At 37.8% G+C, this 72089-nt stretch overlaps 5 protein-coding genes and 1 long non-coding RNA gene across 11 annotated transcripts; 3 read left to right on the top strand and 3 right to left on the bottom strand.

The window, feature by feature from the left end:
- Positions 1 to 6373: 6373 nt before the first annotated feature.
- On the top strand, positions 6374 to 19907 carry LOC138884930 (uncharacterized). The gene is made up of 4 exons (XM_070165804.1): positions 6374 to 6884; positions 16952 to 18102; positions 18208 to 18372; positions 19722 to 19907. Exons 1-4 carry the CDS (start codon positions 6374 to 6376, stop codon positions 19905 to 19907), a joined length of 2013 nt encoding a protein of 670 aa, XP_070021905.1.
- Positions 19908 to 20582: 675 nt separating this feature from the next.
- LOC138884931 (uncharacterized) lies at positions 20583 to 21242 on the top strand. The gene has a single exon (XM_070165805.1). The coding sequence runs from the start codon at positions 20583 to 20585 to the stop codon at positions 21240 to 21242; it is 660 nt and encodes a 219-aa protein (XP_070021906.1).
- A 300-nt stretch (positions 21243 to 21542) lies between these two features.
- Positions 21543 to 24363, bottom strand: LOC104218496 (uncharacterized). The gene is made up of 2 exons (XR_709010.2): positions 24287 to 24363; positions 21543 to 23608 (listed from the first exon to the last, which is right to left on the bottom strand). It is a non-coding gene; the product is annotated as an uncharacterized lncRNA (long non-coding RNA).
- Positions 24364 to 38187: 13824 nt separating this feature from the next.
- On the top strand, positions 38188 to 53072 carry LOC104218494 (uncharacterized). 6 transcript variants are annotated; one of them, XR_709009.2, is made up of 9 exons: positions 38188 to 38288; positions 40412 to 41702; positions 45730 to 45787; positions 45874 to 45992; positions 50411 to 50501; positions 51207 to 51254; positions 52195 to 52550; positions 52653 to 52716; positions 52832 to 53072. XR_709009.2 is itself a non-coding variant. In XM_009768995.2 (8 exons), the coding sequence occupies exons 2-7, from the start codon at positions 40543 to 40545 to the stop codon at positions 52273 to 52275; spliced, it is 1557 nt and encodes a 518-aa protein (XP_009767297.1). In that variant the 5' UTR covers positions 38188 to 38288; positions 40412 to 40542; the 3' UTR covers positions 52276 to 52292; positions 52551 to 53072. The 6 variants fall into 6 exon arrangements, 3 of the variants coding, with proteins under 3 accessions (XP_009767297.1, XP_009767295.1, XP_009767299.1); XR_709007.2 differs by having other exon boundaries at positions 52195 to 52716; XR_709008.2 differs by having other exon boundaries at positions 52653 to 53072.
- A 2589-nt stretch (positions 53073 to 55661) lies between these two features.
- On the bottom strand, positions 55662 to 59242 carry LOC104218493 (probable receptor-like protein kinase At1g30570). The gene is made up of 3 exons (XM_009768992.2): positions 59102 to 59242; positions 58863 to 58991; positions 55662 to 58690 (listed from the first exon to the last, which is right to left on the bottom strand). Exon 3 carries the CDS (start codon positions 58627 to 58629, stop codon positions 56032 to 56034), a length of 2598 nt encoding a protein of 865 aa, XP_009767294.1. The 5' UTR covers positions 58630 to 58690; positions 58863 to 58991; positions 59102 to 59242; the 3' UTR covers positions 55662 to 56031.
- A 5333-nt stretch (positions 59243 to 64575) lies between these two features.
- LOC138884932 (uncharacterized) lies at positions 64576 to 66864 on the bottom strand. The gene is made up of 2 exons (XM_070165806.1): positions 66540 to 66864; positions 64576 to 64622 (listed from the first exon to the last, which is right to left on the bottom strand). Exons 1-2 carry the CDS (start codon positions 66862 to 66864, stop codon positions 64576 to 64578), a joined length of 372 nt encoding a protein of 123 aa, XP_070021907.1.
- Positions 66865 to 72089: the final 5225 nt, after the last annotated feature.

The raw sequence follows: 72089 nt of genomic DNA on the forward strand, positions 1-72089 counted from the left end.
GTAGCCCCCTCGAAAATAACTACAGAAGTCTCTGTATCGATCTGCAAGACTCTAGTAGACTCGCTCATGACTCGTGAGACCTAAGTGAACCTAGTGCTTTAATACCATGTTGTCACGACCCAAAATCCGTTAAAGGTCGTGATGGTGCCGGACACCACTGTCAGGCAAGCCAACACTAAATAGTTAATCAAAATTCTCATAATTTTTTTTAAAATCATAAATTTCCTTGAATTTAACTAGTAAAAAGGCAAACTTTACATAATAATAATAATGTTTTCCAATTTCAATACTGAGTATCCCATAATCCTACCAAAATCCAGTGTCACAAGTACCTGAGCATTTACTAGAAAATAAAATAAAAATACAATAACTGTTCGGAATACAAATTTGGACAGAAAAGAAAAATACAAGTACTCTGAAGGAGACTCTACTGGTTGCGAATCATCTCATAAGATGTAGCTCACATAAATCCCCGTATCAACGACGTTGTTGCGCCCACAAGGCCACTAGACCTACATGTGCATGTACAACAAAATGTACGGCAAGTATAGTAGGAATACGAAAATAACGCGTACCCAATAAGTATCCAGTCTAATCTCGAAGAAGTAGTGACGAGAGGTCGACTCCGACACTTACTATGGCCAATAATAATATACCGATAATATGATAAATTATAGATTTTCTAAGGCATCTGTAAACTCAATAACATGAAGGAGGTAAACAATCTTTTGTTAATAAGAGATTTCCAAATTTATTTTCATCTTTTAACAATTTATATCTCCGGCTAATGAGATCACATCAATTATCAATAATTCCAAAACAATCAATTAAGTCATGCGCAAATCATGCCGAGGTCGTACGGTCTGATCCAACATAATATTAAATTGTGCACTGCTGGAGGGTCGAACGACGTGAACCATAGATGGATCTATTTAATCTGCTGAGGCGTTCGGCTCGTTCCGCAAAAGATAAACACATTCAAACAACCAAATCAAGGATTTATTTAGGTTTGTTGTTCAAAGAAATATCAATTCTCATTAACGATCAAGTGACCCATCCAAAACCTAATTAGGTGAAGTTTAACCTTTTGAAATTCCTTTATCAAGTTCCAATATGTTTTAAATGGTTAAATTAACAAGTAGGATGCATGCATCACAAATATAACATGATTTGGGTCCTAGACTACCCAAACATAAGCATAATAGTAGCTACGCACGGACTCTCATCACCTTGTGCGTACTTAGCCCCCACAAATAGAAGCATATATGGAATTATTTCACCTATGGAGTGAATTCCCTCTTACAAGGTTATAAAGGAGACTTACCTCGCTCCGAAGTTCCATATTCGGCTCCCAAGCCATTCCGACGACTCAAACCGATACCCGACGCTCTAAGACTAGTCAATAATTGTGCAAACCCATAAATATATACTCAAATACTCATTATAATCCAATTTATAACCATTTCTAACCCCGATCAAAAAGTCGATAAAAATCACCCTAGGGCCCACGTGCCCGAATTTCGAAATCTTTTTAAGATAAACATTACCCATAACATCACGAACTCAAATATAATTTATTCTCAATTCCATGCCCAAATTTGTGGTCAAAATCCAAAAATACCAATTTTTTAGATTTTCTAGCAAAACTCAAAATTTCCACAAATTTTCCATGAATTTCCATGTTACAATCTATATATAATCCAAGTATTTAACTTGCAATAGGTGGGAATCACTTACCTTGACATAGATGATGAAGACGGAGCTCCAAAATTGTTGCTAGGTCGTCTCCCATGGAGGAAATGAGATGAAATGAGCCAAACTCATTTTTGCAGACTTATACACTGCCAGGCAACCCTTCTTTGCGTTCGCGGGCCTCCCATCGCGTTTGCGATGAACAAAATGCTCGAAAGCTATTTCCAAACTCTTCTCAAACAGCCTATAGTATAATAGCCATACCTCTTTGTAAAAAACTCCAAATGGTAAATGGTTTAACTTTCTGAAAACTAGACACCAATATACAACTTTTATGTTTTAGTTATCTCTCAATTCCTTATAGATTTCGAGATATAAGCTACAAAAGTCAGCCTTCTGCAACACAAATTTCCTCTTTATCTTCCCGGACTGCCTGTAGTGTACCCGCCATAACTTTTTGTACACAAATCCAAGTGTTAAATGATTTACTTTTCTGAAAACTAGACACAAAGGGCTATAACTTTTATTCTTGTATCATCTCCAAATTCCTTATAGATTGTGGGATATGAGCCTTCGAAGTCAGACCTGTGCAACAGAGATTTCCTTCTTCGCGAATGCGAGAGTCTCACGAGAAGAACAAAATCCCAAAAGCCAAATCCTTATTCGCGAACGCGAGAGGATCCTCGCGAACGCGAAGAACAACACCAGATTTCAATAAATCAGCATCTAACGTAGCCCAAAATGACCCAAAACACACCCGAAACACAACCGAGGCCCCTGGGACACTGTCCAATCACACCAACCTATCCCAAAACATGACACGAACTTGTTCGAGGCCTCAAATCACATCAAACAACATCATCATGATCGCACCCCAATTCAAGCTTAATGAACTTTAGAACTTCAAACTTCTACATTAGATGCCAAAACTTATCAAATCACGTCCGATTGACCTCAAATTTTGTACACAAGTCACATTCGACATTATGAACCTACTCCAACTTCCGAAATCAGAATTCGGCCCCGATATAAGAAAGTCCACTCCCAGTAAAACTTCTCACAAACCTTCAAATTTTTAACTTTTGAAAAATGACTTCGAAATGACCTACGAACCTCCAAATCCATATCCGGACGTGCTCCCAATACCAAAATAACCATACAGAGCTATTTCCAAACTCGGAATCCAAAACGGACATCGATAACATTGAAAATGCACTTCAACCCAAATATATGAATTTCTTCCAAAATGACAACTTCCACAATAGATGGCAAAAGCACCCAGGTCATCCAAACCCGATCCAAACATATGCCCAAGTCCGAAATCATCATACGAACCTGCTGGAACCTTCAAATCTCGATTCCAAGATCGTTTACTCAAAAATCCAACCTTAGTCAATTCTTCCAACTTAAAGCTTTAGAAATGAGAATTCTCTTTCCAAATCAACTTTGAACTTCTGAAATTCTAGTTCTAACCATGCGTACAAGTCATAATACCTGAGGTGAAGCTGATCAAGGCCTCAAACCACTTAAGGACGCGCTACAACTCAAAACAATCGGTCGGGACGACCGGTCGGGTCGTTACATACCCCACCTCATACAACTTTAAATATAGGTCTCATAAAGCTAGAAGACACCAGAAATGATAACAAGAAGCAAGCAGAGAGCTCATGGATCAAACACTATAGATTTCTCTACAAGCTATAAGTTCAAGCACTCAAGCTTCAAGTTCAAGATCAAGAATAAAGCCAAATCAAATACCAAGGTGTTCAAGAACAAATTACTTATTCGTGATCAAATCCAAATTCAAGTTCAAGAAGGAAATTTAAGACCAAGCTTTACAAGCCCATGAATCAAAACCAAAATCAAGTTCATCAAGATAGTTTACATTCTTGAAGAATCAGAGGAATACCAGAGAGATTGTAACACTCATTATTTATTGAAATTAAATACGACATTTGTTACGCAATTTTCCAGTCTTGATTATTTATTTTTCTTGACATGAAAATATGTTGTTATAATTTTCTGGCACGCCCAGTGAGACAATCTCTACCTCTCATCTCTTCAAATTACCAAATTTCAAGAACACAGAAATGGCTCCTAAGAAGATCAACTTCAAACTCACTACTGCTAAGGCTACGGATTCCAAGTTTTCATATGATGTGGAAAACTTGTTGGATGCTACTATGGAAAGCGTAGGACCTGTTACTAGGAATATAGAAAACTTGTTGGGATAACAAACATTTCAAATGCCGTCTGCATCAGTTCCTATATTTGATTTTCAATTCTCAAAGGGGGCAAGATCATTTCCAACTGAATTGGAAGAAGGAGTGAACATTGCTGAAATTGTTGAGAAGATATTGGCTCTACTTAGCCCATCTAGATTTAAGAATCTCATCACAGAGGATGATGTTGTTGTCTTGATTACTAGATTTGCACCAAACACTCCACGTGAGTTGTTCCACTCAAAGTTTGGTGTAAGAGAAATCCATGCTTTGCTCCACCATCCACGACAGTTATCCAAGCAATGGTTACTAAAACTTCAACTATTGAAGAACAACTCGCAAATTTAACAAAGGCAATTGAGGGGTTGACGAAGCATATTCAAGATCAAGATAATCAAATTGTCAAGCTGACAGATAGAGTGAAAAGCATGATGGAAGAAGATTCAAGTCATGTACCTCGAAAGCTCCCTATGATGCAAGATAAAGGAGACTTATCTGCAAGGCAAACAACGACTCCTAAAGAATTTCAGATTTCATCTTATGGGGTTATTCACATTGGCCAATTGAAAGACTTCATCATAGGAACCATCAAAGATAAGTACGATGTTGCTGCCAAGTCTTCTCTCGCATATGCAAAGCCATACACTGCAAAAATTGATAGATTCAAGCTGCCTACAGGTAACCAACCCCCAAACTTTTAACAGTTTGATTGAAAAGGAAATCCAAAGCAACACATTACATACTTCGTCGAAACTTGTAATAATGCTGGAACCTATGGAGATTATCTTGTCAAGCAATTTGTCCGTTCCTTAAGAGGAAATGCTTTTGATTGGTACACTGATCTCGAGGATGGTTTCACCGATAGCTGGGAGCAAATTGAACATGAATTTCTCAATCGCTTCTATAGCATAAGGAACACTATAAGTATGGTTGAACTCACAAATACGCGTCAATGGAAGGAAGAGCCAGTCTTTGATTTCATCAATCGATGGAGGAATGCAAACCTCAACTGTAAAGACAGACTTAGTGAAACTTTTGGAATAGAAATGTTTATCTAAGGAATGTACTGGGGACTACGCTATATCCTACAGGGTATCAATCCTAAGTCTTTTGAAGAATTGGCTACACGTGCTATGATATGGAACTAAGTATCTTCAAGTGGAAATCAAGGGCCACCTATTTATGAACCTCGCAAAGTGAAGGATAAAAAAGAAATAAAGAAAGGAGGCAAGTTTGTGCCGAAGTTTGAGAGCAACAAATCAATGTTAATGCCTCGCCATTAAAGGTCACTACAAATGTGAGTAAGAATCAAAGTGTGAAGATAACGTCCTTAGAGGATAAAGTTGGCTAAAAGTTAACTCTGAAGGAAATGCAAGCGAACGAATATCCATTCTTGGACTCCGATGTCCCAATAATTTTTCAAGAACTCCTTGAGTTGAAACTCATTGAGTTACCTAAAATGAAGCGGGGCCAGACGAACCTAGAAGGAATAATGATCCAAATTATTGCAAGTACCTGGTTGATTGGCCACCCTATTGAAAAATGCTTTGTCTTCAAGGAGAAAGTCATGGACTTGGCCGTTGAAGGAAAAATCTTGCTTGAGCATGAGAAAAACAGTTCGAATCAAGTCTCTTTCGTTTTTGGTTTACTTGATCCCATTGTCCTTTGCAATTTTGTCCAAGTAAATGAATGTGATGACATCCAAACCGCATCATCACCAAATATGATTAAATTTGGTGACTTTGAACCAATTAATATGAGAAAATAATTGCTTCTCCCTATAGCGTATAAACTAATAGTGAAGAAAGATCTCAAGAGAGGTGAATCATGTGATGATCAAACTGATGATGAAGGTTGGATTATTATGACTCGGCGGAGATGCTGCAAGAAAAATTCATAAAGGGAGTCAAATAAGCAGTTGACTAGGGGAAAAATGGTGAAAAGACCCAAGAAGAAAATGATAAAGAAGAATTGGAAGAAAGCAAAAATGGCGGAGAATCACTATCAAAGTCTACGTCGTCCAGTGACATTGGACGAATTCCTGCCAAGATGGTTACACCCGCAAGCTTCCTATGAATATATCAAGGCCCTCATGTTGTAAGATAGACGAAGAAGAGATAAAGAAGGAGGATCTATCATGCTGCCACCTCCCTTGCCTGAAAAACTCACTGGGAATTCTGAAGAACTGGACATTTGTGATGCAAAAATCACATTTAATAATGAAGATCTTTTGCTTGGTGAAACATACCATAATAGTCCCTACTTATGGTTGGCTTTGTATGAGAATAGAGAATAAGTAGAATCTTGATCGATGATGGGTCTGGCGTCAATATTCTCCCAATTAGTACTGTCAAAGAGCTTGGCATACCGATGGATGAACTATGTGAAAGCCGTTTGATGATTCAAGGGTTCAATCAAGGGGTCAAAGAGTTATAGGGGCTATCAAATTAGAAATAAATATGGGAGATTTGCATTCGAGTGCATGGATGCACGTGATCGATGCAAAGACCTTATATAATATCTTGTTAGGAAGGTCATGGATACACAAGAACAAAGTGGTTTTATCCACCTACCATCAGTGCTTGAAGTACTGTGAAGATGGGGTCGAAAAGAAGATAGTTGCTGATGATAATCCATTTACTGAGGCTGAATCATACTTTGCCGATGCAAAATTCGACTTAAAGAATTACGTCTCGAAGGAGGTTAAGGTTGGTGATGTGATGTTGACCAAAAGTGTTGCAAAAAAGGTTGATGTCACAACTAGCAACGCAAAGATTTTTGAAAAATATTGGGAGCTTTATGATAGGAACAAGATGAATGTGGCATCTTCAAGAAAGAAAGTGACTCATGTTCTTTGCTATGTCCCAAATGCAAGGTGTCACGACCCAAATCGAAAGGTCACGACAGGCATCCGGTGCCTTAATGAATTGAGTACCAGCGTAACATATCTTTCTTATCGTGCTGTCATTGGTAACTGGGCCAATATGGCCACAACTTGTAATGTATAACTATAAGTAGGAAAGCAATGTATCAATGAACCATCTTTCTTAAAACATGAATACATATGGGTCGTCAAGGCCTCTCACAAACTGTATAAAATGAATCTCTATCTATAAAGCCTCTAAGAGTATTTGCAATCAAATGGGATAGGATACCGTCCTACCCATAAGTCTGTAGAAAAATTCTAACATGATGACTCATAGACTCGACTAAACTCTAAAAGTGGTGGAGTCTTACCGATCCTTTACTGAATGCTAAATTCGTCTACTATGAGGGCTCGTCAAACTGATCGTCTATACCTACAAGCATGAATGGAGCATCCCCAATAAAAGGACGTCGGTACGAATAATGTACCGAGTATGTAAGGCACATAAATAAGTATATAAAAGACATGGAAGAACACATGGTGTAAATGACTTAACCTATAAGTCTAGATAACTCTATAAATCATGAAACACTTACAGTGCCATGCATATGCGTATGAATGTCATGTCGTGCATAGGTACATGTGTTCATAACATCATCAAGCCTCTAAGGGCATCCCATCATATCATCTCGACCACTGTGGGCAAAATCATCAACGTATACCAGCTGATCAGGTGGTGGTATGTATATAACGCCGTAACTTTTTCCCATATCCCATATACATATACATATACATATACATACATACATATATATATATATATACGCGTATATAACGTTATCTGGTCATGGGTCAATGTGCATGTATAAATAAATGCAATGCATGAGAAGTACGTCAATAAAATCTTTCGGAATGTCATAAGGCCATTATGCTTTTGATTAATATCATGAAGTAAACTTTATCAACTTACGTATTTTATGAGACCCATGAATAGATGATAGAATAATAGGACACATGGGGAATCAAGAACATAAGCATCTCTAGCATTTCTATGAATAGAGTCATTTATGGAAGTTGTGCATTTGCTCATTTCGTTCGTATCGTATGGATCATGCCAAAAAGAAAGAAGGGATAATCTTAACATACCTGAGCCTATTCACTTGACAATCCCTTTAACATACGTCAATTGCGATAACACGTAACGGCGGATTGAAGTAAGGAAAAATCTGTATGATATTCTTGAGAAATATCGTATCGTACTTCCTTAGAATCACAATTCTCACGTTGTTATAGTAATAAGTAGTGTATGAATTTTGTTGTAACAATTTCATGTTACAATCATATAATTGGCTGAAGATCCGTACTTAAAATGTTGATATGCACCTCTCTTTGAATTTAGAGAGGTCTTATACTTGAATGGGTGTGGCCCCCACTTCATGTGGTGACTTAGCCACATAACCCTCTTAAATGTGCCACCTTTAGACATAAAACAAGAGTTACTAATTAGCTTAGACTTGCTGCCACGTTGGGAGATTAGTCCCTATCCATAATTTCCTTAATCTTATCCAACAATCTTAATTACATGTTAATCTCCCACTAAAAATCAATAATTACTCAATTATCCACATAATAAAGAATTATCTCAAATTATTTAAAATACTACTCACTTTTAATACACCTTACTATCATGCTCATATGGTACCTTATATGGAACTAGTCCATAAATGCCGAGTATTATAGCTCGGACCGTATTTTATCCCAAATTGTCAAACTTTGACGAAACTCATTTTCTTCGATTCGCTTACCCTCTCACCTTTACGGATTTACTCATCACTTGTTTGAAATAGCAAAATACTTATAATCTCTAAATTATCTTGTCCTTGAACTGATGTCAATTATCTTACGACAATTCAATGCACAATACTACAAGGTATAATATCATAGTAATATAATACTACGGAGCGTAACATCAATGTAATACTATGGGGCATAACATCATTCCCCCCTTTGGAACATTCATCTTTGAATGTTGACTGATGCACTTATCATTCTCATAACCTATAGCTTTTGCGAATACTTTAGTACTCTCCTTTCCATCTAGGCAACTGTCCTGTGAATAAATTCAAAGGCTAGGCAATTCCTCCCTTTAGGCCTCTTTCTCGTACCATGACTTGTGGTCGGAATTCTTTCAATATCATAACTGTTGCTACCTTATATCATGCAGCATGTACGACACTGACCTTGTAAGTGCGCCTATGCGACTCTTCTCTCCTTTTCCTCCAGCTTTTAGCCAATATCTATGCCTCACTTTGTAAATATATGCCGATCTTGATAAAATGTCCCTATGGGCATCTATAGGTATACTGAAGTTCTTTGCTCAGTATTTTGTTGAACTTACGAATATTGTTATACCTTATTTCATAGACCGTGCTATCCATCCGTATCACTTTACTGCATCAAGGTAGGTTATACTATACCATAACTCTTACTTCGATTTATCGTTACTAAGGTCTACTACCAAACTCTAGGTTACTCTTGTTGCTTATCCTATTTGTATAAATCTAAGTCCTTTTAATACTTCTTCATTACCGTTCATCTTAAGAATGATGGCCTAATCTCATCTCATACTTTGTAATTTTTATCCATCCATTATTGATTCACCTTAATGTTGATCTATAATTTACCACAGATAATTTGATATATTATGTAACACTTTCGCTAGGGCTCACGTCTCATCGGGGAACATTTGAAATAATTAGAGTGATCCACCTGGTAGCGATACCATACTTCCATAACCGTATTTCATAGTATCCCAATGTGATTCACCTTACGTGAGTATTTTAATCCTGTATAATTCCTTAAATCATTACTCAATCGAAGTACCAAACGTCATCCTTTATCTATCACAATTACACCATTATTCCACTACCAGGGCAGCACTCCATCTCTTCTAAATGCTACTAGTCTTAGACTCCTTTGAGTTTATTTAGGCTATACCGAGCCTTCTATAACTTAGAGAAACCATAAGCTCTCTTGTTTTCATGGGCTTAATACTAAGGATTTATCCATTCTCATCACCTTCTCATTCGACCTTTATTATCATTACTCTTGTCATAAAACTTTGTTGCTTTACTATACTTTAGCTTGCGATCGATACATATCTATTTATACTACTCGCAACCTTCCTTCAACAAGATTTCACCGTAGATTTCCTTTTGTTATTCTGGAACATCAAGCGAGACATCACATCGTTTCTAACTCTTATTTACTCTCTTAACTAGATCTCTCGGTACCTAGAAATCATAGGCTAGAAGATATGCCAGTGTCGATGCCACTATTGATACTGAATCCTAGCGCTTCTAGCCTTCTATCCGAAGTATGGACTATTCCCAACCTTCTGCATCTGAGTATCTCGTACGTTGTTCACTTTCACCTTACTTACCTTAAAATCTCACATCATATCTTCTATCTCTTTCATGACCTCCTTTCCACATATGTGTAATTCATATTCACAACTTGAAGCTCTATTATAATACTTGCACCTCTGGTGTATACACAATCTGGTGAGAGCTTCATACTGACTTCTTATAAGGTTGGTACTTCTTCTAACTGGCTTTCTTGTAGATCCATTATAGAATATGGTTGTTGTATTATCTCTCTTGCACCTCTGATATTAAGAGTGATTCTGCCATGTTCTCACATACAATTTCTATAATTTTCTAGGTTCAACAATCAGACTCCTGATTTACTTCGTTGATGTAACTCTTTAGTTTTCTCTTCCTTCTGATCAGCCTTTATGTAGGATTAAGCTATCTTCCGATCTATGGCTCATGGTATTAGTCATTACTTTAGCTTTACATGGATGCTATGGAATATCCATGATACAATCTTCTAACAATTTAATCCTTTGTCTATGACCTGGCTTAATTCTTTCTTGTAACTTATACGGAATCTTCTACGGCTGTATGATTGTCAACATATATGTTGCATGGATAATACTTTGAAATCTTGAGTGTATTTATAACGTACTAACTCTGGATCATTGATCGAATAATTCCTTTTGTTCCTCTCAGTTTTCTTTAAACGTAAGCTATTACCTTTCCTGGTCTTTTTTCCCCTTGTTTCGTACATACTTAGCTTATCTTAGTTCTCGCACATGCCAAAATTTTCGTGAAACTCATATGATCTCGAATCCTACTTTTGGTTTTACTTCCCGATCATTAGCCACGGTAGATGCCACTTCTTATGGAGTGTTTACAATGTTGTAGTGAGACTTTTTTTACATGATCATTTCCTTTTTAGGTCACTGTGTGTCACGACCCAAACCGATGGGCCTCGACGGGCACCCGAGTCCTACCTGTCGAACACCCCTAAGCATGCGTCTAAGATATAAACTTGAATAACGTCTGCTGAGTTACGAGAATAACATACATGAAGGGAACCTACCAAAAAGGCATATGTACATATACATGCGGAGTACAGTAGGCGAGCCGACAAGGCTGATATAGACAAGTATATACCCAAAAATGAAAGCCGACAAGTCCATATACTATCGAACTGTACATCACTATCTACAGACCTCTAATAGAAATACAACTATACAAAGACGGGACTGGGCCACATCATATATATATATATATATATATATATATATATATATATATATATATATATATAAGCATATCTTACCAAAATTCAAAGCAGCTCCGGATCAAGTGGAGCACACCAACTCTCGCTGATCAAGGATCCTAATAAGGGGGACCATCAGCTTGCCTACCTGCACCTACGGGCATGAAACGCATGCCCCATGAAATAGGGCGTCAGTACAAAAAATGTACTGAGTATGTAATGCATGAAAATCAATACGTAAAAGACACAGATGAAACATGGAATAAAGAAATCCATCTGTAAATCTAAACAACTTTGTAAATTCTATAACATTTATAATATCATGCACATGCATATAAATGCCGTGTCATGCATAGCTATGGGTGTACATAATATCATCAAGCCATTGAGGGCATCCCATCATATCGTCTCGGCCACTGTGGGCAACATCATCAACATATACCAATTGATCAGGTGGTGGTACGTATATAACGTTGTAACCTTTTTCCCATATCCCATATATATATATATATATATATATATATATATATATATAAATACATATAAAGACGTATATATAACGCTATCTAGTCATGGGTCAATGCACATATATAAATGAATGAAATGTATGAAAAATATGTAATAATCTCAATATTCCTTTCGGATAAACTTTTTCAATTGTGTATTATTCTGAGACCCATGAACAAAAGATATAATAACATGGGGAATCAAGAACATAGAGACCCCTAGTGTTTCTATGAATAGAGTCACTTAAAAAAACTGTGCGTTTGCTCGTTTCTTCTGTATAACTTGGATCATGCCAAAAAGAAAGAAGGGATGACCTTAACATACGTGGAGTAGAAAAAGCTCTATATAAAAAAAAACTCTATATAATATTCTTGGATAAGATTGTACCGTACTCTTTTAGAACCGCAAAATTTTTCCTTACTACAATTCCAACAAATTCTCGTTGGAAGCTTTTGTGAATTGAATTTAGCTTCTGCTCCTAACGTATTTTGAACTAAGAAGAATGATATATGATTTTTACCAATCACTAATGGACGTTCTAATCATTTTTCTAAATAAAGAATGAGATAAGACTTATCATAAGTCTTTACTTATTAATTCCAAATAAATCCTAGATAGCCACCTATTCAAGAAGATTAAAGAGTTATTTTCTAGGCTAGCTAATGCTGCCACGTTACATTTCTGGGGGGGGGGAGGTTAGGCTTATCTCATAATTTATTAATTAATTAGGAAATGTCCCGTTAACCGGTAATTAACCAATTATCTGTATAATTAAGAATTATCTCAAAATACCTAAAAATACTATTTATTTTTTTAATATACATTATACATTATACTACTGTGGTCATATGGTGCCTTGAATGGTACTAGTTCATAATTATCATGTATTATTGCTCGACCCGTATTTTATCCCAAATTAGCCACCTTCAACAAAACTCATTTTCTTTAATTCGTGTACCCTTTATACTTTATGACACTTACTTATCGCTTGTTATAAATAGCGTAAATATGTTAACCTCAAGATGATCTCATCCCCGAGTCTACGTCAACTAACTGAAGACGAAACTTTTAACGTACGAAAATGCGAGATGTAACACTATGCTTACGTTGCAACCTTCTTCCTTATTTCCTCAACTAGTTTTTCATTGTAATACTTAGGGAGGACCCTCTGACTCTTCTAAAGCCGCGAGCTTGTTATATTGTATACCCGAAGAAGTTTTCGATGTTCTTACTCGCCTATAAATATCCGTAGTTACATACCTCTGTGCACTTGTGCTCGTGCGGTTTCTTTTGAACTGAAGGTTTGACTGTCTTCCCAGTGGCATTCTCTTTTATTTCTATAATACTCATACGATACCTTTAAATATCACAACTCCTATCTGAATATTTCTCAAGGGTTTCGATGTCATATCTACGAGACTGAATTTCCCATGTTGGGGTTCACTATGTTTATCTTGCATGATCTGCTGATTTGTCTGTAACCTCTTGTCTAGTCGTGACTAGATTCTTCTTGAATCAACTACTAATTACTCGTTGGCCCATTCTTATATCAATGTTCCGCATAATCTTTCTTGGGTCATTTCCTTTGTCTTAACTTGCATCCCGCACTGGCTTCTTATCTATCAATAACATCTCGGGCAGGAACTCTTACTTCTCCTCCTTAACGTCGCGTTTGCATAATGTTCTAGAATCGTAGCATATTTGTAGGATTTGAATAAGTGCAATATCATACCTTTCTCATTTTTATCGCATTCTTCCTTTACCATTCCATAGTTACTAGAACCACTTATTTCTGACTTAATGTCACATCACACCATATTTCCCCCTTTAGGGGAGTACTAAGATTTAGTGTTATGACGAGCTACCTATAGACGTTTTACCTCTTCCTCTTAGGCGTCTTTTCACTTCATCAATGACCCTTACTCGCCTCCGGTAATCCTTCTGTACCAAGGATAACAAAATTCCTTGATCACGAGGGAGACACCTAGTGTAACTGGCACATACAGTCCCTTAAGCTTAACTTTTCTTATATTGCTTGTTTTAGGGAAGCGTCTTCCTGAATAACCATTCTTTAAATTTCTTGTGAATCTTCTTTTGTGGTCTATTCTATTATCGCCGGAACACAATATGAAATTCTCATGATGTCGACCATCATCAAATCACTCAGTCCCTAATTCATGTTTAGTTTATCTTGTTCATCAGTCCATACTGATTTCTATTACTCTGGGATCTAACTTTTCCTTCTGGTAATCACGTTAGAGGCACGAACTTATTTCTCGAAATGAGGATATGACTGTATGGCCTATACTCTTTTGTTGTCTCAAGGCCTGTCACCTCTCATCTTTTCCTTCCCTTGACAATAGATTCTGTAATACTGTCTTTTTTTATCTACCGTTGTCATCCATATAGCACATCTTACTCATAATACTTCATTAACTCTCTTCTTATTTCTATCACTTTATTCTGAAAACTCGAACAAGAAATTCTTTTACATTTAGCTCCCCTTGCTCCATCCATTGGCTCTTCGAATTGCCTAACATTCTTTCTCTACTAGGGACGGGAGCCACACTAAGGTAATATTTATCCCTCCAAGGCTTCTAGTGCCTATCTTTGTAGTACTCATATCTAGCTGTACTATTTTAGAGTGCACCATCTAGGTATCTCATAAGGAGATCTATTAGCACATTTGAAATATCCTTCGGAAATGTCAATTAACGCAAACAATCCATCCAACATTTTGGGTTACTTTAACCCTAATTGGATTCTAATATCCCGCCCTTCTTTTAAACTATATCTATTGGCTCCCATGGAGCATAACTGAGATGTGTGTGGCCAATTGTACATACCTCTATTACAATTGAAGGTAACTCAAAACGCTTATATTTCTCTTGAATTGTAAATACTATTAATCTTCATTAACTGGGTACCTCTTATCCTTCTTACCTTGATTCTTTTACTTGTTGAAATTTGTATTTATATTCTAAATCTCTCATTGTCTTTTACCACATGGGTGGAGAGATATTCTTACCTTAAGGCTCCTTATCAAGAAGCTTACACGTCTTAGTACACACATGTTTTGCTGAACACCTCATATTTATCCATCATAGGAATAATGCAAACTCGAGTTCCTCTAACTCAACACTTCCACAGTTATATCTCTTACTAACCGTCCTTCTGGATGTAGGTATCTTTGTATTACGAATATAATAGAATTTAGGAATTTTAATATCTACGACTAAGCTCTACCACACGATCTAGAGTAAGAAGAAAGAGTGATAGCCCTAAATACTCTGTAGCCTCCTGCTTATAAGTATGGTGCACGACACACCCATAAACAAGACTCTACTAGACACGACTTGTAGACTTCCTAGGACAGAACTACTCCGATACCACTTTTGTTACGACCCAAATCGAAGGGTCACGATGGGCACCCGGTGCCTTACTCAATAGAGTACCAGCGAAATATATTTTTTTTATCGTACTGTCATTGGTAACTAGGCCAACATGGCCATGACTTGTAATGTATAACTATAAGTGGGAAAGCACTGTATCAATGAACCATCTTTCTTAAAACATGAATATATATGGGTCGTCTAGGCCTCTAACATACTATAAAAAATGAATCTCTATTTACAAAGCCTCTAAGAGTATTTGACATCAAATGGGACAGGGTACTGGCCTACCTATAAGTCTGTAGCAAAATTCTGACATGATGACTCATAGACTCGGCTGCACTCTGAAAGAGGTCGAGTCTTACCAATCCTTCACTGAATACTAACTTCGTCTACTATGAGGGCTCGTCATGATCATCTATATATATATATATATATATATACATATATACATACATATATAGGTGTATATAACACCATTTGGTCATGGGTCAATGTATATGTATAAATGAATGCAATGCATGAGAAGTACATCAATAAAATCTTTCGGAATGTCATAAGACCATTATGCTTTTGATTAATATCATGAAGTAAACTTTATCAACTTACGTATTTTATGAGACCCATGAATAGATGATAGAATAATAGGACACATGGGGAATCAAGAACATAAGCATCTCTAGCATTTCTATGAATAAAGTCATTTATGGAAGTTGTGCATTTTCTCGTTTCGTTCGTATCGTATGGATCATGCCAAAAAGAAAGAAGGGATAGCCTTAATATACCTGAGCCGATTCTCTTGACAATCCCTTAACACACGTCAATTGCGACAACACGTAACGACGGGTCAAAGTAAGGAAAAATCCGTATGATATTCTTGAGAAATATTGCACCGTACTTCCTTAGAATCACAATTCTCACGTTGCTATAGTACTAAGTAGTCTTGTATGAATTTTGTTGTATCAACTTCACATTGATATCATATAATTGTATGAATTGGCTGAATATCCTTACTTAAAATGTTGATATATGTACCTCTCTTTGAATTTAGAGAGGTCTTATACTTGAATGGGTGTGGGCCCCACTTCATGTGGTGACTTAGCCACATAACCCTCTTAAATGTGCCAACTTTCCACATAAAACAAGAGTCACTAATTAGCTGAGACTTGATGCCAAGTTGGGAGATTAGTCCCTATCCATCATTTCTTAATCTTATCCAACAACCTTAATTACATGTTAACCTCCTACTAAAAATCAATAATTACCCAATTATCCATATAATTACGAATTATCTCAAATTACTTAAAATACTACTCACTTTTAACATACCTTATACACCTTACTATCATGCTCATGTGGTACCTTGTATGGTACTAGTCCATAAATGTCGGGTATTATAGCTCAGACCATATTTTATCCCAAATTGTCAAACTTCGACGAAACTCATTTTCTTCGATTCACAAACCCTCTCACCTTCACAGATTTACTCATCACTTGTTTGAAATAGCAAAATACTAATAATCTCCAAATAATCTTCCTTGAACTGATGTCAATTATCTTACGACAATTCAATGCACAATATACAACGTATAACATCGTCGTAATATAATAGTGCGGAGCGTAACATGGACATAATACTGCAGGAAATAACACAAGGAAGGTTAAAAATCCATCTTCTGAACAACAAGGTAATGTGTTAGGAGACTTGACCCTTCCTATCAAGCGAATTGAAGCAATTAAGTCGTCTACAAAGGTTCTTAAAGGGTTCGTGAAATCATCAAACCACAATTCGCTTCTAAATCTAGCACTCCCTACAAAGATCATAGATGAGGGCTTTGACCCAAACGCCTACAAGTTGTTAGCAAAAGTTGGATATGATCCCAATGAACCATCCAAGTTGGGAAAGCTCCCTCCTAAAGCTTCAAACCCTACTCAAAAGATGACGATGGATAAAAGGCACCCACTAAATCAATCACGTGAAGGATTGGGTTACAAACAACCCCCGCCAATCCGTATCTCTATTACAAGGGCAAGTTGTAACTACATTACTACTAAAAAAGTGTCTACGACGCTTAATAAGAAGCCTTCTGTGTTTGATCGACTTACGAAACCAATGACCTCAATCTTTAATAGGTTGGGACCACTGAAGAAGGAAAACAAGCGTCATGGAAGTTATAAAGGGATTGGAGCACCTATCTTTGCTAAAAAGGAGATTTTGACCAAACTTGTAGTTTCGTGCGGAGATGTCCTCAAAGCAAAGGCTCTTACTATAGTCCACATTAAAAAATGGGAGAAAGATAAAGAAAGTGTGGGGTCATCATATCATATCACCATTCATGATGAACAAAATGCTTCATCTTATACGGAAGTCGAGGAAAAGTGCCTTGATATTCATGTATGTCATCACATATCTTTCAATGATGGTGATCCTCAAGAGGATGAAGACACTAAATATGCACCACCTGAGCTTGAAGAAGGGGTGAAAACAACAGTTGATGCGCTAAATGAAGTCAATCTCAGTGTAGTTGAAGATCCAAAGCCCACATATGTAAGTGCCTCTCTAACTAGAGATGAAGAGAGCAAATATATTGAGCTACTTAAGGAGTTCAAAGACGTATTCACCTTGAGCTACAAAGAAATGCCAGGTTTAGACCCCAATGTGGCTGTTCATTATCTTGCTGTCAAACGAGGTGGTCATCTTGTGAAGCAAGCACAACGTCGCTTCATAATTGAATGGGTTCCCTTGATTGAAACTGAAGTTAACAAGCTAATTGAGGCTGGTTTTGTTCGTGAAGTAAAATATCCTGCATGTATTTCAAGCATCGTCTCTGTAAGAAAGAAGAATGGCCAAATCTGAGTTTGTGTTGACTTTAGGGACTTAAATAATGCTTGTCCTAAGGATGAATTTCCTCTTCCTATCCCTGAGCTCATGATTGATGCCACGACTGGATACGAGGCGATGTCATTCATGGATGGTTCGTCTGGATATAATCAAATTTGCATGGCACCGAAGGATAAAGATCTTACTGCCTTTCTCACCCCTAAAGGTATATACTGCTACAAGGTAATGCCTTTTGGTTTGAAGAGTGCTGGTGATATATATCAACGTGCCATGCAAAATATTTTTGATGACATGCTTTATAAAAACGTGGAGTGTTATGTTGACGACTTGGTGGTAAAGTCAAGGAAAAAATAAGATCACTTGCAAGATTTGAGGATGGTATTTGAACAGCTTTGGAGATACTAACTCAGAATGAATCCATTGAAGTTCGCCTTTGGAGTTCTTCTGGGAAGTTCCTAGGTTTTATTGTTCGACACCGAGGTATCGAAATTGATTAAGCTAAGGTGGATGCTATCTTGAAAATGCCTGAGCCTAAGGATATTCATGAATTAAAAAGCTTACAAGGTAAGTTGGCATATCTTAGAAGATTTATTTCGAATCTGGATAGAAGATGCCAACCATTTAGTCGCCTCATGAAGAAAGGGGTTCCTTTTGAATGGGACCAAGCTTGCAGAAATGCTTTTGAAAGAATTAAGTCTTATCTAATGAAACCTCCAGTAATGACAGCCCCCATGCCTAGAAATCCATTAATAGTATACATTTTAGCACAAGAAAGGTCAGTAGGAGCGCTTCTAGCTCAAGGAAACAATGAAGGCAAAGAAAATGTACTTTATTACTTGAGTAGGATGATGGCGCCAAATGAGCTCAAGTATTCACTTATTCAAAAGTTATGTTTGGCACTTGTCTTCTCCATTCAGAAGCTGAAGCATTAATTCCAAGCTCACGTTGTGCGACTCATCTCAAGAGCGAATCCTATCAAGTTTGTCATGTCTAAACCAGTCCTAAGTGATCGATTAGCTAGGTGGTACCTCCAATTTCAACAATTTGAACTTGTGTATGTTCCTCAAAAGGCGGTAAAAGGACAAGCATTAGCAGACTTCCTAGCTGGCCATCCAATTCTAGATGATTAGGAGTTTCTTGATAACGATGCAATGGTCATAGAAATTCATCCTCCTTGGAAGATGTATTTTGATGGCACTGCACATCGTGAAGGAGCTGGCGCTGGAATAGTGTTTATCACTTCTCAAGGAGAAATTTTGCCATTTTTTTTTCACTATGACACAACGGTGCTCCAATAATGTTTTTGAATATCAAGCGCTCATACTTGGGCTTGAAATGGTTGTGGATTTCAAACAATTGCAACTACAAGTTTTTGGAGACTCCAAGTTAGTAATCAATCAGATTTGGGTAGCTATGGGGTCAAAAAGCCAGAGTTGGTGCCATATCACAAAGATGCTCAAAGATTGGTAAGTTGGATTTGAGAGGTAACTATTCAACACGTGCCGAGAAAGGAAAATAAGAGAGCTGATGCATAAGCAGCCTTAGCTTCTACATTATCTTTGCCTGATCAGACACAAGTCGTTGTTTGCCAAAGATGGTTAGTTCCTCCACCAAATGATTATGAGGAAGAAGAAAGCGAAGTTGAGCATCTTGCTTCCGTTCTTGAGGTTGAAATTGAAGATTGGCGACAACCATTAATTGATTATCTTTGTTATGGGGATTTGCTGGAAAATCCCCGAAGGAAGACAGAAATCTGAAGGAGAGCCCCTCGTTTCCTTTATTACAAGAATACACTCTATAGACGATCATTTGATGGAGTGCTCTTACGTTGTTTGGGTACTGATGAATCCCTTCAAACCCTGCAAGAAGCACACTTTGGAGTATGTTGTGCGCATCAATCTGGGCCAAAACTTCATTTCCACATAAAAAGAATGGGGTATTATTGTCCAACCATGGTAAAATATTGTTTAGATTACGCTCGAAGGTGTAAAGCTTGCCAATTCCATGCTAACTTCATACATCAACCACCTGAAGTATTACACCCAACTGTTGCTTCTTGGCCATTTGATGCTTGGGGTTTGAATGTTGTTGGTCCATCGCCAAAGTCTTCTGGTGGACATCTATACATTTTGGCCGCAACTGATTACTTCTCGAAGTGGGCTGAAGCTGTTTCTCTTAAGGAAGTAAATAAGAAAAATGTGGCTAACTTCATCCGAGTCAATATTATCTATCGCTTTGGCATTCCTCGATATATATTGACGGACAATGATAACAAGTTGATGAATAAAATATGTGATCTTTTTGGCTTCAAGCAACGCAATTCCTCCATGTATTATGCTGCTGCCAATTGACTTGCTGGAGCATTTAACAAGACACTCTGCAACTTGTTGAAAAAGGTTGTCTCTAAGTCTAAGAGAGATTGGCATGAGAGAATGGAAGAAGCTCTTTGGGCATACATGACCATATATCGCACACCAACGCAAGAGACTCCTTATTCACTTGTTTATGGAGTTGAAGCAGTCCTTCCACTTGAGCGTCAAATCCCATTGTTGTGGCTTGCCATTCAAGAAGGACTCACTGATGAAGAAAATTCTTGGTCACGCCTTGAAGAATTGGAAACTCTTGATGAAAAGAGGCTAGAAGCTCAACAAAGCTTTGAATATTATCAAGCTCGCCTGTCTCGATATTTTAAGAAAAGGGTGCGCCTTAGATCTTTCCAAGTGGGTGACCAAGTTCTTGTGGTCAAAAGGCCTATTATTACCTCTCGTCGATCTGGGGGCAAATTCTTTGCTAAGTGGGATGGACCGTATATTGTACAAGAGGTATACTCAAGTGGCACTTACAATATAGTTGACTCAGAAGGTTTGCGGATTGGCCCCATCAATGGGAAATTCATGAAGAGATATTGTCTTGAAGAAAACAAATACGCTCCTTATCGCACGAGCATAAACTGCATATTACTTCTGGCCTACAAGAGTATAAATTGTGCACGACCGGAAAAAAAAATTGCTAGGTTGAAAACCTCGAAAGAGGCAGCCAAGGCAAAAGTTAGGATATTTAAAAAAACTCACTCATTTCTCGCTATGACTTAATCCTCTTCACCCAGGTACGTAGGCAATTTAGAGTTTCATTCTAAGTTCAGTCATATGAGTTCAAAAATACATTTTATCCAAGGCATTATTCAAATGAGGTAAGATAGAATATAATTCACTTGATTGACACTTGAAAATTAGGTGTACATGTATTCTTTCGTTGAGCTCTCTATCTTATCTTGATGGCTCAATGGGGGCAATCCCTCCATGTCAAATTGAGGTCTTTGATGAAATGATTGTAGTTTCTTTAATAAGAGGCTAAATATTCAAGTTGAAGGCTCCAATTCTAAGTCAAGTTGATTTTGTCAAGTCTATTACATCATCAATTTGAAGTATTTAAGCCTGCTAGGTCTTAAAGTTGCAGTATTCAAGTCCACCAAGTCTTCAAATCCATAAAGTATTAAAAAACCTCACTTGTTGTAAACTGCATAATGACTTGATCCTCTTCACCGAGATTGGTATCTTCGATAAAATTGTAGTCTTTAGCAGGCTGCAAAATTTTCAAGAACGTCATGTCTTTGAGCTGAATTCTTTAAGTTTGCTAAGTCGTCAAGTTGAATTCTTCATATTTTCTATATCATTGATTTGAAGTCTCTAGCATGCTAAATCTTCAAGTTGAAGTCGAGTTAAATTCTTCTAGTCCGCTAAGTCTTCAACTATCCAAGTCTGACACATCTCCAAGTTGAATTCTTCAAAGTGGCTACATCTTCAAGTATAACTCTTATACTTTAACCTTCAATTTGAATTCTTAAAATCTACCTAAATCTTCGAGTTAAAGTCTTCAATTCTGCAAAATTTCAAGTTGAATCATCAACTTGAAGTCTCCAAATCTACTAAGTCTTCAAGTAGAAGCCTTCAAGTCTGCCATGTCTTCAAGTTGAAATATGCAAGTTAAATTCTTCTAAGTACCAAGTCTTCAACTGAAAGACAATAAAAAGCCCCCATAATAATCTTGAAGTCTTCAAATTGATATGGACTTCAATTCTTTAGTTTGAAGCTTCAGTATATCTCCAAGTATATGGTAACAACCTTTGATATAGTCTGCACCATCTTTAAATATTTATATCTTGAATTATTTGAAGGAAGTTTTTAACATATCTTAAAATCTTCAACTGAAAGTATTTAAAATGTTGGCTTGTATGACTTGATTTATGTTGCAGGAAAAAAAAGATTCTTCGACTGTGAGGTTATCTTTACTAAAGTGGTATCGTTGGAAGTGATCTTTTCTTCTACCTGCAAAAAAGGGAAAGAGAAACATATCTATATAAAGGAAATCATAAAATTACCTGTGAAGATTGACATTGAAGAGATATTCTTGGTGGTCAGTTTTTTTTTCATGCTTCATACAATCTCTAATTATTGCATCTCGAAATGAGGACGAGTTTTTGTTCATTTGCATCAAAAGGTCAAATCTTTTGGCGGTAAAGTAAAATCTGCAAGTTAGACTCTATAATTATCTTCGCTGGTATTCGCCTTGGACAAAATATAATCTTCAGCTAAGACAGTATAATGGTCTTAGCCTTGGACAAAGTAAAGTCTTCAGCTTAGATGGTTGTCTTCGCCTTTGCAAAATATAGTCTTTAGCTTAGCCGGTGTAATATACATTGCCTCTATAAAGTGAAGTCTTTGGCTCTCACCTTAGAAAAAATAAAAAAAATCTTTGGCTCAGACGGTGTAATAGTCTTCACCTCAGACAAAGTAAATTTTTTGGCTCAGATGGTGTAATGATCTTCACCTCAGAAAAAAAAAATCTTTGGCTCAACGGTGTAATGGTCTTCACTTCAGACAAGTAAATCTCTAGCTTAGAGAGTGTAATGATCTTAACCTCAGAAAAAATAATTTTTTTTGGCTCAGACGGTGTAATGGTCTTCACCTCAGACAAAGTAAAATCTTTGGCTCAGACGGTGTAATGATCTTCACCTTAGAAAAAATTAAAAAAACCTTTGGCTCGGATGTTGCAATGGTCTTCACCTCAGAAAAAATAAATTTTTTTTTGGCTCAGACGGTGTAATGGTATTTACCTCAGACAAATTAAAATCCTTCGCTAAATGGTGTAATAGTCTTCACCTCAGACAAAGTAAAATTTTTGGCTCAGACGGTGTAATGGTCTTTGTCTCGGATGAAATAAAATTTTCAGCTTAGACAGTGTAATAATTTTCACATGGGACAAAGAAAAGTTTTTGAGTTAGACGGTGTAATAATATTTTATAGTCTTCGATTTAAAATGGTGTAATGATCTTGTAAATTCTTCTACTCGAGACATTGCAAAATCTTTGCCTTGACTAAGGTAAAATAAAGTCTTCGCCTCAAATGGGATAAATAACTCAAAATACTGATTCAATAACTAATTGTCCCCTCCTTTGAACCTGGAAAGAAACAACAACAAAGAAAGACCCAAATGAATACAAGAGACGGGAAGATATTACCCGAAGGGAAAATAAGATCTTGGTGTTCTTCATGAATTCATTAAAATATTGTATTGGATGTATAACAATAAAACACCATAGTGAAAATAGTCCAGCAAGAGGATGTGTATGCGGAAGAACGAAAGTTGGAACGAAAAAAGAAATAATAGAACAAGTGCAAGGATGAAGCAAAAAATTCATTTGAACCCTGAAGAATCATTCAAAGCTTGGAACATATTATAATGAAGCACCGATAAAATGGATTGTCTTCTTAACTATTACATTCCACTGAAGGAAGTAAATTCTATGACCTTTCAAGTTAAGATGTTACTATTACTAAACTATGAAGCTTCAGCAAATAAAGCCTGGTAAAGGAAGTTTTTATTTTCAAGTGGAAGATGATTCTTAGAGGTATCGTGTCTAAAATATCAATGCCACCAAAATTTTACAAGAAAAAAAATAATAAATCAAAAACAACTCGTGAAGAATCGACAATTTAGAGAATAAAGCATAGCCTTTACTTGGAACATTCCTTTGGTAACTACATGATTACATGTAAAGCATGAGAACCAACATATTTGTTATGGGAAAGTGATCAATATTTAAAATTCAAAAGAAAGAAGATTGAGTCGACTTTACCTGGGAGAAGTCGATTGCCGAGTTTGCATGTGTTTATAAACTCGGGATGCAAGAAAAGATATTGCACACTGGTATTTATAGGCATGCACAATTATAAATTTCCGTCTTTGAAATAAACTCTAGAGCAAAACAAAATCTTTCCTTAAAATACGGAATTGCATTTAGGTAGGAGTGTACAGGTGCTTGAATCCTTAGAAAAAAAGGATACAATATCATTTATCCAACTAGAAGATAAGTACGCCAATGTATTGGAAAAGATTGCATTTCTTTTCAAAACTCAAAGATAAATACAACGTAAAAAAGTGGCTAATAAATGATTCTTACGTGGCCTACTTTCCACTTAAATGTTTAAAGCCATTTAAAGTTATTGCCAAATTTTTGCGTGAAGTCACGTACCAAAAATAAGTGAAAGCGTGATACTCATGCGTACTTCAAGCCTAATCTTTGGAAGATTAATAACCGACAAGTCTTAAAGCAAGGGGCATTTATAAGCATTTAAATTTTATCGGATTTAAATTCATAAAATATTTTGGACCATATTAAATTCAAGATATTAATCCAAATAAATATTGTAGCTAGTAAATTGGGCTAATTATTTAAATCCAATATATATGTGTTGGGCTAGTCCATTTAATTGGACTACAAAGTAAATGATAAGCCAACTTCCTTAGTCCAAAGTCCAAATGGCTAGTAGCATGTCTTAAAGCCACATGTCAAGTGATGTGGCAATCCAAGCCAAATAAATGAGCCAATAAAATCATGACATGTGTCAAGTGATGTGGAAATCCAAGCCAATAAATGAGCCAATTAAATCAAGCCAAGTGTCTGGATGGTATTGGTCTGTTCAAACAGACCAATCAAATCGTAGAGTTACACCCCCTACAACTATAAATAAAGGTCTCATAAAGCTAGAAGACACCCGAAGTGATAACAAGAAGCAAACAGAGAGCTCGTGGATCAATCACCACAGATTTCTCTACTAGCTACAAGTTCATGCACTCAAGCTACAAGTTCAAGTTCAAGTTCAAGATCAAGAACAAATCCAAATCAAATACCAAGGCGTTCAAGATCAAATTACTTGTTCGTGATCAAATCCAAATTCAAGTTCAAAAAGGAGATTCAAGACCAAGCTTTACAAGCCCTGGAATCAAATCAAAATCAAAATCAAGTTCATCTAGATAGTTTATATTCTTGAAGAATTAGAGAAATACCATAGAGATTGCAACACTCATTATTTATTGAAATCAAATACTACATTTGTTAAGCAATTTTCCAGTCTTGATTATTTATTTTTCTCGACGTGAAAATTTTTTGTTACACCGACATATTTAGAATTGCACAAGGAGAATTCGAGTCGCTGCGAAACTTCGTTACCTGGTTCCAAAAGGAGAGGATGTTGCTCCCGGTTGTTCTGGACGAATGGGCGGTTGAAGCATTCACCAAGGGACTGAATCCGAGAAGTTCAGATGCTTCCTGGAAACTAAAGGAAAGTTTGCTTGAGTTCCAAGCAACAACTTAGGTGGATGTCCACAACCAGTACGAATCAAAGATAAGGATCAAAGATGATCAGGTTGGTTTCCCGTCGGCGGCAAAGGGGCAGGAGAAGAACAAAGAAAAATCCAAAGACGATTTCGACACGGACAGACGGTCTTCGAGGGGCCGATGTTCGCTATGCGACAAGTTCGCTACCGACAGAAGGACTGATCGCTGTCGGAATAATAGATCGTTGCAGGATAAAGACGAGCCAGGTCTGCAGGATCCTTCCTACCACAGACTATCAGAATACACTTTCAATGTCAGTATAGTAGAGTTGGTATTACCCATGAGAAACATCAAAGAAGTAAGGTTTCCGAAGCCGATGAGATCCGACCCCAGCCAGAGGGATCCTAACTTGTAGTGTGAATACCATAGGACAAATGGACAACAGACCGGGGACTACTGACATCTCCGGGAAGAAGTGGCAACAATGTTGAAGAATGGTCATCTCGGAGAATTTTGGAGTGATCGGGACAAGAACAATTATGGTTGTAATCGGGACAATGTGGAACCCTCGAAAGCAGGGGAATATCTCCCGTGCCAGATGATCAACATGATCTTCTGAGGGAACGAGATCAATGGGGTCACTTTCTCAGTAGCAAAAAAGACAAAAGTGTTAATAACCCATAACAAGAGACTCCTGGAAGTTACCGAAGACGATATCACTTTCATGGAGGAGAACGCAGACGGATTGCTGCTACTGCACAACGACACACTAGTAATTTCTTTAAATGTGCTAGATTTTAAAATTAAACGTGTTATAGTATATCTAGGAAGTTTGGCCAATATCATACAATGGAGAGTATTGGAACAAGCTAAACTCACCGGAAGTATCATTCCGGCAAAAAACTCCTCGTCGGATTCAACCTCGCAAACATGACAACCCAAGGAGAGATTCCGTTACCCGCGAACGTCGAATGAGTGATGCAAATAACTCTTTTTGAAGGGGTAGATGGTGATATGTGATATAATATTATTCTGGGAAGACCATGGTTACACGAGATGAGAGTTGTACCATCAATGTATCATCAGTTGCTGAAGTTCCCAATGCCCGAAGGAATTAAACAGATAAGGGGTGACCAACTGGCGGCAGGGGAGATGAACGAGATTTTGATTTTCAGTAGCAAAGGGAAGGAACACGCAACATAGCAACTACATGAACCGGTGCCCGCACCCAAATCGAATGAAGTTAGCCGGGGGTAGAAGAGTCAGAATCCTATCAGGTGCGAAGATATTTTCAGGTACTAGAAGAGACAGATGCAACAAAATCCACGGCAAAATTTCTCGAGCAAGTTGCATTGTTCGAAGAATTCTTAGAAAGGAAATTCCACTTGGGGACAGAACTGCACTCCGAGCTCAAGGTCTATCTTTATTAAATTTCTTAAATCTAATGCTAATTGTTTTGCGTGGTCACATGCAGATACGATAGCTATCCCGACAGATGTATCCATACACAAGTTAAGTTTAGATACCAACATACCTCCGGTAAGACAAAAGAAACGCCCTATTGCGGAGACCCGAAATAAATTCGTCAAAGGGGAGGTAACTGGCTTACTTGATATCGGTTCGATCCGAGAGGTAAAGTATCTAGATTGGCTATCTAATGTAGTCGCAGATCCTAAAAGAATAATAAATTTCGCGTGTGCGTAGACTATAAGGACTTGAATAAGGTGTGCCCAAAAGACTCGTTCGCACTGCCAAACATTGATCAAATGATCGATGTGATGGCCGACATGAGTTAATGAGTTTCCTTGATGCTTATTCCGAGTACAATCAAATTAAAATAAACCCAGAGGATTAGGAAAAGACATCGTTCATAATGAATTCCGGCACATATTGCTATAATGTGATGCCCTTCGAATTGAAGAATGCTGGAGCCACTTATCAGTGGCTCATAAACAAGATGTTTGAAAATAAATAGGGAAAACTATGGAAGTTTATATAGATGATATGCTCGTTAATTCTTTGAATGCAGGTGATCACCTTAAGCATCTGCAAGAGATTTTTGACATCCTAAGAAAGCATAACATGAAGCTTAACCCCGAGAAATGCGAGTTTGGGGTTAGCTCGGGCAGTTTCCTAGGATTTCTGGTATCATAAGAGGGATTGAGGAAAACACTGATAAGATCAAGGCTATCGAAGACATCCCTGACCAACTGTTAAGTGAAAGAAGTCCAAAGGCCCACGGGAAGATTGGTATCTTTGAGTAGGTTCATTTCTGGGTCGTCAGAAAAATGAAACCGTTTATTCGCATTGCTCAAAAAGAAAAACAACTTTGAATGGACCTGGGAGTGCCATCAGGTCTTGAAATATTAGAAAAAAAATACTTGTCAATCCCTCCATTACTTTCAAAACCAAAGAAAGGTGAAATATTGTTGGTCTACCCCGCAATCTCGGAAGTAGCGGTAAGGGTAGGTTTAGTCAGTAAAGACGAAGGTACACAATCTCCCATCTATTATGTTAGTTAAATTTTAATGGTAGTGGAAACTCGCTACCCGCATTTGGAGAAGTTGGCCTTAGCTCTCGTAGTCGCTGCTCAGAAACTGAGGCGGCCCTACTTCCAATGTCACCTGATAGCTATAGTGACCACATTTTCCCTACGGAACATCCTTCACAAACCCGAGATCTTAGGTAGGTTGGCCAAATGGACCGTCGAAATGAGTGAGTTTGACATAGAATATAAACCTAGGACTACGATTAAGTCATAAGTCTTGGCTAATTTTGTAGCTGATTTCAGTTCGGGATTGCTGCCTCTAGCAACCAAATAGGCAATACTGGTGTCAGAATCGACATCGGGAGTTTGGACCTTATTTACAGACGGAGCCTCCAACGTAAAAGGGTCCGGGCTTGGCATAATATTAACCAAGCCTTCGGGAGATTCCTAAGGCAAGCCATGAGAAAGGTTCCTTTAACTAACAATAAAGCAGAGTATGAGTCTTTGATTGCAGAACTCGAACAGGCTCGGGGACTAGATTCCGAGGTCATAGAAGTTAAGTGAGACTCACAGATGGTGGTAAATAAGGTCTACGGGATCTTTGAAACCAAGGAGGAGTGAATGCAACAATATGTGATAAAGGTCCAGGCTCTGTTGGCTCGATTTCGGGTCGATTACTCATATCCCAAGGAAGAAAATGCTGAAGAAGATGCATTGGCTAACCTCAGTTCATCAACGAAAATGAAGGGATCAGAGTTTGGAATGGTAGTACAACTGATGCACTCGGTCCTGGATGCAAATAGGTACTATAAGGTAAATACGACTAATTTGGTTTGGTACTAGAGGAATGAAATCATCTATTATCTCGAGCATGGGAAGCTGCCCGAAGACTCAAAGGCGTCTTGGGCTCTGCGTACCAAAGCAGCGCAATATAACTTCAAAGGAGGCCAACTATATAGAAATCTTTCCAAGGCCCACTGGCCCGATTCTTGGGGGCATCCGAAGCTAATTAGGTTATGCGAGAAGTCCATGAAGGGATATGCAGAAAACATTCGGGCATAGATTCCTTGGTGCTAAAACTGGCAAAGCTAGGATATTATTGGGACCGCATGGACCAAGGCGGCAAAGCCTTCGTACAAAAATGTGATAAGTGTCAACAATATGCACCGCTGGTACACCAACCGCCAGAACTACTGCATTCGGTTCTGTCTCCGTTGCCGTTCATGAAATGGGGGTTGGACATCGTCGAACCACTGCCTCCGGCTCCCGGTAAGTGGTGGATTTCTTATGGGAAAACATAATTTGTAGGTTCGGAATACTAAAAGAGCTAGCACACAATAATGGGCCGGAATATATTGGTGCAAAAATCACAAAGTTCCTTGAAGATTTGAAAATAAAGAGCATCACATCTTTACCCTACCATCCGAGCGCAAATGGTCAAGTAGAATCAACGAACAAAGTGATTATATAAAACCTCAAGGAAAGGTTGGAAGCGGATAAAGGTAAATGGCCTGAGAAACCCGGAGTTTGATGGGCATACCAAACAACAGCCAAATCAAGCACAAGAGAAACTCTTTTTTACCTTGTGTACGGAGCAGAAGCTCTAATTCTGGTAGAAGTAGGGGAACCGACCTTGATATATTTCCAAGCAAATAAAGAGTCAAACAACAAAGCAATGTTAGTCAACTTGGAGCTACTCGACAAGCGTAGGGACTTGGCACATATAAATTGCAGCCCAAAAGCAAAGAATGGGACAATATTATAATTGAAGAACCAACCTCCGTTATTTCAAAGTAGGAGACTTGGTCTTAAGAAAAGTAACTCAAAATACCGGGGAGCTCAACACAAGGAAGCTAGGTCGAACATGGGAAGGCCCCTACTGGGTTTCAGCTGTCACTGGAAAAGGTTCGTATGAATTGGAGAATCAAGATGGAGAAAAGTTGCCTAACAACTAGAACATGGCACACCTCAAAAGATATTACTGCTGATGAACATCACATGTACTGAAAGTATGTGCTGCACTCTTTTTTTCTTCGTTCAGTTTTTGTCCCAATTGGATTTTTCTGGCAAGGTTTTTAACGAGGAAATAACATAAAGTATACTACGAAGAAAGCTTCAACATCAACAATAAGACCTTTAATAACAAGACACACAAGTAAAGAACCATACTGGGACGGTTAGATAATCTTTGGATCGATAGCAAAATTCCCACCGGGAAGTTAAGTTTGCTATCAAACAAAGGTTACCCGACCGTTCACAAGTGCAAACCACTAGAGTTGTTAGATAGTACTTCGCTCGATAGCATAAATTCCAAAAGGGAAGCAAAATATGTTACCGGGTTAAGGATTATCTAGCAATTCATTAGTGGGGTCCTTGAAGGTGCAAGACTTCCAGTGTTTAAATTCGCATTCTTCGCATTAGAATACTGGGGGGGATGATACGAGGATTCAACAACAATGACTGCCACGTCGATCAGGAAACTAAAATTAGAAACATAGTTGTATCATCGGGACCAGGGTCTGCGCAGCCAACCTCGTAGAAACAAGTTGTACAAGTTAGCCGGAAGTAATAATAATTTCTTTTTTAGCATAACAAATGTTTATGTACTTTTTGAAAATGGAAGGAATAAAATGAAGTACTTTTATTTCTATCTTGTTTCTTGTCTGAATGATGAATTAACTTTGTCATTTGAAAGTTAAACAAGCACTTCAAATGCTAGTGCCGTAATGAACATGAGACGTCCTCTTCAAGAGCACCGTAAACATAAGAGGGCCATCTCTTATAAAAACTCTCACGTTAAAGGATTGATTTCGGAAGAAGTTATGCCCAAAATAAAAATGCCTTCGGGGAAAATATACCCGAAGCCTTGCAGAAAAAGTCTCTAAAAGCAAAACTAAGCAAATACTTACAAAAACCCTCACGTTAAAGGGTTGATTATGGATGAATTTGTGCCCGAAATACAGATGCTTTTGGGGGGGGGGGATACACCCAAGGCCTTGCATAATCAGACGCAAACAGTAACACTTGTGCAAAACACTTAAGCAAAAAAGAATACAAAGGTTAAACAACAACAACTACCCAGTAAAATCCCATATAGTGGGGTTTGGGGAGGGTAATGTGTATGCAGACCTTATCCCTACCCCGATAGGGCAGTGAGGGTGTTTTCGATAGACCCTCAACTCAGAAAGACAAAGGTTAAAACTTGCATAAATGTTCAAACGAAAGAATGTAGAAAGAGCCATGCAATACTTGAGTGTTCTTATTTACAATAAACATGCCAAAATAGCACAAGTATAAAAGTTGGGAAAAGAAAGGAAAAACTAAACTGCTGCCTCTCCGGAACCTGGAGAAAGAGAAGTTTCTGTGCTAGGGTGTTCAAAACGAACCAAAACCAAAAACCGAAGCTTAATGGCTTATTGGTATCAGGTTAACGGTTTAACGGACGGGGAACATATTGAATTTTTTTTATTAATGGCTTATCGATTTGGGGGCGGGGTACTCAATTTTTTTAACGGATAATTCGTTAACCCGTTAAGAGTATATATATATATATGTATATATATGTATGTATATGACTTCCACCCTAATGATATAGCTACTGTCAAGTGTCAAGCGTCAAGTATCAATTCCCAATTTCCCAGCCTTTTCTTTTCTAGTTTTCCCGGTTAGTGACTTAGTGGTCATCACTCACCATTGTATTATACTGTTAATTAAGGTAATAATGCATAGTATTAATTCAGTGGATGAAATTAGTAACAATTCTAGTCGAGTCACTAAACATCTAATTGCATAATTGTTTTTCTAAAAGTCAAAGAATATCATATGCATCTCCAGGAAAATATGTAAACTTACATAGAAGATATATAAATAGACCGATAAACCGGCCGATAATAGCTAAATCTATACCAATCCGCCTGATATCTTATTGAGTGTCTAGCGAATTAATATATTTAAAAATTAATAACCGATAAGCCGAACCGTTAAGCACAAATAACCGTTCGATCCACCCGATAAGCAACCCTAGTCTGCGCCCCTAGGGGGAGTAGGTAGGTTTGCCGATGGCTCAACATTTTGGCCCTCAACACCATCATCTTTTGGTTCCTCCTTAGTTCCTAAGAACTCAAAACCGGAAGAACCAGAAGCATCAGGCCCTGCCGGGAGACCACTTTTAGCAGCTAACTCAAGCTCACGGGCTTTGGCCTCTTTCAAGCTTTTTCTCCTCATGTTGTACATAGTGTGCATTTTCTAAAACAATGAGGGAAGTCGCTCGGCGCTTAAGTTCAAGTTCTTCTTTGAGTTAGGTTACCTTGGAAGAAATGTTTTCCCGGACAAATCTAATGGACTTGAGGCTAACATCAAGATCGCGGATAGTAGAAATGAAAATTCTGTTATGCTCAATGGTCCTCTTATGCTTCTCCTCCAACAGGGAATATTTCATCCCCGCAATAGCAAGCTCTTCAATCTTAGAATTCAACGTTGCCTCTAAATTGACCAATCTTTCAGCGGAGACAGCTTCACGATCGGATACAGCAAGAACGACATTATGAACTTCAACCCATTTGGCCTTAACCTGTTCAAATTGAACCCCAACGGGGCAATCTCTCGACTAAGGGTCTCCACTTCCTGCTCGTTTTGCTGCAAATGGGTTTCTAATACAACAGCCTCGACAACTTTGCTTTACAACTCCGAGAGGGAAATAACGGCTTGATCCCATTCAACCAATAGTTGATTCCGCTCGGAGGTAAGTTCATCCTTTTCCCGTATCAACCTTTGAAAGCCCTCAGAAGCAAGAAAGTTGGCCTACACAATAAGATGCGCGAATTGAAGTTATTTTCAAACAAAAAATAGAAGAAATAACAAAGGAAGTAAAGAGTATACCGTTGCGGCGTTGTTCAACAGGCACTCTCCCGAGAGAGCCTGTAATTTTTTCCTAGTTTTTCTCTGAAGCCAACGGCTTCAGGTAGTTAGTAAGTTCCCCCAGATGGGATAGCAAATTGCATTCGGTAGAGACCGAGAGAGTAATGTTCCTCCTATTTAAGGATCTTCTGAGGGGGCACCGTAACTTTGCCCCAAATTCCCATAAACTGGGGACTGGGAAGAAGAACATCTTCTTCTCGGCCGAACGCTGCCGGTGGAGATAATATGGAAGTTGTTGGTGGAAGAGTTGGTGAAGAAGGTGATAAAGCTGATGGTGTTCAAGGATGAGAGGTAGCTGCGACAAACGTAGTGCTGGTTGTTGGTTTCTCATCAACCGAAGACGGTAGGGGCCCAGTACCCAGCCTCACTGTACCGGGCACACCGACTGGGTTTGGGCAACGAGAGTTGGCATTTTCCATCATTTCAAACTCTTCCTAGAGCGACGAAACATTGTCCTTGATTGGTGTAACTAACTTAACAAGTTGATCATCGTGTTGAGATGATAAGGTTCATCGTCTTCTATGTAGAGAAGCTCCCTCATCACTAGCTTCTCCATCATCATCAATCATCACGATATCTATGACTGACCTAGGAGGAGGGCTAGTCACTACTACTCCCTGAGATGACTCGAGGGCAACAATTCGCCCTCTTATTCTTTTCCCCGGCCATGGAAGAACGCCTTTTTTTGGCTGTTTGTTCTCTAGCGAGGGACTCCGTAATGAAACACTTGAACCGGAAGTAGGCCCAGAGGCACCATTTCGAGTAAGAGCCTCCTGAAGTAGCCTCTCGGTATTGGCGGGATCAGCCAAAACATCCTCGTCGGGGACGATAACTGAGCCTGCGAGTAGACTTGATTTCAGAAAAAGAGGAGAAAAGATAGGATCAATAAATTTCCTTACATAAAAAATAGAACGAGATGAGTCTAAGTTACCACAATTTTTGGCCTTCCACCCGTATTTGAGGGTCAGTTCTTACCACGTGCCGGTTTCAGGCATAGTGACGTCCAAGATTTTCTGGATCCACCGGTCCAAGCCTTCAATCCTAGGTGGAACCCATCGAATTTCTGAAGTAGGCAAAGGATGGAGAATCAATAGAACAACAACAATAACATACCAGTATTATCCCACACCGTGGGGTCTAGGAAGGTAGTGTATATGGACCTTACCCCTACCTTGTAATGATAGAGAAGTTGTTTCCAATAGACGTTCGGCTCAGGAAAACATGAGCACCATATTAATAAAAAATACAGACAAGAAGGGACAATACCAAAAAGCCATATAAAAGCAGAATAAAAACAACAAGATAGTAAGGTGATCAACAGTGAAAGAAAACAATAGTTAGTCATAAAAATCTATTACCAATAGAAAGCGAGACTGCGTGTTAATACTACTGTTATGAACTCTCTAGACTACCTACACTACTACCCTAATCCTCAACCTCTATACGTTCCTATCAAGGGTCATGTCCTCGGTCAGCTGAAGTTGCGCCATGTCTTGCCTAATCATCTTTCCCCACCTCTTCTTTGGCCTACCTCTACCTCTCCGTAGGTCATCCAATGTCAGCCTCTCACATCTCCTCACTGGGGCATCTGTGCTCCTCCTCCTCATATGACCAAACCACCTAAACCGTGCTTCCCCCATCTTGTTCTCAATAGGGGCCACACCTACCTTGTCGCGAATAACCTCATTTTTTATCTTATCTAACCTGGTATGCCCGCACGTCCATCTCAACATCTTCATCCCTGCTACCTCCTTCTTCTGGACATGAGCGATCTTGACTGGCCAACACTGAGCCCCATACAATATCGTTGGCCTGAACACCACTCTGTAAAACTTACCTTTAAGTTTCAGTGGCACTTTATTGCCACACAAAACACTAGAAGCAATTTCTAATGAAATCAATACGAGTATGAAGAAATTTCTAATGAAAGGAATATTAAACAAGTAATTTACGAGTGCTGTTCCATGATCCCAAAAAGGATGAAGCCGTTGCCGGAATGATGTCATTGGTGGCAACTGTAATGAACCGTTCCATCCACCCATAGTCGTTGTCATCATCCATGCTAGATAATAAAGTACGATGGCAGCATTTGCTAAAATTTATCATTCCCATACGGAAGATTTTGGGGGAATAGAGATTCATCACATGAGTTAAAGATAGCTCATCTCCCGTTTCTTGGCACAAACACCGAAGACAAGCAATCGTCCTCCATGCGGATGGACTTACTTGAGCCAAACACACTTGGAAGCGGAGGCAGAACTCCGCAATAATAGAGTCAAGCTCTTCTAAGAGAACACACCTAAAGTAAAGGGATACGTGTAAAAATATGTAATACCCTCCCTGGGTAGGGCTACTCGCTCTGTTAGATCAGGAGCAACAATGTCCAAATCATGACAACAACAATCTTCCTTCACAACAAAAATATTAGAAGAACAAATGGAAGAAGGGTATCTACCAACGGCCCACATGTGAGGGATAGCCGAAGGGAATGTCTCTTCGAAGTCTTTTGTTGTAAGAAGACTTCTGAGGATGATGGAATCCACTGTTGGAGGAGCAACACCCTCATATTTGCTCTTTCTCTTTGAAGAACTGGTGTTCTTTGAAAAAGAAGCCATTTGATGAAAGAAAAGCGTTTCCGTTTAAAGGGAGCTAGAGAAAGGTTGAAAAACAAAATTTAGAAAGCTTGGAAAGTTATGGAGTATGAGTGAAGAAGATTGATGTATATAAGTAAAAGTTTAGGCGGCTAAATTTATGGTCATGATTACCTTGATAACCGGCACAAGCTATGCTGAATCGTGGGATAACGCGTATTTGGAGTATTAAATGCAGAGAGATGTGCGTCTAATCAACCGTCAGAAGCCTTTCAGAAGGAATCATAGTGATTCCCGCCAAAATAGTGTTTCTACCAACTTCCTGGTGACACAAGCTGTGTCACCGGAAAGCAGGGGGACTATCTGTATAGGGTAAAATGTGCTATGCCAAGTGTCCACTTAAAAAAATGACACGTGAAACCGAAAGCAATTATCCCGTTTGGTACCGGAAGGAATGACACTCATAAAGAGATAATAAATACATGGCATTAATAAAGATATTCCACAAATTGAATGTACTGTCTGTTACAGAGAATTTATCATTTATGTTCACTGTTATACCTTCATCAATGGACCTCATAATTGACATTAAAGAAGGGCACGATCCTAGGACCTTGTTCCCTAGACGTAGCTATAAATAGTGAGCTCTATTATCATTGTAGAGAAAACGAATTTTCTGGCAAACTAATACTATAATCTACTCAAAACTCTATACAACTTTATCTTCTTACTTTTTGTTCTTATTATCGTTGTGCCCCGGAGGCCCCGCTACCGGAACCATTATTTCTGCTATTTTGTCTTCATATCAAGGCTAATTATTACATATTCCTTCAATTATTTCTTTATTTCAGGATCAGGTTAATTCACTTGTCTAGAAATCACATATAAATTTAATTATACCATTTTACGGGCAAACAATATATATATACAAAAAAAAATATTTTTCGGTTATTATTTTGAGAGCCGATATAAAGTGTCGTTTTTAGAATAACTAATCAATTGTCCGTTTGGCCGAGCTTCTTTTTAACCAAAAGTATTTTTTTTGTCACCAAAAATGTTTTTCTTTTTAAATTAAAGTGTTTGACCAAACTTTTAAAAGGAAAAATATATTTTTGAGAGAAAGCTTAAAATCATTATCTTACCAACAAATTGGGAATCAAATATATGCAACAGAATGGCTGCAATAACTGAAACCGGGGGCGGATTTATAGGCAAAAATATGGGACATGTGAACCCATGGTCTTTCTGCAAAATTAGATATTTTATGTATATATTTTCTAAAATTTGTATAATATGAAGTGTTGACACTCATCTTCAAAAATGTTTATTGGTGTACTTGATTGAAGATTGAGTTAATTATCAGGAGTAATAGGGATCAATTCCTACTTACTATATTTTTTCCTTATTTTTTTTAGTAGTGCACCCATATATTAAAAATCCTAAATCCGCCTCTGATCTGAAACTATCCGGTTAGCAAAATAATATGATGTAACTTTTCTGTGGCTGAGATAAGTAATTGAATTTGGAGCGCTAATCTCACTCTTCGGCTTACACAGGTACCGCTCTGTGAATTAAAGGATTTATTAGGCCTGAGTTTACTGTAAGGGACTGATACCGTGAAGAGTTGCTTTGTTATGGATCTGTAACTGTTTTGTTATTAATAGCAGTTAGGTAGTAATTATTTGCAACAAGTTAATCTTTTTTATAATTTTATTGATAGTCTGTGTTATTGAGCTTCCTTGCAATGTAAAGACAATAGTGCTCTAAGAAAGCTTATAAGATCAGAGTATCCAAAAAGTGAAAATAAAGGTGCATATGAAACATAACTGAAGAAGAAAATCATGAAAAAAAGAGCAAAAGAAAAAGGATAAAGTTTCAGTTGAAAATAACTTGAACAAGATTACAAGGATATAAAGTTCCAAAAAAGATGCAAAAACATTTATTTCAAGTAGATTGTGTTAAAATTTGGCAGGTAAAAACTGCATCAAAATATGGTAAATTTAGTACATTAATGAAACTAAATCGCGACAAACTATTAACGGTCGAGTATGTACACCTACAAAATCAAACAAGATTCTAGTTAACCGTTAACATAATGGCGCGAACATACTCCTTCCTTTCAAAGACGCTAGACTACTCACTACTATAGTGATCATATTTCATAATCTTCAAAGAAAAACCATTACAAGGGTGCAATTGAAAATATGTTTATCATTTGATCCGTTCTTCAAGTATAAAAAGACTAAATGAATAGTAGAATACATACGTACCAACTATTTATCTAATAAAATATCAACGAGAATTTAGAGTAATCAATTATATTATCAAATCTTGTTAAAAGTTGATTACAGTCTCACCGGAAAAGCTACTCTAAATTACATACTTGCCCTTGGGAATAAATAGAAGGACAATAAAAATGGTGTAGTATCAGTTATTCCAACAGTTCCTTTGGTCGAAGCCCTGTGTGCCACTTCCTGCACCTCCGCCTGTGCCGCACTGGGTTCTCCCCGGCGTTCAACCAAAGGTCATTCTTCAATTGTTTCTAACCTTTTTATTTTCCTTCAGTTTTCCCTTTCCCTTTTATCATTGAATCTTTTCCCCAAATTTTAATGGTTTTCTCATTGCAGATAGTTAGATTCAAAGCATTTATCATTTATTGTTGAATGTTCTGGTTGTTGAATTGTGCCAAATATTATTTACCTTGCATATGTCTATTGAACTTATAGAAATATTGCTATAATATATGGGTAACTCTCATGTTCTATTTTGAATTAGTCAAAAGGGTTTGTTTCAATTTGTTGTTTGTAGATGATTACCATGGCTGATGTTTGATTGAACTGCATTCATGTGATTTCTGATATTTGGTTAACTGCTGGAGAACTGGCTCTTTGTTTTTGATTTCGGATAGATATCTGTCTAATTGCCAGCAGTTTCCTTTGGTGGGCAATCTATAGGCCCAAAGACTACAATTGAGGCCTGTGGCATGTCATTGTAACCTAAATTTTTTTGGACCCATCGCTATACATTATTAGTCTAGGTCAGGGCGGAGTTACAATATAGGAACTGGGTTCGCAGGACCCAAGAGTTGTGGTTCAAATCCTGTATTTGTCTTAAGAAATTCATCTCATATGCACAAACTTTTAATTTAACTCAATAACTCAAAATAACTAAAATCCTGAACCCATAAGCTTCAAATTCTTTTCAAAAAAAATAGGCTTCAAATTCTGGCTTCGCCTCTAGTTTGAGTTATTTGTTGGGAAGAAAAACTGGTGCATTATTTGATTGTATTGAAGGGTAAGGGTTAGTGGCTCTATCACAAACATCATTTGCCTTTATGCATCCACGTCAAATGGGTACACTTGTGCAGATCCTTACCTGCACCTGATACATGCCCATACCAGACCAAATGGGGCATAGCTGTTTTCACATCTTCTCACTAGATTTGATGTTCCATTAGGAAAATGATGACATGAGAACTTTTGATAGCATAGCCCTCAGGGCTTTGTTCTCGTGGTAAGAGCCCAAAACGTGATATGTAATTAGGTGCATGTCATGAGTTCGAACATGTCATAGACAAAAGCATGGTATTTAAGTGGAGAAGGGTAGAGAGGCGAGCGCAATATCCACCGTATTCTGGACCGTGCACCCTTGGCCCTCAAGAATTTCTTGGTTATGCAAGAAAAACTTTTGATAGCATATTTATATTGTCATGAACCAGATAACTGAGTGGTATTAGCGATGCAACATCTTTCTTATTATAAGACTAAACCATATTCTGAATACATGGGACCTAGTTTCTCATTAGCAATGCCCTTACTTAACTTGAAGGCATGTAGTCTCAAGTCTCAATGGATCCTGTCACTGAACCGAACTGCTATTGTAGGAGCATTATATGTTCTTTTTTTGATAAGGTAAATGATATTATTAACAAAATGGGAAAGGCTCTTGTATACATGAGGTATACCAAAAAGTAGAGAATCTGCAACAAAATATGATTCTCTACGAAAGATACAAATCATCTATACAAGTAGGAGTATCAATGGTGCACCAAAAAGCAATCAGAGACAAAAGGCTATTCCTCAAGTGTACAAAATCATCTTCAATCCCCTCAAAAGCTCTTCTATTTCTGCCTCTCCATGCGACCCACATAAGAGCTAATGGAGCACCTTCTATGCCTTTTGTTTTCTTCTTCTATGAAGGAGCACTATATAGATGACCATGAACTTGTACGCAATGGAAACAACGATGAAATTAGTATAGACTACTCTACCAAGTGAAAGCAAAAATTTAAGGAGAAATTATTGGCTAATGACATAAAAAAGTGTAACATATACTAATTGATTCTAGAAGTTATCAGAAAGACTTCCTTCTCCAATTTGAGGGACACGTGGTTTTTTTTTTCTTTCCGTTGTTCACACATGGCTTTTAAGAGTTTGAATTTGGGATATTCATCAGTTATAAATTCCTTCTGATGCATGGTCTATTACCTGTGTTCGGGTTCAGATTTCATAGATGATTTTCAGAAATCCTACTTATCTTTCCTTTTTAAGCTTGCAGTCTTCCCATATCCTTCTGTTTGAGAACTAGCATTCAACTTTATATTGATTGATTTCCTTATCTCATTGCAAGTTTCTTCTTTATGTTCAGGGAGTACAGCTGTGATAAAAAAACGCTGATACTAAATTGGATTGGATGTATAGGAGCACATCATTTTGGTAGATGTACTCATATACAAGAGAAAGATTACTTCCTTCATATTAGTGTGTGGCTCAATTGCTATGCTGATACAAAATTGTCTTCCTGGTTGCATAGAAGCTTCTTGTGCGACCTCTTTCTCATCTGAGATCACAAAGCAAGACTCATGTGACTGGGTTTCTGCCGAATCATTGAAAATGAATCCTGAAAATGATGAACGCCCTCTTCATGGCTGTAGCAAATCTAATTCAAAGGATGGTGATACTTGTTGCTTAAACATTGTAGATGGTTCACGACCTTCAACTTTCAGTGCAATGTCTGGAACTTCTAAGCCCATTGTATATCGTAGGAAAAAGTTCCGAAGAAACCCTCTCACTACTTTCTCCATTGAAACATCAGCTGAAGTTAGGCCTAGCAATGGATGTCCTTCTGAGCATTGTTCTGAGGTCCATTCAGGAACTTTTAAGGAAGACTTGGTTGCTGGAGTTGCTGTTGAAAAAGCAGCTACTGCAGCTCCTTTTCTGCTTCCTGCTGAGTGTAATAGAGGGAACCTTCTTTCTAAATCAAATTCTTGTGATGGTAGACCTGAAGTAGAAGAGCAGTGCTCTGAAGCAGCATCAAGAAGTGATATACAAAGGACTTCAGATTTTTGTGTAAATGATAGCCATTCGTCGTTGGACTTTGATTCTTCTTCATTGAAGACTGATGTGGGTGATGCCAGTGAATGCTCTTCATCTGGTGCTTTAGTTCCTGAAGGATTGGATGATAATATGCCAGAAAAGGATATATGCATAGCAATTCTTAGAGGTTATGGGTTGCTTGAGAAAGTTCCGTTTACTGAGCTCCGCATGTCCGCTAAAGCCTCTAGTACTAGTACTGACAACTGCTCTTTAATCTCATGCAAAGCCTGTGATTGTTCAGATTCTACATTGAAGATGCTAATCTGTGATAATTGTGCTGATGCATATCATTTATCTTGCTGCAATCCCCGTATAAGGAAAATACCTCGGGATGAGTGGTTTTGCCAATATTGTTTGATTAAGAAGCGAAAATTACTGGAGAAATCACCTTGTAAATCCCTAAGTGGGCCCGTCGAAACTGAAAGTTCTAGCAACTTATTGTCTGAAGGTGAATCAGGACCTATATCTCTCATGTTGAAGGACACCAGCATATATAGAACCTGCGTTCGTATTGGCAATAATTTTCAAGCTGAGGTTCCTGACTGGACAGGTCCTGTGATAGAGTATGTTCTATATATCCATTTTTACATTTTGTGGATCTTCCTGTTTACTTCAGGGAAGTGAAAATGTTGATATAGCTTTAAATGGTCTATCACATAGGCAGATAAACCTCAATGATTGCTCATCCTGTGCCTACCTTTTGTAACCGTTTGTACTTGTCATTTTCAATTGTTATGTTTTGTGGAGTTAATAATATTATTGATATGATGGGGGATCCCAACGTACAAGGTGTTACAATGTAGAGAATTTACACAAAAAACATGATTCTTTAATAAAAGAACTCACTCGCCAATTCTAACTAGGAATTGTATTAGACACACACAGAAAAAAAAAGAATCATTAATCTGTGTGAGGGAATTTGCTAATCCTTCAAAAGTCTTCTGTTTCTCTCTTTCCATGTTTCCACGTGACCGCTGAAATAGCTATTTCTCATGTTCTTCTATCTGCTTCTTCGATGGTTTTACATCACAAAATTTGATAACAGACATATTCCCACCATATGCCTTCACCTATATGCAGTCGTTCAATTCCACAATCAAGCAGTAAGTAGTTAACATCCTCTTCAGCTTGTTTCACACTAAGCACCAACTGGCATCAATTGACCTTCTTCTCAAATTCTCCACTGTAAAGATGGCTACCGAAGCTGTTTTTTTTTTTTTTTTTTTTTGTTGATGAAATAAGGTGTTTCATTAACAAAAGGCATCAAGAAGATGCAAGGTTACAAGGAAATTGAAACGCATAAATACTACTAAATGTTAGTCCTTTTACATCGTGTCATTCTAAGACAAAGGAGCTAACAAAATCCAAAAATTGGCCAGTACTAATTACAATAGCTAACTTAGGCCAGCAAAAAAGATTGAGTAAGCAGTAGCTTTGAGAGAGTGATTTGGAGTTGAGATTCCATTAAACATCTGCTATTCCTCTCATTCCATAAACACCAAAAAATAGCACCAGGGATCGTCAACCAGATCTTTTTGATGGTCTTATCAACTCTCCATAAACTCCAACTCATGTGTGCATCTCTCATATTATGTGGCATGACCCAGTTCAAACCAAAAAGACAGTAGAACATGTTCCAGAGGTCAGTAAAATAGATGGTTGACAGTTTCCTCATCCTCCGTACATAGGTAGCATCTGTTGACCAGCTGAAAACCTCTTCAGTTTAGGTTGTTTTGTGTTAAACAGGCCTCACTGAGAGCAATCCAGTTATGACAAATGACTATAATAGGTAGCTTAGTATTCCATATTAACTTCCCTGGCCATGCATCTAGCACTTGATTCTGAGTACCTATCTGTCTGTAGCATTCTTTCATTGTGAAGGTGCCCATTCTCCCCCAACATATGGTGTCTTGTTGGCTCTCATCCACGTTGAACCCCTCCACTTTTGCTAGCATATTCATCAGGGTATCCACTTCCCAGTCTTGCACTGACCTTCTAAGATGAACATCCCAATTGCTGCCATTTCTGTTCTGTGCTATGGAGGAATTTTTGTCTAGAGCAATCTGGTATAAGCTAGGATACTCATCCATGAGTGCTGTGTAGTTTAGCCATTTGTCTTTCCAGAATCTGATGTGAGCCTCATTACCTGATTTGAAAGAGATATTTTGAAAGAACTCATCCCCCAGTTCACTAATGTACTTCCAAGGACCCACTCCATAGGGCGCATTAGAACTATTAGAACCCCAGTTGTCTCTTTTACCATGCTTGGCATTGATCACCTGCTTCCAAAGGCTTGACTCTCCTGTCCCATACCTCCAAAGCCATTTCATTAGCAGACATTTTGTTGTGGACAGCTAAATCTCTAACTCGCAAACCTTCATTTAGTTTTAGCTGTGTGACTTCGCCCCACTTTATTAGGTGGTACTTATGAGTGTTGCTATTGCCCTCCCAGAGAAAGTCTCTCATGATTTTGTCCAATTGCTTTAGCACCTTCTTGGGAATAGGAAACAGTGACATGTAGTATGTTGGTATGCTATCTAGTACACTATTGATGAGAGTTAATCTGCCCCCCATAGAAAGATATTGAAGCTGCCATGAAGTTAATTTCCTCTCAAATTTTTCAATAACACCATTCCATATCTCACAATTTTTGAATTTGGCTCCCAATGGAAGACCCAAGTATGTGGTAGGTAGTGACCCAATACTGCAGCCCCTGATACCTGAGAGCTCCTCTATGTTGGGCACATGGTTGATAGGGTAAATCATACTCTATCAGGGTAAATCACATGGTTGATAGGGTAAATGATACCTGAGAGCTCTTCAACACATTGACATTCAACACATTGACATGTAACCCTGATAGAGCTTCAAAGAGGAGAAGTGTTAGATTCAGGTACATAACTTGAGATTTCTCGTCCTCACGGAAGATCAAAGTGTCATCAGCATACAACAGGTGAGAGATAGTGATTGAGTTCCCAATATCTGTGCCTATTCTAAATCCTTGAATCCACTGTAATTTTCTGGCCTTCTCCAACATCTTGCTTAGCCTCTCCATGGCTAGAATGAACAAGAATGGGGAGAGTGGATCTCCTTGCTTAATCCCTTTCTGGGTGAGAAGAAGCCTGCTGGTTCTCTGTTGACGAGCACTGAGTACTTGACTGTTGAAATGCTGAATTTGCTCCACCTTATCCATTTATCTCCAAATCCCATCTTCCTCAGTATAGAGATTAGATAAGCCCAGTTGAACTGGTCAAAAGCCTTCTCTATATCAAGCTTGCACATAATGCCAGGGTCTCCAGTTTTAATCCTCCAATCTTAAGCCTCATTGGCTATGAGTTTGATAAAGGCATTCTGGAGACTAGAGACTAGCTTGCCAATGACTTTCTTCAACTTTTCTGCTAACAACTTGGCCACAATCTTATAAACACTGCCAATAAGACTTATTGGCCTGTAATCTTTAAGCTCTATTGCCCCTTTCTTTTTAGGGATCAAGGCAATGAAAGAAACATTGCATGATCTCACCATGTAGCATTGCTAGTGGAAGTGATTGAGTGCCCCCATCAGCTCTGACTTGATGAACTCCCGAGTTTTTTGGAAAAAAACCCACAGTGAAGTCATCTGGGCCTGGAGTGTCTGGGGCACAAGATAAAATGACAGTATGTACTTCCTCCTCCTCAAAGGGTTTCTCCAGCATTTCCCTATCTTCCCCTGAGAGCCTCGCAACTTCATCAAAATTGGCAGTTGGTCTCCGCTCCTCATTTTCTGTGTACAAATTCTGATAAAAACTCAGAATCTCCTCTTTGATCTGAGCTTTATCTTCCATTATTTCATTCCCCACTTTGAGCTTATCAATATTATTGAATCTTCTGTGAGAGTTGGCTATTGTTTGGAAGTATTTTGTGTTCCTGTCCCCATCTTTCAACCATTGACATCTTGAGTACCGAAGCTGCTCTCCATGTGAAAAAGCAAACTTCCTTCAGTGCTCTCTAGATCCATCACTGAATGTTGTTTTCATCTCTGCTACTTCATTAATGTTGGACAACTCTTGGTCTGCTCATTGGACCTACCTAATGAAACTCTCTGTGCAAAGAAAGAAATCTGTGGAGATAGATTTTTGAAAAAGAGGAACTTTAGAATGTCTAGAAAATGTTAAAGCATATGGTGGCATATTCTCTGCATCTACAACTCAAACTAGTTTTTTTTTTTTTTTTTTTCTCTTATCTCATTATCTATGAATCTATACCTGCTAGAGCTAGCACATCCTTCCTTTCTGAAACTTAAGTAAGATTGCTTGAATGCTTGGTTGGATATTAATCCTTAGGTTTTCAGTTCAAAATGGATAAGCATTAGTGGTGTTTACTATGGCATATGCATGTTCAGGTTTCTCTTTATACTGGGGAAGCCTTAGAATGCTCACAGGTTTCGTGCTCCATATGTCCTGATAATTTTGCAGCCTAATATCTGAAAATCTCGCATATTGTGGAATGCTGTTAATGTTGACTGTTTTTATAATTGGTTCCTCTATTTTGCACTCTCCCTATAATTTGAGCATGCCTGCTGCTTTATTTTTGATAATGCGATTTGATGCAGTGAGGTTGATCGGTTTGAACCATTAGAAATCAGGCCTTCCAAGTATCTCAGATTGCATGTAAGTTCTACTCCTGAAATCTATTTTTTCCCATACAATTAGCTACTTAGTTCTAGGATAATTACTTACAGAATTGTATTGTTCAGGAATGCTCTTCTAACAAACCTTCAAGGTTCAGTTCTATTGGCAATTGGCTTCAGTGCCGGCAGGCCATTGAAGGTATTGGGGAATATGTGGATGGAAGTATCTGTGGGAAGTGGCGTAGGTAATCAGCTGACTCATTGCACTTTTTAGTAGTGAATGTTTCTTTGCTCCAGCTTTAGATTTTTCAAGTGGATGTTGTTAATTTTGGACTGTTTCTTTGAAATTGTTTTAGCTCTCGGAAATGGACACCAATTACATTGTTTTGAGCAGATTAATTTGCATGTGTTCCCTCTATTCTTTTCTCTCTGTTAATGGGAAGGAACACTAGTGAGGAAAATGGACTAGTGAAGACGGAATTTGGTACCTCAAAGTCTCAAACAATTCAGATATCTAGGCTCGTTCCACGAGAATTGAATGATAAATGAAGATGTTATACATAGATTAAAATTTGGATAGTGAAATAGAGAATGTCACTGGGGTATCATTGTTGGGAAGCGTGTCAGGCTAATAGAAGGGAAAAATATTAGAAGAGAATAACAATAAATTGCACAAGACAAGATAAGATTTACGTGGTTCGGCAACTTTTGTCTCTTCCACAACCACGTAAAGAATAACTTTATTGATACTGAGAGAGAAAGAAGAATGTGAGGGATGATTTGCAAATGAAGAGAAAAGGCCCTTTTATAGGCAGAGGGTCTGCTAAAAAAAGTTTCAGCAAATTTAAAAAAACATTACGACACCACAGTTTGTGAGCTGATTCTTCTTTCACATTTTTGCAGCCCACCAATTTTGCTTTTTCTTTCTTCTCTCTTTTACTTTCTTTTCATTCTTACTTTTTTTCTTTGTCTTTTCCACTTCTTTTTGTATTTTTTCTTTTTTTCTTTTACAATGAATAGGATTTGTACCCATCAATCATGTGATAGGAGGATGTCTACCGAATAAAAGGCAAGTTCTGTAGAACAGTTATTAGAGCGTCAATGTTATATGGGAGTGAATGTTGGGCAGCTGAAGTCCAACACATCTACAAGAAGAGTGTCACAATAATGTGTATGCTAAGATAGATGTGAGGTCACACAAGATTAGACAAAATAAAAAATCACTACATTCGTCAAAAGGTGCGAGTAGCACGGATCTCCGGATGCTCCGGTGCGTAGGTGTGAAATCATGATGAGTTAAGGTGTTAAAAAGGAATGAGGTAGACCTAAAATCAGAGTTTTTGGCAAAAAACATCCCTTAACTATAGCTCAAACCTAAGGTACATCCTTGGGTTACCTCAGTAAACAAAAAACATCCCTATATTATCTAAAAGGTGGCAAAAATCATCCCTCCGTTAACTTTTGTAAAAAAAACTAATACCATCAGCAAAAAAAAATGTCAAACTCGTGCCTATCCCCCGTAATTTTCCCATTCTGCCCCTTTCATCTTCTACCTTCAGCGAAGCAGAGGCTTCTAAGCACCCAAACCTTCATCATTTGCCCCCAAATGGCCAAGGAGTGAGACCCCACATTATCACCCTCCCTCCACAAATGACTGCTTCTTCACACAGACACCTCCCGAGTAGCTCGTTGGACAGCTCTATCAATCCATTCGCCCTTGTGAAAGCAGGGCCTAGTGTTAGATCGATGTGCAGTGACAGCTGCATCTTGATTTTGCCATCCTGAAGGCAAATAAGTTTTTTCTTGCACACAGATCTCTAGCTCTCTCTGTTTTTCCCTTTGAGTTATTCTTAATTAGAGAGTGTTGTATTGCATGTGGTATCCTCTTAAAATCATTTTGCTTCCGGTATATCTTGTTTTTTAATTAGCTAAAATTGATCTAGAAGTGCAGTCTTTTACAGGGAATTTATGAGAAAAAAATCGGACTCAAAGTTGTCTTAGTTATTTCAGTGAGTTTTTGCTTTCCCCATAAAACATGCACCAATGTTATACCAAAAAGTTTCTGGACTCTCTGTTCAGACAAAAAAGGTACAGAACAAGTCACATAAAAGAATAATTTCAATACCCAGAAAGAAAAAAAAAATAATTGCAGTATGATGCATCTTGTTTACATAACATTCAGTGGGGGAAAAAATTGCTAACAAACATCAGTGTTAACTTTTTCCATGTCTATTTATCTAGTAGAATTGGTGCCACCAATCATCTGGAACAATGTCGTCTCCTCCGTTGGCGCAAGTTCAACGAAACCTTTTATGTGATTACTTCCGCTTCTTCAACGGAGAACTTTCTTAGAAGTAGATCAACTCTGCATCAGTAGGGTAAAATCGAACACTAGGAAGCGTGATACCATCGACATGGTTTTTAATTACGCATAGAAAAATTTAAACAAGGAGACAAGAATCGCAAGAAACCAACAACCCTTCAATGATCTGCAACTATTCTCTCAATGAGTCAGGGATTGACTCTGCTGTAAAAATACAGAGAGAACAAAGAATTAGAGTGTTGTGAAAGAAAATTTAAATTCGCAGTGAAAACAAAGAGAAGAAAGAATTACTCCTATGAAATTAGGAACAAATACAATGGCGATAGCCGATAGCTAATTACACTAGGCCCTGCTTCCACAAGGGCGAATGGATGTTCAACGAGCTACTCGGGAGGTGCCTGTGTGAAGAAGCAGTCTTTTGCGGAGGGAGGGTGATAATGTGGGGTCTCACTCCTTGGACATTTGGGGGTAAATGACGAAGGTTTGGGTGCTCAGAAGCCTCTGCTTTGCTGAAGGTAGAAGATGGAAGGGCTAGAATGGGAAAATTTAGGGGGAGAGGCACGTGTTTGACATGCTTTTTTGCTGATGGTGTTAGTTTTTTGACAAAAGTTAACTGAGGAATGATTTTTGCACCTTTTAGATAATATAGGGATGTTTTTTGTTTACTGAGGTAACCCAAGGATGTACCTTAGGTTTGAGCTATAGTTAAGGGACGATTTTTGCCCAAAACTCCCTAAAATCATATGAAAGGAAGTTCGCTTGAAAGACCTACGATCTCTTAGAATTAATGCAGGGTTTGGGAAAGATAGGACACAATGGAACAAAAAATTTATATTAGGCAATGCCAATTCGTTAGGAATATTTTCTTAGTCATGTTAATACGTATACTTTAGGTTCTTTGCTTTCCGGGAGTCTTTTAGCCATATTAGAGGTTCTTATGTCAGTAGAAAATATAGAGATGTTACATAGTACATCTAGTTTTGTATTGTATAATGTTAACTTGAGATGAATTTAAATGAGGAACATGGTCATCGAGGATTCACATAGCTGACCCCAACTTATGTGGGACTGAGGCGTAGTTATTGTTGGCAAAGACTGAAGTTTCTTCCATATTAAATATTTCTAGAAATTGGTTCTTGCCCATCTAAGTTCCCTTGTTGATGGAGTAGTTCCCATGCACCTTTCTGGGGTCGCCTGACCACAACAAGATTAGTCTTACATGTATCCTTTCTAGTCACACCGCTATTCAAATGGAAGAAAGTCCCTGAGCATATTCATTCATCAGCAAAGCTATCCTATTCCTTCAGAGCCCTTTTCCTTCTGTTCGTCTATAGTCAAAAGCTCAAAATGGATAGACTTGCCACCTTCTCAGTTTTCCCCAAAGCATATGGATGCTAGGAAATGTTTCTTCCCATCTTTCTTCAGAATTATTCTAATCTTTTTCTGGAAATGCTATCTCTTTGACTATTGTTATATATCCTCCATTAGGTCAAGTTGTTCTTGTTGCTATAGGAGGTAGTGGCATTTTCTCTTCAAGAGACACATGTTACTTTACCCAAAATTTACTCCACCCTCTACCAAACCCATTCTATTGGATTCTCACATTCCAGTTTGCAGCTTCCCTCCCAATTAGAACTCCAAGCACCAACCGCCAAAATCCCTATTCTACTTTACTTATCCCGTAGAAGGCTATTTCATTTTTTGAGTTGCTTGAGCAAGTTAACCACCCACTTCAATTCTTCATTCGTCAAGAAAAATTTGCCATAAGTCATGACGCCTCTGATCAACAAATATCCTCCCCTGCAACTTGATAGCCCTCCTGAATCTCAAAGTTTTCCTCTCGACCCACGTTGTAAGACACATGAGATTAAGCTGTATCAGTAGCTTGATAAGAAAAGTGCTGAGATCAGTGATAAGTGAAAGTGGTTGTAGAAAGGGAAGTTCCCATATGAAAGCACCCAAGAGTGTGACGTAGTGGTGAATGAAGTGGGTGCAAACCTTGGGAACCGGGGTTCAAATCTCAGTTGAGACAAACTCTGTGTAAGCTTGGTCGGCAAAATTGCTCGGCACTGTGTTGATGGGAGATAGCAGGTACATGGTGTGATAGTCTAGGTGCACGCAAACTGATCTGGTCTGGTCAGTACCATATAATTAAAAAAATAGGGAAGTTGCCATATCAAGGCATCCTGGATAACTCCTATCTCTTTAATTTCCATTCACAATTCACTGGGATCATGTAATTTGTCTTTTCTTTTGTTGGAAATATTCATGATATTTTGGTTTTGTGTTAATTTTCATCCATTAGGATGCCTAATCTGCAACTTGGTGTTATCATGTCAGGGCCCCACTATTTGAAGTTCAAACAGATGACTGGGAGTGCTTCCGTGCTGTCCTGTGGGATCCACCTCATGCAGATTGTGCTGTACCTCAAGTATGTGAGTTTTCAGTCCAAATATTGTGTTCTACATCCTGTCTTCGAGTAAACTCGTTTACTTGCTTTATTCCTTCTAGATTGCGGTTCCACTCTCCTTTCTTGCTTTGGTTAGAGATGGTTCTTTTTCATTTTATTTTTGTTAGTTGGAGAACTATTTTCTTGTTAGGATTAAGGCTTTTGATTCCAAAGTTGTCTAGTTGTTTCACAGGTTTTATGCTGGTTAATGAAAGTAAGAAAGATTTACATCTTTGAGTTTATGTTTGAAGAATCATGCAAGGTGCTTATAGCTTCAGTATTCTTCGCCAACTATGATCTGCGGGGAGATATTTGTGTTTTACTGTAATAGCAAGTGTAAACATTTTTGGACTAGTATATTTGTTTGATCATCTTGCAAAACTGTTCTTCCTTCCCAAAAAATGGAGGTTTATGCAGAATCAGATAATACCTAACTAATTTTGACTTTGACTCTTATATCTTCGTAATGACAAAGCCATTGATAATCTGAATGATTTTTCCCAGAAGCACAGTATATGCGTATTGAAAATCCTACAGGTGCCAGAACATTGATATAATTACTTGCTGCTCTCTTTTACTGCTCTTTGGGTTGTTCTTTTGCCATATTCCCATTTCACTGAGATCCATCCTTATTAATATTCCTTAAATTGCTTTTTAATTGCTGTTCATTGTCTCACTCACTCTCAGGAACTAGAAACAGAGGATGTGCTAAAGCAATTGAAGTATATAGAGACGGTATATCATGAAACCTTGTTATTGCATTCTTTTCCCGTTTCGGCAAAGAAATCATCTCACTATATACTTTCTTTTGAAAGAGGTGTAGTTATAACTAATGTTGCCAAGATCAGATCCAATCAGCCACAATTATATTTACTACCAAGAAAATTTTGTTGTGCCACATTCTTCTAAAACCAAAAGATTTTCCAACTGCAGTTGTATATCTCAAATATTTTCATTACATTATCTTCTTAGTATATGTGCTAATGCAAATTCATGGAACTTTTCTAATGTGTGTACTCGATGTGGTTTTTGCAAGCTATCGTTTTCTGAATTCTGCTGTCTCTGCCTCTTGTATACCGAGGTTTTCCATTTGTTATTAAAATTGTTTTTAGTTGAAGAAATTTTTTCTAAGTTTTTCTTTTTGGTGATTGTATTATATGCTATCCATCTTTTCCTTTTTATTTTCTAGTGGAGTAAGGTCTCATGGTCCAACAGACTACCTCCCTGTGCACAACTGTAACACAGCAGGATTCTGGCCCCTTATCGCTTTTAAACAGCTCAAATTTTGAGAAACTAGGATTTACATTTTCCAGAATATGGTTTCTTGAGACAAGGAAAAATAAGCTGGGTTTTGGTAATGAGTTGCTTTATGCTTATCAACTGTTAATTGCATGCCCAAAGATAGGAGATCTGCGCACCCTCATTAAGAAAGTTTTGTATCTAAAAAGTTGTTTTAATTATTTTTATTTACTAATTTTATTCCTTTGTGAACAGAATATCTGAATTATCAGAAAAAGGGGGAACCAAAATTTAAGTAGTCGTAGTGGATCCTTGTTCTACAAATGATCTGTGCCATTTTTTCCCTGATAAATTTTGTTCAGTGTGCATTGCAATACTCTCTAGACCGACTTATTAAGATATATAACATTGAACCTAGTGTTGTTCTTCTATTTAGTTGAAACCCCGGCTGGCGGTTAAGAGGCGCAAATTGGTTCAAACCTCGGGTGCTAGCTCACGGTGCTTCACAGAGAATTGAGAAGATACAGGCTTCATGTACGGAAATGTTCATCTTGTACATTTAAGTATACAAATTTTGGACATTTGAATTTGTACTACATGAGATTCTCATCACAGCACACTGATGCAACTGCTTCAGAAACATATTGTGCAATTTAGAAGGTGCAGTGAATCAATCAGCTGCAACTCGATTTGAGTTTTCCTGGCCACACTTCATCTCTTAGTCCATCTATATATTATCTTTATGGGGCATTTACTTTTTGCATTGTGAGGGCTGACAAATTAACATTTCAGGTGCGGTGAAGTCACAAATTAACTCTATATGTTCTCTTCATCCTTGTGTTACACTCCTGATATGCCTTGATGAATTCGTGAGGCCCTGATTTGTGATTGCAGAGTAGAGAGCAGGTGTGGGGAAGGCAAAGTGAGAGCAAGATAAGGGGAAGGGGAAATTTTACTTGTAATGACTTTATGTTGGTGCTTTTTGGTTTCTATTTTTTCCATCTGGTATAGGTAGTTTTATGAATAGGAACCTACTCTAGGGTATTTTGTTGAACAGCAGAATTTATTTGCAGCTTCCAGCGGAGCAACCTTCTTCTCTCTTGAGTTTGTGGTAGCTGTTCCCTGAACGTCTGGTATCTCTGAGTCACTCTTCCAGGTTAGGAACTTATGGTTGTGCACTGCAGCGCGAAAAAAAAAAAGAGGTCTCCAGAAATTGTAAGAGGGGCTTCTTTCAGAATTTCATCAGTTTTGCTTGTGGTTCATTAATATTTGTTACAGTATATCTTGAAGGCCAATTTTAACCTGTGGAAGAAATGATCTGTGTATCATTAGAGCCAGTAAAACACAAAGGCAAGAAAGAGAACATAGATGCACATCGGGCATTTCATTTGTAATTTGTATCGATTAGTAGTAAATATATACAAACGGTTAGCACCTGTATCAGGGAGAAATTAAAAATTAGCCAGATTTATAAGTGGTCATTCAAAAATAGCCACAGTTTAATGAGATGATTGCCATAAGTATGTTTATCAGATTATTTAAAAATAAATTATAAATAACTACGTAAGTTAGTAAACAATAATTTGTAAATATTCCACGTACGGGAAGTTTAAGGTCACACTTAGTGATTATTTTCATGATAATTCTATTCTTTTAATGTTTATTGTTTCCGAAATTTATGATTTAGATACTGTTGGCAATCTGATTATTTATCTAGTATGTTAGAAAGTTTTTTCAAAAACTTCAGCTTATTTAGTGCTGAAGTTTTTATAAATGAACTAAATAACTTTAGCATCTTCTGCTGAAGTTTTTGAAAAAGCTTAGTGACAAATCTAATGAATCCAGGACAAAAAAACTTCAGCTTATTTAGTGCAATTACAAACAAAAACTTCAGCAAATAAAGAACAAAACTTCAGCTACTATGCTTAAGTTCAACAATTACATACAAAAACTTTAGCAAATAGAGAACAAAACTTCAGCTACTATGCTTAAGTTCAACAATTACAAACAAAAACTTCAGCACATTTGGTTCAGCAATTTTTGCTACTTCAAACCCGTCTACTAGAATGCTGAAGTTTTGCGTGATTGCCTTTGTTACTTCAGCCCTGTATGCTGAAGTTACGCGAAAAAGTGGGTACGTTTGCAATTTTTTTGCAAAGCGGGCACAAGTTAAAATGTGACCCAAAAAGCGGGTATAGATGCAAATGTCCCGCTCCAATCTACAGTATATTATGTTGGAACTTTCCGCGTGTTGGAGTTCCAGCATAATATGCTGGAAGTTTATACACAGGTGCACCGATCTCCAGTATATTATGCTGAAATTCTCCGTGTTGCAGCAAAATAGTTGCTATTTTTTAATGACTTTACAAACGCTGGCTATTTTTGAATGACCAGTTCGAAAACTGGCTAGCCCGTACTATTTTTACCCTGTGTCATCATTAAAATAGCACGGTCTAGCCAGTTTTCGGACTGGTCATTCAAAAATAGCTAGCGTTTGCCAAGTCATTAAAAAATAGCCACTATTTTGGTGCAACAGAGACCGGTCAGCATAATATACTGGAGTTCGGTGCACCTGTGTATGAACTTCCAGCATATTATGCTGGACCGGTATACTTTGCTGGCTCCAGTATAATATACTGGATACTGGAGCACCGGTGCTCAAAACTCTAGTATATTATGTTGGACCGGTATATTATAGTAGAACTCCAGTATATTAGACTGGAGTCCAACATAATATACTGGAGTTTTAGTCCAGTATATTATGCTGGAGTATTTTTTCGGATTTTAAACAATGTTTTCGTTCAGATTTATCTTTATATGAAAAGTGGCTAAATTTCGATTATTTTTGAAACTGTGGCTATTTTTGAACGATCATTTGTAAATCTGACTATTTTTTAATAGCTGTGTAGTTTCCTTTCATCTGAAATACTTAAATTTGATTAAATAACGTTAAAAACATAGCCCTTCCCATGTCGGGCATATTCTTTCGACATGATCCATTATGTGCGAAGTACTGGTAAGTTTCTTGGGGGAAACTGAAATCTAGAATTTTTGCGTAAACTTATACCATCTTGACAAGGGTTGTGATAAACGAAAAGGTTGCGATAATTTATGTTTTCAAGACTTATATTGACGAAGTACTTAATCTTTTGCACCTATGATTTTCTCACTTTTTTCTGTTTACTTCTCTTTTGCCTCAATATTTAATATTCAGGTATATTTTATAGAATAAAATGAAATGATAGAAGAAAATCACAAAAAAAAAAAAAAAAAACAAGAATGGTGAATGAGAGTGGGTGATCAGAACTGGTATTGAGCATTCTTCGCTCACTTGTGGGGCAAATGAAAGGGAATTTCTTCAAAAGGACTGTCCGTTGAGAGGACACTCAAATTTAATCGTCCCCACCCAAGTTGGAAAGAGAAAAAACAAAAGGACATTGCACTTGGCTTTTTGCTCTAAGGTATGTATTTACTCGCATCAAGTGATTACACTAAACTAAATAATTTAACTTTAAAACAAGTAAAAATACATAGTATCACTTAATTATGGTTAAGTAAAAATTGTGTATGAAACTCTGTACAAAAAACGTGTGTTCCATTCATTAGTTTTAGTGTAACCAACGCAAGCCATTTGGAGTATAGTTAGGCCAATTCACTTGTGTAAGAGACTGCCCATCAAAATCCAACAGTACAACCATAAAGAAATGATCGGGAGTATTGTATGTGCAAATTTCCTTTTAGCTAATAAGCCCGTGGAGATTCGCCCCAGTCACATTAGGCACTATCTCATGTTACCAGACACAATATTACTTGTCCATAAAACAAAACGTTGTTGAATATAACGCAGTGAGGAAATTTGGAGATATCCATATAGAGCAGTTAAGAGATTTGAACATACAACTGTTTAAGAGGAAACACAATATATCATTTCTCCACTGAAATAGAAGCAAACTATACAATACATCCCAATTCATCAACTTAGTGGCATTTTCTTGAACATAAAGTACATACAATAATAAAAGAATTGTATAGTCCTGAGCAACAATGATTCAGCAGGAAAAATAATAATTTGAAAATCTAAACTGTGGAAAAGAATACAGCATGAAGGTATTAGCAAGACCTTCACATTCTAAGCTCCTTCAGCTTAATGAGCCATGTCGAAGCTGATTGAGGTTATAGTGAAAGTAACTATAGACGCATGTGACAAAAAATGGAAAGAATTCAGGCCTATAACAGTCCAGACGTTACGATCAAGTCTCTTTTGTTTTGGATCTCACCTTCCATTTTGATTGACGAATTGTGAAAAATCATCTATTCCAGATGTCATGGCATCTGTTGCGGATTCACTCTCTTCTTCTTTGTTTTTTGAATCAACATGAGTCTCGTCTTCTGAATTTTCAGTTCCTCTCTCTTCAACTGTCTCCAGAGCACGAATATCAGAAGCAGAGTCTTCCCCTGCATTCTTCCGCAGCCAAGCCTCATGGAGTTGTAACACGTATTCCAGATGCCATAGAACTTCTCCCATTGTTGGTCTGCTCTTCCCCTCATCCGCTAGACATTTCTCAGCAATCTCTCCAAATTTCATCAATGATTCTGGGGAATAATTTCCTGCAAGTTGTGGGTCAACGATGGTTTCAAGTTTTCTTTGTCGTTGAAACCGCATCGCCCATTCTGCAAGATTGATCTGATCTCTTGGTAAGCTTGGATTTATAACAGGGCGCGCACAGAGGACTTCAAACAGCACAACACCAAAGGAGTAAACATCAGATTTCTCAGTCAACTGCTGCCGCCTGAAATACTCAGGATCCAGATAACCAAAACTTCCTTTCACTGCTGTACTAACATGAGTATGCTCCAACGAAGGGCCAGTTTTAGATAGCCCAAAATCTGCCATTTTCGCTACAAGATTCTCGTCTAACAATATGTTGGTTGTCTTGACATCCCTATGGATGATCCCACGCTCTGACCCTGTATGAAGGTAATGCAGACCACGAGCCGAACCAATGCACACCTCTAGTCTTTGCTTCCAACTTAGAGATGGTAGATCGCTGCCAAAGAGATGACCCCTTAGTGTTCCGTTGGCCATGTACTCATAGACCAAAATCATTTCATTCTGTTCATCACAGAAACCTATCATGGAGACCAAATGCCTATGCCTTAGCTTAGAAAGCATTTCGATTTCTGTCTCAAATTCTTTCAGACCTTGCTGAGATTGAGGATTGGCTCGTTTGATTGCACCAAGGGTGCCATCATCGAGCTCTGCTTTGAAAACCTTACCAAATCCTCCCACTCCAATCACTAAGCTCTCGTCGAAGTTGTTTGTGGCTGCTTTAATATCTGCTAGAGTAAACCGCCTTCCAGATCTTAGAGTCCCAAGACTTTGATATTGTATTGATCCCTTACCATTACCATTACCGGTGCTAGTCACAGCAGCTCCGTGAAGGAATAAAGGCCTCCATCCAGCTTCGCCTTTCTTCGTGTTGTCTTTGCTTCTCCGCCTTCTACATAGACGTATAATCAGCATGATTAAACCTGCAACAATGACAATAGATGCAATACCTGCTCCAATTCCTACCCAAAGGATTAAATTTTTCGAAGTTGTTTTTTCTGGAACATCCTCATATTTCTGCACATACGCAAGATTACCATTCCGACTCAACTTGAAAACCTCCAAACCATTCAAAAGAGCATCAGTGCCTGCAGAACCAGTTGTTGTATCGGGACCAAGTTGCACCCAAAGGCTGCTGCTTTTCGAGGGCATCACATCAAAGTAATCCTCATGGTACGCCTTGTTCATTCCCCCAGCTCGTGAGAAAATGTCATAGTTGTCAGCAGCAGTTTTGTTATTTATATAGATTTTGAAGATCCTTTGATTTGGTTTATTATAGTCAAACTCACAGAAATGTAAGCGCACAAGGTAATCAAAATCCGGATCCACTTCCAATTTCCACGACATGTTCAACCGCTTCTCCATGACATCTGTGTTGCTCATAATTCTTGCTGTTTCATACACAAGAAGAGGCGCAATAGAGGTGTCGTTTGGGGAAGCATAGGTAATGTTGGAATGGTTTTTGGCTTCTGCACCTGCATCTGCAATGATCATATAGCTTGAATCCGCCTCCCACATCCTCCTCAACCCTGAATCTCGAGTAGATTTAATTGCTGAACCACCAACGTTCAACCTGTACATAGTTTGAATCCCTCGTTTACTCAAATTTAAAGAACTGTTAGCACCATTGCCACCGACTTTACTGATGGAGTCAACAAATAGCCTATCAATCACAGGGATTATCTCTATGGCATTAACAAATCCAAAAGAACCTTTTTTGGGAATAAACTCGAGCACACAGACATTAATATCGGAAGTCACAAAATACTCCTTCACCAGCGAGAAAACACTAGAGTTGCCTCCGGAACTTTGCAAGTACGAATTCTTGTGCAAAATCTCACCAGCAGCATTAAACTCCGAAACCAACTTCAAACCATTTGCAGCAACAGCAAAGTAGGACTCATTCACATCATGACTCCCGAATGAAAAGGGATAGAAATGGAGTCTGAGGAAATAACTACCAGGTGCTATTTGGAAAGTATAGTTAACACTTTCATCAAAAAATCTGGCAGTTTTATAGAGTGGCTCAAAAGGTGAATCACCATTAAATGAAGCAGTTGTTGCCTCAATACCAGGTGAACTCAAAGTGACATTGTTGCCATGGGCAGAATCTCCTATCCATTTACTACCATCTACATTCACACTGGCATTTGTCCCACAATTTATCAAAAAAGTCTTTGTTTGAGCTTCTCCAATTTCAACAAACACAACTAATATCAAAACAAGAAATTGCCCAAACACCTCTCTGCCTTTAACTTTCATAACTCACTATCCCAATACACCCCGCCAAGTTATATACACTTTTTCAAGCTCAGCTTCAAAACTGCAACAACCAATAATTTGTTTCAAAACTAGAGAAATTTTCAAATATGAAAAATACCCCAAGGTTCAATCATGTCAATCACTTTCTACCCCAAAATAAAACAACCAATATATCTTTATGCTTAAACCTTGTAAAATCAAAAGTGGAGCATAAACATTAAGAAAAAGAATACCTTCATCAATCTCTTATAGGCAACTCAGAGCTCAACAACATGGGAAAATAACCAAAACCCACAAAGAAAATGTCTTCAAAATGAACAGCTTCAGCTCAGAAAAATAAAAACCCAAATCAGCAAGCAGATCTGAAACCAAGAAAATGGTCAAAAGCTTGAATTTTGGAGACAATGGTAATCAAAAAAGAAAAGATTTTTTTTGTCAAGAATGGAGATGAATGAGTCTAAGGACAGATTACCTAAAAATAGTGATTATAGGGAAAAGAGCTCCTATTTTAGTTTTTTTGTTTTCTGAGAAAAAAAAAAGAGGAGAAGGGGAACATGGGTTGGCTGGAGTTGTTTGAAACAGACTGGAAACATTCATATATTGAACTGTCTGTCTTTTTCTGTTTTCTTTACCACCATATCTGCAGTACTACTATTTTATTACTCCATCAGTATTTGTTGTAACTGCTGTAACACCCATTCTAGAAGTAGCCTTAAAAATAAATACTTTATTTGATATAATTTATTATGGCCACTTTAGTGCTTTTTTAGCTTTTTTGTGATTTATAATATTTAACTTTTTCAAATATTAAAAAAAAAATAATTTCTTCTTTCCAAAATTATTTTCGAAGTAAAAAGTCTCGGAATAGTTTGTTATATTTTTAATGAGTAAATTAAAATTAATATTAAACAATAAATTCATCACTTAAAATGGACGGCAAAGAGTACACTTTCAGTTTATTTTGCCGTATTCTTTATAATTTACAGACAAAAAAAGAATTGGCAGGATTTTTGTTTAAGCAAATTTGAAGCGGGGACTTCGAAACCACTTGCAGTTTAACACGTCACGACTTGGCTGTTAGTTTAAAAGGATTAAATGTGTCTCTATGTAATTCGAAATTGCTTAATTTCGTCTTAGACTTTTAGCTTATTCATATCATTATTATAATTATAATTAACAAATTACCTCTCATTTGTCCTTTTTATTAATAGCAATTTAACTTGAAAAGAGTGAAGCAAATTTTTCGAGAAAAGAGGTCTACTTTTCCTTGAAACGAATGTAAGATGAAAAAATAAAAATAAAATTAAGAACTTTATCGAATAACAATTTCTAATTTCTACAAAAAAGAAAATAGTTCATTAGTTGGTGTGAAATGGGGATGGCAGAGAATGGATCTCCATTATTTGGTCGGGTTAGCGGTGGTCACATGGCCATGTTTGGAAAATAAACAACAGTCCAAATATAGTTACAAAAATAGCCCTCTGTTTTTCACAATTAAAATAGTAAATCCATGTCTTTTTGCTCCTCCGTACCTCAGTGTACCACTATAAAGTTGGTCAAGATAATACTCCAGCTGTAAAGAAGAATTGATTGATTAAAACTTATTTGCCATATTAAATTTGTTCTCGTAAAAAGTCACTTAAAAATGGTTTAACACGAAAAAGAAAGTGGGTGAAACTGAAAAAACACTGGAATTTTCAGAAATTACTATTGTTTAGTGGCTATTAACTTTCTATACCTATCATATACATAATTACTTTCCGCAATTACCTTTCAGTTGTTATGGTAATGTATTCGATGTACTCGAGCTATTGTATTCATGAATACAATAGCAAAAATCGACTAAAAAATAGGGTAGTCCAGCTGTCAGCCGTTGTATTCACACCATATATTCATGAATATAACGTAATAATAGGTCTCTCCAGTTGTTTAATAACGGAAAGCTGCTAATTTAATGGGATATACTCCTAATATAACTCACCTAAATCAATTATAACACACAACATTATCAATCCAATTAATGAGAAGATTATCAGACTCTAAACACCAAAAAACAGAGCATTCTTCAAAGTTTCAGTCCCTCTTTTTTTTTTTCTAATACAGTTTGAATTTTTTTCCTGACATTGTTCGAGGTTCCTAATAAACCTAGTGCTTATATTCGATTTTCTATATATGAATACATCATGTATTTATGCTGGATACAACCTGTAATAGTAACCTATTGCCTGCATATTTCATAATAACCCTAGTGCTTGTATTCTGTTGTATCTAATAGTTGTGTTCAATGTATTCAAGTTTATTTTTGTATTAATAATATTTTATTTATTCCTAATACATAGTATTACTGCTTTATTGAGTATATTCCATTGGTTGTATTCATTGATTTTCTATTTGTATTGAGAGTATTTTACTGTATTATTGTTTTAAATATAGATGGATACAGTTAGGTTGAAAATACAGATGAATACAGTTAGATTGAATGCATAATTAATTGATGAATAACATCAAAATGATAGAACTAACAACGTAAATAAATATGTTGTTGTATAAACTCAAATACATATAGATACAACAATCAAAAATCATTGTACAAAATAAAAATCAGTGTATGCCTTATCGAATATATATATAAATACATCTAAATACAAGAAGAGAAAACCACTGTACAAACTAAAAATCAATGTATTCAGACTCGAATACATATAAATACATCTACAATTAGGGTCATTGCATATTTTTGTTCTCCTTTCGACTTCAATGGTTGTTGATGAACCTGCAAATACAGGTTCCTCTTGAGTGATTTGCAAATCGAAAGATGGCCCTTCGAAATTGAGTGCTTTAGTGGGTATTCTGCAGAAAACCTAACAAAATTTTATAGTATCGAAAGATGGTCTTTCGAAATTGAGTGCTTTAGCGGGTATTCTGCAGAAAACCCAACAATGGTGAATATTTTAAAAAAACTATTGAAGAGAAAAAGAAGAAACTTTAACCGGTCAAAAACGTACCAAAAAACCTTAATACTTACCACAACTTTTTGGAGATAATTTTTTTGAAAATTAAGGGAGACAATGGCGCTGATAAAGGAGAGAGCTAGGGAGAGAAATTTGGAGCAAAAAATATTGAAAATGACCATGGCAGCTGCTAGGTCTCCATGTCGCCTAGAGAGAGGAGTGAGGAGAGAGAGACCGTGGAGAGAGAATTAAGATACTATGCGGTGATTTTGGGAGAAAATAAACTGAAAGAATGAGAGAAAAATATTAGACAACATATTTAATGGCTTAACGGTAGGAAGTGATCATAAATACATATTTTGCTATAAAATCTAAAAGGTAGCTATAAAATAATAATTTAAAAGAGTTTTTATTTATAATAAATAGGATGTAAAGCTTTGCTATAGGAGGTAAAATTTTCAAAAAAAATAAGACTAATATCCGTCGCTTTTACCGGGCCCTACTAACAGTGCTGGACTTACATATTTTAGGACGGAGTGCAACAATAGCGACTTTTAAGGTTATTTAAATTATATTCACAATTTACAATGTATTTAACGATTAGTCAATTCATCCAAACTTCAAGACTAAAAGTATCTTGAATTTGGAAATTCAGGACTTAGTATCCTGAATTTTTAAGCTGCTGATTTGAAATTCAGGACTAAGGGTGCGTTTTGTATGAAGGAAAATATTTCCAATTTTCTCATGTTTGGTTGGCTTAAATGTTTTGAAAATATTTTTCTCCAATTGGAGGAAAATGTTTTCCCTATAAAAAAAAGGAAAAACATTTTCCAAAATTCTTCTTCAACTTTCCCCACCAATCCCCCTCCCCACACTCCATCCATGCCACTCATAACCCACCCCACCCCTACCCCCACACCACCATACCCACCCACCATCCCCAACCCTGCCCTACCCATCCTAAATAGAAATATTATTAAGAGTACTTTCTTTTTATGTTGTAGATATACTTTCTTTTTAATTTCAACAAAATGATTATTTTTTTTCATAATGTAAAAATGTATTTTCATTTATTTCAACAAAAAAGTACTTTCTTTTCATGATGTAGAAAAATTATTTTCTTTCATTTCAACAAAAAAGTACTTTCTTTTTATGATGTAGAAAAAGTATTTTCTTTCATTTCAACAATATGATGTAGTAAAACATATTTTCTTTCATTTCAACAAAATGAGTATTTTCTTTTTATGATGTAAAAAAAATATTTTCTCTCACTTTAGCAAAATGAGTACTTTTTCATGTTATAGAAATAATACTTTCTTTTTCAACAAAAAAAAATAGTATTTATTTTTAGTTATGTAGCACAAATTTCAATGTTATTTTTGCGTGAAAATGTAAAACAACACATTAGTCACTTTGGATTTTTGTGAATTTTTAAAAGAATAACTAAACTCTCGAAGAAAATAGAGTCCTCAAAACGTTGGGTATTTGGGGTTTGAGGGGGGAGCATTAGAATCATGGGGATTTGGGGGACGGGGAGAGAAAGAAAAATAGCATAAAAAATTATTTTTCTAAAAAATATTTTTTACTCTCTAAACAATAACAACAACAACAACAACCCATTAGTTTCCTACAAGAGGGATCCGGGGAGGGTAAGATGTACACAACCTTACCCCTATCCCTGAAAAGGTAGATAGGCTGTTTTCGATAGATCCTCGGCTAGAGAACGACTGAAAAAGGAAAGGTAATTGCAACAAGTAGGAATAACAATAAGATAAAATAAGATCGAATCCAAGAATGCAGTCAAACTCTAGGTAGTAATAGTCATCTATGAATAAAAGCTATCATACTAACACTAATGCTAGCGAACTGAGTAAGACAAAGTGAAACGCTCAACTGCCTACAAACCTTCTACCCTAATCTTTGACCTCCATACCCTCCTGTCTAGTCCTCAGTCAGCTCCAGATTTACCATGCCTTGCCTAATAACCTCTCCCCAATACTTTTTAGGCCTACCTCGTTACCCTTCCTGCTACCCACCGACGCTAATCGCTCGCACTTTCTAACTGAAGTTTCTATACTTCTCCTCTTAACATGTCCGTACCATCTCAACCTCTCCTCCCGCATCTTATTCTCCACAAGTGCCACTCCCACCTTTTTTCGAATAACTTCGTCCTTAATCATATCCAACCGGGTATATCCACACATCCACCTCAATATCCTTATCTCAAATACTTTTAGCTTCTAGGTATGAGAGTCCTTGATCAGCCAACACTCTGGTCTATACAACATAGTCAGTCTAACTACAACCTTGTAGAACTTACCTTTAAGTCTCAGTGCCACTTTCTTTTCACACAAGTCACCGGAAGTGACCCTCCACTTTATCCATCCTGCTTCGATACGATGCGTGACAGCTTCATCAATCTCCCTATTACCTTGTATTATAGATCCAAGATACTTGAAACTACCTCTCTTGGGGATGACTTGCATATCTAGCCTCACCTCCATATCCCCTTCCTGGGTACTGTTGCTGAACTTGCACTCCAAGTATTCTGTCTTGGTCCTGCTCAACTTGGAACCCTTAGACTCTAGGTGTCACGGCCCAATTTCCAATCTAGGTCGCGATGGCACCCAACACCAAGGTTAGACAAGCCAAACTCAACCAACTAATGGATTCCATTTATGTCACCAAAACATTTCCGACATTTACTTAGATTAAATTTAAAACATTCAGTGATAATAAATAGTTTAGGCAAATTTAAAGCTGAAGTGACCAAATGATGCCATAATTAAGTGATTACATCCCAAAAGAATAGTCTACTAATGTGTGTGCCAAGACCTTGTGTCACAAGTAAACGGGCATTTAATAGAATATACAAAAGAATACATCTATTCCACTGTCTGAAATAGAATAGATAGTCAAAAACAAAAGAGAGACTCCATTATGCTGTTGAATGGCATAGGAAGGGAGCAGCTCACCGTGGAATCTTGGCCAACTATCAAGAATGCGCACCAGACAGGTAGCCAGGTGCATCTGCCTCAGAACCTGTACAATTAAGTACAGAAGCATAGTATGAGTACATAAACAATATGTACCCAGTAAGTATCTAGTCTAACCTCAAAGAAGTAGTGACGAGGGGTCGACTTGACACTTACTAGGGTCAATATTATGAGAATATGAGGTTCAATATTTCAATTCACAATGTACATAGATAGAAACAAGTTCAAACAAGAAATAATATTGAAAACCTTCTCATCAATTAATAAGTCTAGGCATTTCCTTCTTTTAAAACAAGTAGTCCTTCGAACAATAAATCATACAGAGTATAAGAGGTCCCGGTTCCATTATCATACAATTTCCGTCGAGGACGTTCGGCCCGATCCAACATAAAAGTAAAATGTGCACTGCCGAGGGTCGAACGGCCCGAATCATATAGGTATACAATTTCTAATCCACCGAGGCGAACGACCTGTTCTCATGAGAGTAGTGGAATAATCACCCCGCTCGCGAAATATAATTGCGATGCGGTTAAGTATAAATACAACTTAAATGCTCCTTTAATTCCTTTCAAAATAATTATTTACTTGAAATCCTTGAAATCATAAAATTCCCAACGCGGTTTCAATCAATGCAATTCAACAATTTATGATCATATAACAATACCCACAAAGCATGGTGTAAGCCTAGAACTACTCGAACATAATAGGAATAGTAGCCACGTATGGACTCTCGTCACTTTGTGCGTACGCAGCCCCCCCACAATCAAATCATGCATTATTTAAATTTACCTATGGGGAGATTTCTCTCTTACAAGATTAGAAAAGAGACTTACCTCGCTTCACGACCTACTTTCCGATACAAACTGAAGCCCAAACCCTTAATTTGGTGCCAAACACTCCAAAACTCACAATGTTAGGTTGAAATCCCCTATTTGAAAGCTCTTAAATTGCCCAAGTGTAGAAGTGAAATGAAATAAATGGCCTAGTCCCATTTTTAAAAACTGTGTTTAGGCCTCTGATGTCGCATTTGCGACATCAGGTTCGCAAATGCGAAGTCGTAATTGAGACAAAACGATCGCAAATGTGAACTGGGCCTCCCTTTGCCTTCATCGCAAATGCGACAAAAGGGTCACAGATGCGGACCCTCCTAGGTTAGCAAATGCGAAGAAGATGTCGCAAATGCGACTACTGCCCCCAGCCAGGCTTCATCGCAAATGTGATGCTTTCCTAGCAAATGCGAGGTTCGCAAATGTGAACATTTCCTCACATTTGCGAGACCTGCAACCTTGCCCAGAAACACCAGAAAACTAGGGTGTTTTTCACCCCCAACCCACGTCCGAAACTCACCCGAGCCCTTGGGGCTCCACTCTGAATACTCACACAAGTCCAACAACATCGTACAAACTTGCTCGAGCGATCAATCGCCAAAATAACATCTAAAACTACGGATTTAATACCAAAATGCATGAAATCCTTAAGAACATTTAAAATTCCTATTTTTACAATCGGACGTCCGAATCATGTCAAATCAGTTTCGTTTCTCGCCAAATTTTACAAACAAGACTTAATGCTTATTGGACTTGTACTGGGCTCCGAAACCAACATACGGGCCCGATACCAACATGATCAAACATTATTCAATTTCTTTAAATCCTTAGATTTTCAGTTTAACAATTTTTAACAAAAATTCATTACTCGGGCTAGGGACCTCGGAATTCGATTTCGGGCATACGCCCAGGTCTCATATTTTACTACGGACTCTCCGGGACCGTCAAAACACAAGTCCGGGTCCATTTACTAAAAATGGTGACCAAAGTCAAACTTGGTCTTTTAAACCAACCTTAAGGAATCAAGTGTTCTGATTTCAATCCAACGGGGTTCTAGAAAGAAAAACGACCAGTCGGGTCATTCATTCTCCACCCCTTAAACAAATGTTCGTCCTCGAACGGTCATAAAAAAGTACCTGAGCTAGGGAAAAGATGGGGATATCTGCTCTGCATGTCCTCCTCAGACTCCCAAGTTGCCTCCTTTATTGGTTGGCCCGTCCACTGGACCTTTATCGCAAAAATCCTCTTGGATCTCAACTGGCGATCCTGCCTATCAATAATAGCAACTGGCTCCTCCTTATAACCCAAACTCTCATCCAACTGAATAGTACTGAAGTCTAACACATGAGACAAATTGGCGTGATACCTCCGAAGCATAGACATGTGAAAAACTGGATGAACTCCCGATATGCTAGAAGGTAAATCAAGCTCATAAGCAACCTCCCCAACTCGCCTCAACATCTCAAATAGGCCAATAAACCTTAGGCTCAACTTGCGCTTCTTCCCGAATCTCACCCTTCATTGGCGAAACTTTCAAGAGGACCATCTCGCCGACCATGAATGATACATCACGCGCCTTCTGATCCGCATAACTCTTCTGTCTGGACTATGCTATGCAAAGTCTTTCCTGAATCAACTTTACCTTCTCTAAGGCATCTTCCACCAAATCTGTACCATACAACTTAGCCTCTCCGGGCTCAAACCACCCGATAGGAGAATGATATTGCCGACCATATAAAGCCTTAAATGGGACCATCTCAATGCTAGATTGATAACTATTGTTGTAAGCAAACTCGGCCAAAGGCAAGAACTGATCCCATTGTCCTCCAAAGTCAATCACACATGCTCTAAGCATATCCTCCAAAATCTGAACTGTCCGCTCCGACTGTCCATCGGTCTGAGGATGGAATGCTGTGCTGAGCTCCACACGGGTCCCCAACTCACTCTGAATAGCTCCCCAGAAATACGAAGTGAACTGAGGGCCTCTATCTGATATGATGGAATCGGGCACACCGTGCAATCGAACTGTCTCCCGAATGTAGATCCGTGCCAACCTCTCTGAAGTATAAGTAGTCACTACCGAAATGAAGTGTGTTGACTTGGTCAACCTGTCGATAATGACCCAAACTGCATCAAACTCCCGCAATGTCCGCGGTAACCTAACTACGAAGTCCATAGTAATACGCTCTCACTTCCACTCTGGTATAAGCATCTGCTGTAGTAGGCCACCTGGCCTCTAGTGCTCATACTTAACCTGCTGGCAATTCAAACACCTAGCCACCTACTCAACGATGTCTTTCTTCATCCTCCGCCACCAATAATCCTCCCTCAAGTTACGATACATCTTTGTAGCACCTGGATGGATAGAATACCGTGAACTGTGTGCCTCTTCCAGAATCCTCTCTCTCAAGCCATCGACATTTGGAACACATAGGTGACCCTGGAGTCGCAGAACACCATCCTCACCCATAGAAACCTCCTTGGCACTACCCTGTAGCACCGCCTCTCTAAGAACTGCCAAATGTGGATCATCGAACTGCAGGGCCTTGATCTGCCCCAACAATAAAGACTGAGAAACAACACTCGCAAGGACTCGGCTGGGCTCTGAAATGTCCAACCTCACAAGTCTGTTAGCCAAGGACTGAATGTCCAAAGCTAGTGGCCTCTCCTTCGCTGAAATGAATGCCAAGCTACCCATACTCTCCGCTTTCCTACTCAAGGCATCTGCGACCACATTTGCCTTGCCCAGTTGATAAAGAATGGTGACGTCATAATTCTTTAGTAACTCAAGCCACCTACGCTGCCTCAAATTAAGATCCCTTTGTTTGAACAAATGATGTAAGCTGCAATGATCAGTATAAACCTCACACGGCACCCCTATACAGCTAATGCCTCCAGATCTTAAGAGTATGAACAATCGCTACTAACTCTAGATCGTGCACAAGGTAATTCTTCTCATGAACCTTCAGCTGACGTGAAGCATATGCGATAACTCTCCCCTCCTGCATCAATACACATCCCAAGCCAACGCGTGAAGCATCGCAGTATACCGTATATATCCCTGAACCGGAAGGCAGCACTAGAACCGGTGCTGTAGTCAAAGACGTCTTGAGCTTCTGAAAGGTTGCCTCACAATCATCGGACCAACGGAAAGGAGCACCCTTCTAGATCAATCTAGTCAGAGGTGATGCAGTAGATGAAAAGCCCTGTACGAATCAACGGTAATAACCTTCTAACCTCAGGATACTCCTGTAGACATGTAATTTTGACCCTCCCAAGATTTTACACATTTTAGCTAAATATTTAGTTTAGGTTTAGTATCACTCTCTTTTACTTTATTTTATCACAAAAATGAAAATTACAAAAAAAATTCTCTTATTTAGCTAACTAATATTTTTATCTAGTTACTTTTAATTTGTCTACCTTACATAAAATTCAAAAATAAAAAAATAGTTCTAGGAATATTATCTTAATTTTACAATGATTTTTCCATTTTTATCTTTTAGTATGATATTTAAAAAAATACCAAAAATAGGTTTGTTTTAACGGATAGTTTTATTTTAATAGTTATTTTTACTTAAGTAGGATTAATTAGTAAATGATGTAGTATTTTTGGTCTTGTTTTAGAAGAAAGAGTATGAAGTTTGGGGCTAATTTTATTTGGTCTTAATTGAAAAGGCTCAATTTCGGATAGCCCAAAATATTGAGCCCATACCCATTTCCCATTTGACCTAACCTAATTCCTAGCCCCGATAAAATAATCCTAATTCCTAAATCAAAAGCGAGACCTAGACCTAGACTAAAAACCGGTAGCACCCATCCTATTTTCTCTGAAAACCAACGACACACCAGGAGCCTTTTATTGACAAAAGAAATGGGAATGTTAGATACCGTATTCTTTGGACGATCATTTTCTCAATGATTACATCTACCAAAGATTCTGGTTTTACACTTAATTAAAGGGAAACAGGCAGCCACCCCAACTTTCTAATCTCAAAAAAGCCTCAACCCCAATTCCCATCGTCTTTCTCACTGCCAAAACTGGAATCCGACGCTTCTCCTCCACCAAATCCTTAAAAGATCCTCACCCCACCTCCCTTAAAGAGTCAGTTGTCCCTTTCATTTTGTATTATTGGCCAGAATCTGATTCTCTATTTTTGGAGAGATAAGAGAAGTCGGCTGATCCCTTTACTCCTCATATCAAAATTCCCACCTGCTCGCTTCCCTTCCTCCATAACTAACCTGCAAATCTCCATGAAAGCCACCTCTAAATCCAGCTGAAAAATCTGTTCGAAACAGTCTATTTTTATTAAAAAAGCAACGTCAAGAGTTATCAAAGGCGTCATCCGAAAACTCCGATCGTCGGTTCCGGTTGAGTTCATCGACGAATATTCTGTCAAGAAATTGTTCAGTTGTTGTAGTTTTGAGCTCAGATCCATCAATACAAAGGTCTGATTTCTCTCTTCTTACCGTGTTGCTAGATATTGCTATCATTTTTGCCTTCAGTTAATTGAAAGTTTAAGTGTTTGGATGTTAAACTGTTGGGTGTTAAAGGGTTGTCACGCATAATCACAGATCTGGAAAGAATGAATTTTGTAGATAATCCTGTTCACATTTTATATGTGTACTACTTATTCTCAATTTCAAACCTTTATTTGGATTATACAATAGTTATTCCATTTGTTGGTATATATTTGTTTTTTTTCTCTTTGACGGAGATTCTGTTGTACTTTCCCATTTAGTACAAAAATTGAGTAGTCATGTCAATGCTACGCAAGTTCAATATTCCAATTCCCGTTAATTATGTTATTGTAGTTCATTTCTTCCACAATAAGCTCCTTAACTCATAGACCTCACAACTATCTCGAATCTAGGAGTTGAATAATTTTCGAACATCATAGAAATGCTTTTAGGCGCCACTTAAATTAGTATTGTGATTATGTATGCTTTCGCGTGACAAAATTACTATTTCCAAAATTAAGACCAAAGTATGCGTTCGCACAACGTTGGGCGAAACAATCTTAGTAATAATAGTAAATGTTATTGATTGTGTACACGTTCGCGTGATACGATTACAATTTCTAAAAATAAACATTCATAGCTTGCTTTAGGCACGATTAAATAAATCATCATGGTTGTGGACATGTTTGCGTGACATAATTACGATCCTAGAAACAAAATCGGGGTATGCGTTCGCGCAACTTCGACCAAAATCTCTTGATATTAATAAAGCATAATTAATTCTAGACATGTACGCATGACATGAGTCTTGATGCACGAGACGAAATGAGTTCCGACTTGTTTTAAAATAACTCCATAATTACGAATAATTCAAGCAATTAAAAGCGGTAAAAGATAAATGTACATAGGTTTTAACATGAGTAATTAGACAATTTAATTAAGCCAATCATGATTAAAGCGACCATGCTAAAACCACAGAACTCGAGAATGCCTAACACCTTCTCCCGGGTTAACAGAATTCCTTACCTGGATTCCTGTGTTCGCAGACCATAAATAAGAGTCAAACTTCCTCGACGGGATTTTAAACTGGTGACTTGGAACCCCATAAATATCCCAAGTGGAGACTCTGAATTTAAATAAATAATTCCATTTTGATTATTGTCACTTCAATTGGAAAAACTCCCCTATACCCCCTTTCGGGTTAAAAAGGAGGTGTGACAACTCCTGATCTCGGTCACTGAAGTAGGACGTGACCAACTCTGAACTGCCTCAATCTTCTTGGGATCCACCTTAATACCCTCTCCTGACACAATATGCCCCAAGAATGCCACTGACTCTAGCCAAAACTCACACTTGGAGAATTTAGCATATAGCTTCTGCTCTCGCAAGGTCTGAAGCACTACTCTCATATGTTGCTCGTGCTCCCCCAGGCTACATGAGTGTATCAAGATGTCATCGATGAAGACGATGACAAAGGAATCAATATAAGTCCTGAACACCCCATTCATCAGTCCATAAACGCCGCTGGAGCATTAGTCAAGCCAAAAGACATCACTAGAAACTCATAATGGCCATATCTGGTACGGAAGGCAGTCTTCGGGACATCTGAATCCCGAATCGTTAGCTGATGATACCCTGATCTCAAGTCAATCTTAGAAAACACCCTAGCACCATGAAACTGGTCAAACAAATCATCGATACGAAGCAACGAGTACTTGTTCTTGATGGTAGCTTTGTTGCATGGTCCTATCCTTTTTTTTACAAACAATACTGGTCTAACAACCCTTTTGCTAACAACTCCTCAAGTTGCTCCTTCAAATCCTTCAACTCTTTTGGATCCATAAGGTACGGTGGAATAGATATAGGCTGAGTACCTGGAGCCAAATAAATGCAGAAATCAATATCACGATCTGGTGGCATGCTAGGAAGATCAGAAAGAAATACATCGGCAAACTCCCAGACTACTGGTACTGAATCAATCGTCAGAGACTCTGCGTTTGTGTCCCGAACATATGCTATATACGCCAAAAAACCCTTCTTGACCAAATGTCAAGCCTTCAGAAACAAGATAACACGACTAGATGAACTAATAGAGGAACCCTTCCACTCTAACCTCGACAACTCTGGCATTGCTAAAGTAACAGTCTTGGCATGGCAGTCAAGAATGGCGTGATATGGAGATAACCAATCCATGCCCAAGATGACCTCAAAGTCGATCATGTCAA

The sequence above is a fragment of the Nicotiana sylvestris genome, chromosome 2, assembly GCF_000393655.2.
Source record: "Nicotiana sylvestris chromosome 2, ASM39365v2, whole genome shotgun sequence".
Classification (NCBI taxonomy): Eukaryota; Viridiplantae; Streptophyta; class Magnoliopsida; order Solanales; family Solanaceae; genus Nicotiana; species Nicotiana sylvestris.

What these genes read in the sequence shown, in the direction of transcription:
- LOC138884930 (XM_070165804.1), top strand. Translation starts at nt 6,374, where the DNA reads ATGGGAGATTTGCATTCGAGTGCATGGATGCACGTGATCGATGCAAAG. An exon ending in TTCTTATCGTGCTGTCATTG is followed by an intron (nt 6,885 to 16,951) that starts GTAACTGGGCCA and finishes ATAATACTGCAG; the next exon opens with GAAATAACACAAGGAAGGTT. An exon ending in AGGCTGGTTTTGTTCGTGAA is followed by an intron (nt 18,103 to 18,207) that starts GTAAAATATCCT and finishes GCTTGTCCTAAG; the next exon opens with GATGAATTTCCTCTTCCTAT.
- LOC138884931 (XM_070165805.1), top strand. Translation starts at nt 20,583, where the DNA reads ATGGAAGAAGCTCTTTGGGCATACATGACCATATATCGCACACCAACG.
- LOC104218494 (XM_009768993.2), top strand. Translation starts at nt 40,543, where the DNA reads ATGCTGATACAAAATTGTCTTCCTGGTTGCATAGAAGCTTCTTGTGCG. An exon ending in CCAAGTATCTCAGATTGCAT is followed by an intron (nt 45,788 to 45,873) that starts GTAAGTTCTACT and finishes TGTATTGTTCAG; the next exon opens with GAATGCTCTTCTAACAAACC. An exon ending in AATTGAAGTATATAGAGACG is followed by an intron (nt 51,255 to 52,194) that starts GTATATCATGAA and finishes TCTTCTATTTAG; the next exon opens with TTGAAACCCCGGCTGGCGGT.
- LOC104218493 (XM_009768992.2), bottom strand. Translation starts at nt 58,629, where the DNA reads ATGAAAGTTAAAGGCAGAGAGGTGTTTGGGCAATTTCTTGTTTTGATA.
- LOC138884932 (XM_070165806.1), bottom strand. Translation starts at nt 66,864, where the DNA reads ATGTTGAGGCGAGTTGGGGAGGTTGCTTATGAGCTTGATTTACCTTCT. An exon ending in CCATCTTTTCCCTAGCTCAG is followed by an intron (nt 64,623 to 66,539) that starts GTACTTTTTTAT and finishes TTAATTGTACAG; the next exon opens with GTTCTGAGGCAGATGCACCT.